This window comes from Microtus oregoni, unplaced genomic scaffold (genome assembly GCF_018167655.1).
Source record: "Microtus oregoni isolate MIOR12 unplaced genomic scaffold, Mior012 000117F_ref0000505, whole genome shotgun sequence".
NCBI lineage: Eukaryota > Metazoa > Chordata > Mammalia > Rodentia > Cricetidae > Microtus > Microtus oregoni.
The window spans coordinates 2,119,972-2,189,532 of NW_024544746.1; the positions used below are offsets into that span (position 1 = coordinate 2,119,972).

Genomic DNA, 69,561 nt, shown 5'->3' on the forward strand with positions numbered 1-69,561 from the left:
CCTCCTAAGAGCTGGGGTTAAAGGTGTGTGCCACCACCACCTGGCTCCTGGGACGCTCACCCTAGTCTCAGCAGGCTGGGGACAATGTCTGTGGAAACGGTGAAGGTTCTTAGGCAATACAAGAGTGAAACCAGACAACAGAGGCTGCAGGTCCTGGGCTCCTGTTCTGACTTGCTGGCCCTTTGCCTCCTCTGCCGCTCCCCAGAGGAGGCTGGAGGGCTGGGTCATGGCCTCTTGGTCCAGTCAGTCGTAGTCTGGTGCTCGGGGGACAGAGGACTGGATGTGTCTGCCTAGAGGGAAGTTCGTTGCTGCTTATGCTATTTTGAGCAGGTGGCCTGTGGAGACCCAAGGGGTGTGTGTCCAGGAGTGGCTCAGAAAGGGTAAGGCTGGGTCTGAGGGAGGTGAGGGAACAGCAAAGAGGAGAGGCTGAGATTCTCCATGGGGTCCTCTTACAGGCTTGGCTGCAGGATAGCAGTGCTAAGTGCAGGGAACGACCCAGCCATTCTTCCGGCTGGTTACTGCAGGAGCTTCCTTAGCACACATGAGAGCCACGGCTGCCCCTCCTTACCTGTCTCTTGCCCCTTGATGCTTCAGACACAGCTCAGGGCTGTGACCCCATGGACTCCGAGCACCTCTCAAGGTTCAGCGCTGGTGAGGGCTCCCCTTTGCCTGGCCTAAGTGGTTTCAATGCCCCACCAGCCCCCGGCAACCTTGCCAGGGCTGAGGCCCAGCAATTAAAGCCCCCTCGTCTCCAATCGGTTCGTAGTATTAAAAACGAATTGCGCTCGGCCAGGTTGTCATTTCTACCTGATAAAACATCACTTTTATTGATCTCACCCACCCAGTGCCGCCATTTATCTTGCTTCAGATTTTCACATAATGGCTCGTTTGTCTTGATCCAAGTGTAGTCGTGCATGTTTAACCCTCAGGGCGCCGCAGCCCGTGTCCTTCCCCTGTCCATCCTGCCCTTGCACCGGGCCCTGTTCCGAGAGCAGCAGGTTCTGGAAGGCCAGGACCACAACATCTGAGGCAAGGTCGGAGGAGGGAGGAGGAGGGAGCAGAGATAGCCGGGAGATGTAAAGCCACACTGGGAGCCTGCTCCAGCGTACCCATGTCCCACCATGTCGCCCATGTCCCTCTTGGAGCTCCTACGGGGAGGTCCTGAAACTGGGCACTGACTCAGGTATGATGAGGTCAGTAGCAGCCCGCCTGAAGCGTGCCCCACTTGTCGTGGTTTGTGAGCAGCATGCCTTAATCCTGCCTTGAGCTCCCCCACACTAGGGCCTTTGTCTTGGTGCAGAATCGCTCTTGGAGCCTGGACTAGCCTGGCTCCTTTAACCCTGACCCAAGGCCACCAACAGAGACATGTCTGTGGACTCCCGGTGCCTTGCTTGCCAGCAGGTCATTACAAGTTCCATCCTGCCATCCTCCTGCTCCAGCGCCCCACCTTCTGGCCACCGTCTTCCTTCTACTTGCTCTGCCCCACCTGGGACCCCCTTCTCCAGGAAGCTGCTTAGATCAACTCAGGGACAACCAGAGGGGCTTGCTTCACCGGCTATGACCATCCATATCTGGAGCCTTGTGCAAGCTCCGGCACTGTTCTGGGCTGGAAAGGACAGAACCCACCCTGTGGTGCTGTGAGGGAGTTAGCCTGGCCACCTGGCCCCAGTGCAGTTGTTGGGCAGCTGTCCCCAGTCTCTCCTGCCTGCCTGTCTGGGGTTCTGGAGATGTGGTGTCTTGGTGGCTGGCTGCTCAGCTGCTCCTTGCCAAGCTTACTGCTTAGCACTGCTGGCTGCAGTGGAGCTGGCTAGAGAGGCGCAAGGCCTGCTGGCGGGGTGTCTTGCCAGGCTTCATGGCAGATGTCACCCACACCCTCCAAGCTCTGGTCCCACCTATTTTCCTGCATCAGGGCTCCTGAGCAAAGCAAGCTTTTTATGCCCCCCCCCCTTTTCTGGGGTCTGTGTGTGTTACTGGGATTAAACCCAAGGCCTGCACATACTAGGTAAACATTCTACCACCGAGCTACATTCCCCGTAAAATAGGCTTGAACAGGCAGAGGATGACACTGTTAAAATTTCTGTCTCTGGGGCTCCGGGAGCCATGCCGAGGCCCAGCCCCTCTGTGCCCAGCAAGAAGTCAAGTTCCTGCAGATGGTCATCTCAACTCCACAGACGGTCCCTGAGCCTGGAGCCCAGTGCAGTGCTCCTGCACCACAGATTCCAACTTTCACTTCGTCTCAGACTCCAACGTGGGCGCTAGGCAGTGCCCGCTGAGCAGCTGGGAATGACAGGATACTTGTCCCAAAGGTGGTGATGACCTCGGATAATCTCAGGGCTGAGTCTACAGCCCCTCTCCCCCGACGGGTCTGCCAGCACCCCGGGCACCTAGCTCTATGGCCTTTACCTACCAGCTCTGGGTGGGACTTTAATGGGCTGAAGGGGGAATCTGGTGGCATGGTAGCAGGTACCTGCTGAAGCACACAGGCTTCCGTGAGAGGAGGGCCTCTAAGCAAAGTAGTTGAGTGGTGGGCAGGAAGGTGATAGCAGAGAGAGAGACTCATCGGTCAGGCAGGGCTCTGTGTGTGTGTGTGTGCGCGCGCGCACAACCAAGCTCCTATACATGAAGGTGCAAAGCTAAGGACCCAGCCCTGCTTCCAGAATCAACCTTGCTGTTTCTCATCTGCCCTGCCCTGAGGTCCCATCTCAGGGTGTCCATAGTGAGTTACCAACCAGGGCCATCTTGCCTTGCCAGTGTTGGGCTTTCTTTGGGTCTGCAGCTCCCTGATTAGGGGATACCTGGTCCTCTCTCCTCCCACTCAGTCAACCTTCTGCTTAACAACGAGAACTTTTACTCCCTCCCTGCCAAGAGACAGGGTCTTGCCACGTAATCCTGGCTGGCTTGGAACTTGCTATGGAGGACCGAGCGGCCTTCACACTCAGAGGCCCATCTGCCTCTGCCTCCCGAGCCACTGAGATTTAAAGGTGTGCACTGTCAGGCCCATCAGGATCTTTTTATTATTCTCTGCATAGCTGTCTGGGAGAGATACTTTGGCTGTACAAATCCATTCCGACTCCTGCTAAGGCTCACAGTATGGAGCTGTGTTTGCGGCCACCCTTCCCCATTGCCTTGTGTTTGTGGGCTCCACCATGGCTATCTGATCTGGTAAAGTTGGACAGGTGACCAACTCGTCACTCATTCACACCCGACTAACAAGTCCAGGCCCAGGATCAAGGGCCTATGACTTGGGGTGGTGTAGGGTGGTGTCTCTAAGCCTAAGGTCACCTAAACCCATTCTAGTCCCTCAGTCTTCTCCCAACCCAGACAGGAACGACCACGTGACGCACATACAGGAGGCAGGCACAGTCACAATCTGGACTATAGAGCACCTGTACAATAGTTCATATATTTATTCTTAAGCAAGTTATCAATAAAAAATTTAATACTAAAATGCCTTTACATAGAGTTTGCTGTTCATAAAACCTTTGTGTTTTTTGTTTGTTTTGTATTTAGTGTTTACATTGAAAACAAAAATCCAACCAGTCTCTTAGTTTACACATTTACAAGAATCCGCCACGGTTAGCCACGGTTGGGGAGGAAGGGGGTCACGCCATTAGCGTGTACCCACAGAAAGGAAGGGGGGGGGATAAAGACAGAGAGGACAGCTCAGCAGAGGGAGAAAGAAACATCCAGAAGGCGGCCCACAGATCAGCCTTTCTGCTCTTGTGCCCCGGGTATGGGGCTCTGAGCAATGCCTTCCGAGCACCAGCCCTGGTGTCTGTTTCTTCGCTCACCGTCTTTCTGATTCCCTAACCGTGAGTAGGACCTTGGTGGCCATCTCTTCCAACGACCACCAGGAATGAAATATTGCACTCATGTGGAGAACAGAAAGCCTCAGGGTGGTGGGACAGCTGGGAATGGGGTCCCCCGAGAGGGCCCTTTGAGCGACGACTGAGAGAAATGAAGTCCCTGGAACAGGAACAGACACCTGGTGGGGCCTGAGCAAAGGAAGGGAGGCTGAAGGGTCCCAGTTAGGGCAGGCGGCCCTCAATACTCCTTGCTTCCTAGGAAGCACTGGCCTGGCGGGGCGTTGGGGAGCATGTGTGCCACAAGGCATTTCTGAGGACAAAGGCCTTCGGTCCATGGATCTAGCCCGCTCTTCCCATAATGGGATAAGAAGGGCTGCTGGGGCCAGGATGTGGGCACAAGGGGCCAGAAGGGACTCTTGAGAGATATTCCATGCATGTGTCTGCTATGCTGTCTGTCCTGCTGAGTGACTATAGAAAGGTCCAGAAACCGTCACAGGGGGGTGGGGGGGGGGTGGACAGAGGGGCCCCAAGACCAGGGTCTGGGTTAGGAGAAAGGGAACCGGATGAGCCTCTTCCCCTTGGGTGAGCAGCACCTGCCGATATAATGTTCCTTTTTATGCCAGCACCTCTGGCCTGGCCTCACAACCATCCACACTTGAGGTTAGCCAGAGATGGGGGGGGGGGCAGGGAAAGTCTGGTGGGAAAAGAGGAGTTCCATTGGTGAAGAGGTACTCGTGAAAAACTGTGGACCAGCCCCAGGTGGCCCCCAAGTTCGGGCCCAGAAGGGACCTGGCCCAGCTGCACCATTGTGGAAGCCCTGCTGCTCTGGGGGTGGGGGTGGGGGGAGAGGCAATTGGCGCCCTGAAGGCTAAGGAAGGGGCTGAGAAGTGGTAGGGGTGGAGGGGGGCGAGGGGCCAACTACACCCTGCTTGAGTGAGGCCAGGCTTCTCTCCCTGCAACATACTGGCTGTGGAAACGGAAACCAGAGATAACTCGGAATATTCAGGAAAGGAAGCCTAAACATCCATTTTTCTTATTGATACTTCAAAATATTTGTTCATTTGTTTTGTTTCAAACAGAGGTAAGATATATATGGCTGCTGCCATACTCCTGGGCCGCAGAGCGGGGCCGGCCGATCCTGGCTGTTTCCATCCTGTGGCTGGAACCCCTTTCTTTCCTGGGGACCACTATCACCACCCCACCCCAATACTTCTATGTATGGGATGTACTGGAAGGAAATAACCAGAGTGTAATTTCCTTCACACAGTTGGCCCCCCATGTCGAGAGACCAGAGAGTATGACTGGGTCTCATGTGACCATCCATGGCCTTTGGCCTTGCCCCCATCCCAGCAGCCTCTGCAGTCACAGATGCCCCTGTTGGAATTCAACTAGGCTGAGAACAGTGCATTTCCAAAGAAAACCCCAGGACAAAACCCTACACACACACACACACACACACACACACACACACACACACACGCACACATACACATGTACACACCCTGCACGCACCCTACACGCACGCACGCGCACACACACATGTACCCTGCACGCCTGCGCACGCACACACGCACGTGTGCATGTGCATACACACACACCCTTGTCACGCTCCCCACTTTTGTCACGAAGGTGGGAAAAAAATCCTTTTCCATTTTTTCCCCATAAAACTTCCCCACAGAAATACAATATTTACATAGAGAAATAAATAGACAACACACCTGATTTCTGCTTTCCCTGGTGGGAGACAGTCGGAGGTACTAGGGAAATATGGCTTGGATTCTAATCTCTCGAGAACTGCGGTGCAAGGGCTGCCAGTCCCCGTGGGACCAGCCGGCCCTCCCCCTGGAGCAGCTAGGATGGGACCGGGGTCCAGCCTAGGAGCTCTCTCCAGAGAACCGCGAGAAGCCTGATCCCGCCTTGGAGGATTGCATATTTGCTCAGACCAGCTCCTGGCTAGCTGACCTCTTGGCCGCAGCCATGGATGAGGGTGGGCGGAGGCAAAGGCAGCTCAGCACAGGATGGGCACGCCATCGGCTGTCACCAGGCGTCCAGTGGTAGGATCGTAGGTGCCCGCCAAGTAATAGAGGTCCTGCTGGTCCTGGTACTTGCGGCCCCGCATCATCTGCTCGTACTGCTCCCGCCCGACCACCTGGCACTTATGGGAGATGGTCTGTACATCGTTCTCATCCTCGTGGCAGGACTGGTACAGGGCGTTCTGCCGGGCAAGAGCACAGGGTTAGGGACGATCCTAGCAGACACATCCCCACACCTGGGAAAGATTGTGGGCGTGGGGAAGTCACCAGGATGAGGCGATACTGGCTGCTGATCTCACCGCTAACCACCCTCTCTCCCAGAGGCCCTGTGCAGGGGTAGTGCGCCTGCCCGCATCTCACCTTCCCATCGCACTGCCGCTTCCCCAGCTTGGTCTCCTCGGGATGGTAGAACCATTTGACCTTCACCACCATGTTGCTGCCCCATGACTCCCACAAGCTCTCGATGCGGCCGATATAGGGCAGGTTGGGTCGTCCAGCCGACAGGAAGACCGCACAGTCCCCGATGCGCAGCGTCTCCTTGCCTCTGACAATGGCCTTGTAGAAGAGTTTCCTGGCCTTCCCCTTCATGCCTCGTCTCTGCAGGGCAGACCAGCAAAGCACAGCGGTGAGGAGGGACCCTCAAGGGAAGGTGGTGGCCGGGGAAACTGAGAGCAAGTGGGAGGAACAGATGGTGTGTCTTTATCTGTGCTGGCAGAAAACAGCCACACAGTGGGGAAGAGAAGGGACACAGCCATATAGTCCTTATGAGGAGGCTATGCTTGGATTCTCTGTGCATATTGGTCATGACAGAAAGACTAACAGACTCCAAAGACACACGGGATCTGAGGGCAGAGACACATATGAGAAGCTCAATGTAGTTTGGTTTACAATTGTAAAACAACAGCAACAACAACCCATAGACAGCTGAGCAAGGTGATACACAGTGTCTTTAACTCCAGCACTCAGGAGGGGGAAGCAGGCGGATCTCTGAGAGTTCCAGGCCAGCCAGGGGGCTACACAGAGAGACTCTGCCACAAACACACAACACTAACAGAAAGCCTACAGTCAGCACAGGTCCACCACAGACAGACACTGTAAAGAAAGCTGTCCGTGTGTCTGGGCGGTGGTGCGTTGCAGCCTTCCAAAGCTGGTTATCTGAGCTGCAGCAAAGGCTCCTCAGGCAGCACTGCCAAGTGGCAGAGAGCACGGAGAGCAAGCACACCGTACGCTCTGGCATCTGCGTCACCACACAGGCAAGGCGATGGCTCTACCGTGCAAATCACGGCACTGGCTAGCGGGTTCATTGGGCTACCAGTGGGTTTTTGTTGTTGCCTGGGGGTTTCCAAATGGTTTGAGATTTTAAAAAGTATGTTTATGTACGTATCCCTCTGTGACTGGAGTTACGGGCAGTTGTGAGCTGCCCTGCGAGGATGCTGGGAACTGAACCCAGGTCCTCAGCAAGAGCAGTTTGTGCTCTTGGCCACTGAGTCACGCCTGGCCCCTGAATGGTTTATCTGAAAGTGAAGAATACCTATAGAAGAAGCGTTTGGGGTCTGAGGGAGCAAGAGTACACTTCTCTGTTGACATCATACTCTCTGCCTCAGGGAGAAAGGCCACCTACCTGTGTGGGGTTCCCCGACCACTTCCAGAGCTGACGGGCAGGCAGGAAGGCCGAGATCTTTGGCCGGTTTTCCACGGAGGGCAGCCGTTGCCTCCGAGAAAGCTCTTTGGCTTTGGAGAAGCTCAGGGCCTCCTTGCGCTTAAACTTGGATTTGACACCACTGGGGCCAGCGCCGGCGCCTGCACCAGTCACGCCGGCCCTGGACAGGAAGCAGCGCTGGGCATGGGCGTGGGGGCTGCTACCCTTGGAGCGCAGGGCTTCAGGTGGGGCCAGCAGGGCGGGGACGGGGCGGGTGAGACAGGTCTGTAGCAGCAGGGCAGGGTCCTCATCGTCTGAGCTGTAGGAGGAGTCCTCGTTATCCGAGGAGCAGAGGCTGGAGGTGGACATGGAGCCTGAGGAGGAGGATGTGGATGATCCCGATGACGAGGAGGACATGGAGAGGCGGGTGAGGAAGCGGGAGGGCACACCGGTGGCCAGCCCCGGTTCATCCTCATCCTCATCCGAGTAGGAGCTGGGGCAGTCACTGTCGCAGGGCAGCGGGTACTTGCGCAGAGCTAGTCCCATGGGCAGCGGGTGCACAGGCGCCCGCCCCTTCTTGTCCTTGCCCATGAGGGCTGGGTGTGCATAACTGGGGCTGGCTAGCGGCCTTCCCAGTTTGGAGCCAAAGTCCTTGTCGCCCATGAGCAGAGCCTTGCAGTTTTTGTTCTTGGGAGAGGTCACACCCTCATGGTCCAACTTAACCAGGAACTCACTGCCCGTCCGCCGTCTCCCCGTCTTATCTGCTTCTGCCCGCTCAGCCTTCTTGGCCCGAAGCAGCTTGTGGGCTCCCCCTGGCAGGCCTGCCGCAGCCCCTCCAACAAAGGGTGTGTAGGAACTGGCCAGGCTGCTGAAGGAGTCAGCGCGGAAGCTGTTACCAAACACGGGTGTTGCCATACTGTGCACGGGAAACAGTGTCTCCCGGGTGCGCAGCTTCTTGGTGCTTCCGTTGAGCTGGAAGAGGTTCTGCAGCACCCCCGGCCCTTTGCCACCTGCGGCTGCTGCGGCCACTGCTTTCCGCTTGGTCTGGGCCACTGCTGACCAACTCAGCAGGGGGCTGCCCCTGCGGCCCAGGAAGTGGTCTGAGGCCCCCGTAGGGGACTTGGCACCTGAGGTTAGGAGGTCGACTTTGCCTGGGTGGGAAGGGAAATACCAGGGAGAGTCAGAGGTACCCCCTGGGCCCACCCCGCTGTCTCCACTCAGCCCCCCCCCCAGCCCCACATGCCTCCCAGTGACCACACCCCCAGGGTCCCTCCCTTCCCAGCTCTGCAAATACCTGCTTTGTCTTTGCTGATGGATTTCTTCCCTGGGGTCTTGGAAGTTTCGGGGCAATCCTGCACTTTGGGGGACAGGCTGGGAGAAGGAGCTTCGCTGGGCTGGGGGGCCTCACTTGATGCTTTTTTGGTCCTCCGGCAGCTGCTGGACACCAGCAGGGCTGGAGAGGGTTCTGTACCTGTGGAGAGGACAGAGGGGGCTCATCACAGGCCTGCTGTGGGTGACTGCCCCCCTGTGCGGAACATAGGGAACGTTTCCAATGTTTAGAAGGGGCTTCCAGGAGCTGATGCAGGAAGGGAGCGCCCTGCCCTTAGGTAGATGCTCACACTGGATCTTGAAGTCTGGCGGCAGCAACCTGATGTTAGAGACAGCTATGTGGCCTCTGTCTCCATCGTCAAACTCTACCACTACGGAGTCCAGATCCTCCTCTTCGTCACTAGAAGCACCTGCAATAGCGCATCCCCTGAGCATGTGGCCAGCCTGTCTAGCCAGAAGGCAGGGGAGGGCAGGCGCCAAGAAAGATGTCGGGATGCCTCTGCAACCCGACTACACCGGCCATCTGATAAACCAGCACCATCCCGCTGGCCACCTGGCATCAGAGCCACTGATCCCACCCCAGGCACACACAGACATCTCTCTGGAAGTCCTCCCGGGAGCATCCAGTGGACTCTTGCCCATTTGCAAATTCCCCTTTAGACCATGAGTCTTCCTGTCCTGAGTGCCCTACATGCCCTGCTTGCTCAGGTGTCCTGGGATCCTGGACCTGCTCTGATTAGCTGGACGTGGGAGTAATCCCCCAGCCCTCACCTTCTCACGATCTCAAGGCTAGGTAAACTGGTGTCAGTGTGCACTTAGAGCAGACCCACGTCTGCCTTGCTCCAACCCCTAGGGGAAGCTGGACTGTGGAGGAGGGGGGGCTCTAAAGTTCTCAGAGGGGCCCTGACCCTAGCCCTGGCCTCAGCTGTGCTTACCTCGAACCACGTTGCCCGGATACAGGCACCGAGACTTCTGACTCCAGTAGGCACAGACCCGGGTACCAGGCGGAAGGTACCGACTGGACTGTGGCCGGACATCGAGGACCTGCAGGGAGCCGAGGAACAGTAGCCTGTGAACAGTGGGCTCTTGCACAGGGCTAAGGCCAGGCCAAGGTCCTCCTGGTGGCGGGAAAAACTACCGGGCTTGATTCCCTGGCAGGGACCGTCCTTACCGCCTCCTGCAGCAGCTGCTCCAGTGAGTAGATACGCTGCCGGTTGCCTCTCTCACCCTCGATGACGATGCTGTAGCTGCGGGTACCGCAGGGGCACATAAGACCCGTGCAGGAGTCTCCCTGCCCCAACAGGTCACACCCAGCATGCATTCCTCCCACCCAGGCCCTGGCCTCACATATCGGGGGGCTGCAGAGTCCTGACGCTGCCCGCGTACAGCAGACTGTCCTCCTTAGGGATCAGTACAGGTAGTCCGTCCTGCAGGTCCTCCTTGTGGATGGTGCAGGACCGTGCTGCATGGGAGGACACCAGTGCTGGGCGTGGGGCCACCCACCACCCCTTTCCCAGGCACCCGGTACCTCGTTAGCCTGCTTACCCAGGGCGGCGCTCTGCTCTGCACTTAGCTGGACCCCGGCCTCCTCCTCCTCCTCCTCCTCCTCTTCCGAGAAGCTGCTGTCATTGTCAAACTCGAAGTCATCCTCCACAGTGAAACTCTCCAGCAGTCTGCTCACCGCTCGGCCCTGGCCCTAGGTGGGGCCACAGCGGTCAGGGGGAGGAGGCAGGGAGGGGCTGAGCCCCCACTGCACACCCCCCGTCCCCCGGCCTGGGAGGGCTGCTACCTGCTTGCCGATTGTCTCTCTCTTCACCTTGGTCAGCTTCCTGCTCTTCCCCAGGATGGCTTTGGCGTTGCGGGCTGACAGGGCAAGGGACAAGGCCCCATTCTTCCGCTGCTCAAGAAGGGTGGGCAGAGGGACAGTGGTGAGGATTGGAATAGCTTCTCCAGGCAGCATGGGCTGGGACTCAGGGTTCAGGGTTGAGTGGGGAAGCGGGGAGGCTGCATTCGCGTCCTCTGGATGCCCACTGACCGCCCTGATGTCTACTTGGCCCCACGGGCCTACCCTCAGTACTGGCTGCAACATGGCGCTCTTGCGTGTGGCTCTCTTGAGGCGCTCACTGGCAAGCTTGCTGCCTTCCTCTCGGCAAGCAAAGGTCCGTGTGGGGCTGAAGAGGGCATCCCTGCCGGTGGCCGCCCCAGGCTCAGCACAAAGGCCACTTTTTGCCTTGCTCTTGGCTTTCTTCTTGCCTGGTGCACCTGGGGGCCGCCGACCTGGTGCCCGCTCCAGCTTGGGGCCCACCTTGCTTTTCACTGTCCGTCTCTTGATCTTGACCTCACCCTCAGGGCTGGATAGGCGGCATGCCCCTGCGGGAGGGAGGGAAGTGGTCATTGGGACCCTAGTATATAGGACCCCATTTCCCATTCTGCTCTGGTTTCTTGGTTACCTAGCAAACCCTGCCTCTCCTTTTTCTTCTTGGCCTTTTGGTTGGCTTCCATCTTGACCACGGAGGAAGGTGAGGGCCCCAGCACTGCCACACTGGCCCCTGGGTGCAGCACCAACCCGGGCTCCCTGGGAACCGCCTCTGTCCCCAGGAGTGCCTGGCAGTCCTCACTGTCATAACCGCTGCCTGGGGGACAGCAGAGAGGACTTGGTGACTGGGTGTGGAATTTGGCTATTTGGGGTGGACCTAGGAAGTATGGCCAACGAAGACACTATCATCCTCTGGGCTGCTCAGGGGTGGGGACAGGAACCTGGGGTACTGACCACAGCCTGGGAGTGTCTGGCAGGGCAAGGGAACAGGATTTTCTTTCTTGCAGTCCCACCTTGCAGAACTGGGTTTCCCTCTAGGGAGTCCCCCTCTTTCTGTATCTGCTGGCCCAGCTGGCCCCTCGCTTCCTGCCCCCAAAGCGGTAGTACTTCCCTTTGCCCTCCCTCAGTCTCCGACCCTGGAGGAGGAGCTGGGAGGGAGGAAGTGCCTGTTTTTCCAGGCTGTTTCTGGACTTGTCTGCTGGGGAAGGAAGAGATACCCCACCAACTCGCCGGATGCTGAGGGCAGAGGTGGGGAGGCTATTTTTAACGTGTTTCCAGGGTGTGCCCAGAGTTTCTTGCTGCCCTGAGTAGAGAACTTACAAGCCTTGGCCTGGAGACAAAGCCTCCTTCCTTCCCCAGCCTTTCTCAACAAGAAGTGGTCCCTGTGGTAGCCATGACCCCTGGACACCCCGCCTTCAGGCCCCGGGTGACCGTGGCCCAGGCTTCCGTCACTCACAAGCCAACTTGCCTGTCTCCTGTGCCACAGCCACTGCTGGCTGGGCTGGGAACTTGGGCATCCCCCTGCCACTGTCCCCTTCGGGGTGTGGATGCTGCGCTGTCCCTGACACTTGGACACTCTTGGCTCTAGAGAGCTTCTTCCGGATGCGCCCACCTGGGGCAGCCTCTTTGCGCTGGAAAGCACTGAGGCCCGCGGGCAGCCCCTTGCTCTTGACCCGTGGCTTCAGCTGGGCCACCCTGTGGGCCACGGAGGATGACAGCTCGGCCTGGCCACCGCTCCTCTTGCACCGCACCTTCTCCTGTGGAGGGGAGGAGAAGGCTGTGCGCTCAGGCAGGGTCGCAACCACAGCCCCTGGCCTGCAGCTTCCTCTGTCACTGCAGGGGCCCAGAAAATAGCATTCCTGGGGACTTGCCCTGAAAAGGAGCCCCTGAGGACATCTGGCCGACGTAGGGCTGCTTACCGGAGCAAACACCATACCAACCCTCCCCCTATTCTACTTTGAGTGGTAGAACAGGGGAGGCTGAGAGCTAGAAAATTCCTGTCTGTCATGGTATACGCTGTTTGCTTTCGTGAAAAGGAAGGATAGAAGAATTCCTTAGGCAGAATGGCCAGGCAGCATCCTGCTCGGGCCTACAGCACTTAGGAGGCCGAGACGGGAATATAATTTACAAGTGAGGACAGCCTGATCTACAGAGCAAGTTCTATATAATCAAGTACGGAGACTAAAACCGCCATCGCCACCACCAAACCAAGCAAGCAAACAAAAATGAAAACAGCCTTCCGATGTGGTTGGTGACAGACGAGGTAACACGGGGCCTAGGACCCTGGAGGGATAGAAAAGTAGAAGGACCCAGGATTTCACCCGGCGCTGCAGACACGGTGTTTTGAGTCAGGCACTCTGGCTGTGGATTTCCATCCTCACTACACTCCTATATACTTTTCTTCTACTGGAGTTGGGGATGGGGGTGGTGGTGGTTCAGGGAACCAGTGACAAGCCACAGCGGCAAAGTTGTCACCAGTGTGGTGGGGGCAACAGCCCCCTGGTTACGACATCTGCGTATCCCTTTAATCAAGGAATCCGAAACTCGCAGAACCCTGGCTGGTTCGCCTGGGCTCATCGCCCAACATCTCACGCATGGTGCCCACCCGGGGTGAGGGTGGAGCCGGGAGACTCACCGAGGAGGCCGTCTGCAGGCCCGTGTAGGCACCCTTTTCCAGTTTGCTTCGCTTCCTTGTTGGCTCATCGCCTCGTAGCTCAGCACACAGCAGACTCAGGCTAGCGCGGACAGCCCTAGGGGGACGGCAGTGGTGGGCACAGGGTGAGCCCAGCAGCAGGATCTGGGCATCAGCACCCTCCCTGTGGTATGTCCTGAGGGGCAGCCCATGTGCAGGACTAGGGTGTCCAGCCAGTATTGATCCCCCTGGCCAGTCCCTTCTGCCTGCTGACCACCAACTCCTGGAGGTGGGGATAGGACATCTTTCCCGTCCCCCACTCATCTCCCTGCTGGGTTGGGATGCCTTTGCAGTGACAATCATAAGCCGGTGACCCAAGGCCCAGGCAGAGGGACTGGGGACTGGCAAAGCATCGGGTTCCTGGGATCTACCCCAGTACTTGTGAGCCAGGGCTGTGTCATTACCTAACCTCGGTGTTTCGGGTCTGTGGAGCTGGGGCAGGGGATGGCTCAAGTCTGGGTCAGGCCCTCGGGATATGGCTAACTGCTGGTACACACCGATAATCCCGGCGCTTAGGAGGCCGAAGCGAGCCGGTTAGAGGCCAGCCAGGAATACCTTAGGTAGAACTTGTCTTTGAAAAGAGGTGGGGGAGGGAGAAAAGGATGTGGGGACACAAACAGGGTCCACCCCCATCAGGGTAAGGACAAGAGGCAGAGGAAGGTGGGCTTCCTACTCCTGACCCTCAGTGGCCTTTGCTGGGGAGCCAGGTCCCTGATTCAGGACCCTATGAAGGAAGCTTGTCATCTCATTTTCCACAGGGGAACTGGCTCGATTTTTGGGGGGTGTCAGTCAGTGCAAAGCTTCCGAGTCAGTCCCTTCAATCTGCGGAAGTTCCTGGTGGTCCTTGGTGCCCCTCCCGACTTATCCAGCTTTAATTGTCCCATGTCCCATGGTGAGCTATCTCCTCTAGGCTGGTAGATAGCTCAGGGGCCACTATGGTCACCCAGCTACTCGGGAAAACAGCAAGAAGGGTCGATCTGGCCTGCTCTCTCCACACCCCTCTATCCTCAGTCACATGGGCAGGCTTCTGTCTCCCCCACATCCCAGTGTGCTCAGTGTGTGATTTCATTTCCTTCCTAGTACCCCCTTCCTATGAGGAAACCAGCTTGTCTGCCCGTGGCTGGGCAGGGGCTGGGGTTCAGCCTCCCCCACCTGTCAGCCCCTCAGCCCTCACAGGACAGAGGGAAACTGGTGGCAGATGGGGACTGAGGGCCTGGCCTGGCCCTGACCTCGTATGGCCAGACGCCGCTCTCCACCTTCCTGTCCGGCAAAGAGGTTGGACTTCTGAAGGCAGGGGAGGCCAGGCAGGAAGTCCCTGCAGCTCTGGGAGCCTCCTTGACCCCCAGCTTCCTGCCACCTTGCTTGGCCTCATACTTCCTGCGTGGAGGAGGCCTACCCTGGGGCCCAAGGCCTGCTACCCAACTGGATTCTGGGACACTGCTTTAGAGTCCAGACAGGAGCTGGAGGTGGGGAGACCGCCAGGAAACCCACTCTTTGGAAAGAGACGGACCTGGCTGTGTATCCTTCTCAGCCTAAGGCTGCTGGATTCTCTGGGTCATAGGAGAACTTGGTTGCAAGGTGGTCACAGGTTAAACCTACTTGTTGGAGCTTAGGACAGAGTCCAGCATGGGCAATGTAGCCAGAGCGGGTTAGGGCCAGAGAGGACAAGTTTGGGGGTACATCCCTGTCCTCTAGCAGTGGACAATGCCCTCCACTGAACCTCAACCTCCAGTGGCCCTATCCTGACCAGCAGTCTCCAGGCTGTAGACTGATTCCCAAAGGAAGGCCCTCTGGGTCCCTGCCGGGTGACACCTGGGTAGGGCGACGGGACATCTCCGCGAGGCCCCCAGCCATATGGTGAATCCTCTCCAACGCCTGCAGCCCACACAAACTCCCCCGCCCCATAACCTTCTCTGCATTTGCTAATGTTTTGTGACATAAAGCCCTGAGATTAATTTTTTGCCTCTGTCTTAATTGAAGGAACCATTTAGTGCCGATTTAACTATTATTACCAAATCATCAGGATTGATGCAGAGCACACGCGAGCGCGCCAATCGGGTTTGGAGGAGCTCGGAGGATTTATGCAAATGGGCCTGCCGGGAGAGGCAATTTGTAGCCGAGAAGGACAATTATACCCGGCCCGGGAGTGCGCCAACGACAGCGCCGGGCGGGTAATGGATAATAACATCGCGCGGCAGCCGTGAGCAGCAGCGCAGCGTGACCAACGACTTTATACAGTGCAGATAAAGAGGCTTTTACGCAACGCCGCCTCGCACGCAAGGGGCCAGGGCTGGCTGGTGGCTTTGGTGGGGTGATGCCACAGCCTTAGCCATGGCCAGGTCCCCAAAGTTGGTGCAGCCAAGTCTAGGCTGTGGCTTCCCAGGAGGGGGCGCTGACGCTGACGGCCATGCAGGGAAGAGGAGGTCTGTGCTGGATGGTGCCAGTGCCCAGCAGAGTTCTCTATCTCTTGGACATTTGTCAAGGCCTCAGTTTTTTTTTTGGGGGGGGACATACTAGGCCTTCAGACATTGAGTACAGGGAGTCAGCAATTCCTGCATCGTGACCCTCCACAGTGCCCAGGCTTGCCCCACGAACTCCCGCACCCATACTTCAGACTCACTTGGCTTTCTTGCCTTCGCTCCTGGCAAGCTGACCCCCAGGACGCAGAGTGGGCAGTGAGCTTGAATGTTTGCGTTTCCTTGGCCGGCCAGGCCCCCGTCGTGCAGGACTCCGGGAGCTCTCCTCTCTCCTGGGGGGGGGGGGTCACAGAGGGTAGTGTTAGAGACTTCCAAACACTCCACCCCCAGGCCTCTTGGAGGGTACTGCCCCGCAGAGGAATGTCGGGGGCGACAGTACTCTCCGTGTGGGTTTAAGGAAGGCTCAACAGGGTCCCTGCTGCTCAGAACCTGCGTAAGTAGACAGCACGCTCTCCTGCTCGACTTTGGCATCTAACTGCCTTGTGCACGTTGGTCAGGAGGTTCTCACTGCCCCTCATGCAGCTGAGCATGACCTACTCCAGCTCTGGAGTGGGCCCCCCCCCTCCCCCGGGGTTCCTAGTCTTCCCTCACACCCAGTCACTTTAGCCACCATGGCCCTTGCGCTGCCATCTTGTGGTTAAGTCTCTCTATGCTGCCCTCTGCTGAACAACTGGTGCTTCTCCCCTCTGCCTGGCTGCTTAGGTCTCGGGGGCACCATGCAGACTGCAGTCTCCAGGATGTCACAGCTGGGCCGCTGCCCACAAAGTGGCCAACAATGTAGAACTGTCCTGCAAGGACTCCCACATGCTGCGCTAGGGATCAAGGGTCCCATCCCCGCCTGAGCGTCTTACTCGTGGTCATGCCTGCGCTGCAGGCGTGCCAGCTCCCGCTGCTTCTCCTTGTAGCGCCTCTGCAGCTCTGCCAGTTGCATGCGCACCTCTACTTCCCGTGTATCCAGCCGGTCGATGGCGGCCTTCAGGGGACATACCTGTGTGCAAGCGTTCAGGAACCTCAGGGTGGTGTGGGAGGCGGCCTAGGCATGCAGAGGAATTCCCACCTGTTGCAGCAACGGGCACTGTGTGTCAGCGTTCTCACTTACGGGCTTGGTTTTAGGGGTCCAGGTGTCCTTGCGTTGTAGGATCTGCATTCTAGGGGTGAGCCTGGGGCCTCTGTCTTGGTCAGCAGCTGGGGCCTGCAGTGAAGTGACTGAGCTGTCCAGACTAGCAGCCTCCACTAGGGACCACACTGTGGCCAGGGTGGCGAGGTGCTGCAGGTTGAAGGCCAGTACATCCTCATCCTCTGCTGAAGGGAGAGGGACGGGTCACACACTGTCCCTCTGAGAGGCTTTGGATGTCAGCTCCCTTCCCGGCACAGTCCCAGCCTGGAGCTGCCCACGTTCCTCAGGATGTAAGGATCAAGGGTGGAGTCAAACCACAGGGAATGGTCAGCCTGCCTGCCAGGCTACAGCTGGGGAGATCCACCCTCGGCCACGGCGCAGGGCAAGAAGGTTCACACAGGCCTGGCAGTGTCTACAAGCCTGCAAGTGTGCCCCCACTCTTTTGGACACTAGGAACTGAGCAGACCGAGGATGCAGAGGGTTCCACCATAAACCAAGCACAAAATCAGGCAGACCAAAGGTTCTCGAATCCCATGCAGCTGAGCTGTGTTCTAGAGCCCGAATGGCAGTGACATGCAGCTACCCACTACGGCAGGTTCATCCTACGGCCCATCCACCTCCTTCCAGCATGTACACTGGGCAGCAGTGGTGGCTAACCACAGAAGGAAAACCTGGGGTGGGACAGGAGGGTTGGATCGGTATTGGGTCAAGGGCTAAGCCAGCAGAGGGTAGCATGGATTCAGGGAAGACACTTGACACACAGATGCCATGAAGGACTGGGGATGACTGAGCCGATTCTACAAGGACATCTATGAAGGGTCGGAGAAGCAATCTAGGAGGAGCCCAGCGGGGTCTGAGTGGAAGACATGGAAACCTAGACACCCCAGAAGAGCAATGCCCCAGCCACCAGCCCCGTGGTAGCAGCATTCTGTTACTATGGTGACAACTGAGCCTGGACGACTTCAGGATGACTCTGAAAGCAGGGAAGTGTTTCAAGAGTGACAGGGGAATGTGGGACACACACACAGGGCAGGCCCAATGGCTCCACCATCCAAATCAAAGCAATTTGGGCGTCAGAATAGTGACTGCAATGGGCCACTGTAGCTGAAGAGACTTTACACCCGGGAAGGGTACTGAGGTCAGAATATCAATGCAGGGTGGAGGTGTGCAGAGAGGAAGAGGCCCCCACAGCTCCACGGTGCTTCTGCACCAAGGTTCTGAACAACTGAGGGGCAGGAGAGAAGGGCTGTGAACCATTTACACCAGAGGAACACAGATGACCAATGGCAAACTAACACTTCAACCCTCTTGACAGTGGGCAGGTGCCCTGAAGAGGTGCACACAGCTGGGCGAGGAGCCCTACCAAAAATACAGTGCAGGAATCTAGTCGGCAGAAAAGTCAGTAAAGCCCAGCCGAGGTGCCCCGGAGAGTACATGCACCACACAGGGCAGGACCAGAAGACCAAGGAATAGCCTCCCTAAAAGGCTGCCTCTGGCTGGGCAGTGGTGGCGCATGCCTTTACGCTCAGGAGGAAGAGGCAGGCGGATCTCTGTGAGTTCAAGGACAGCCAGGGCTACACGGACAAAAAGGGAGTGTCTCTGTGATGCCAGAGGGTACCGGAGGGGCAACTGGCAAATGCTCAAATCTTTGGGCATAATTTTCTTTCTGGCCCACATCTCTACCACAGGCTTTCCTCCCAGCCTAGAGATAGGCTGTAGGTCCCTAGCAACAAGAGGGAAGAAGCAGGGCTGGCTTTTTCTTTAGGAAGGGGGCAGATTCCATCACCACCTGCAAAGCCTAGGTCAGATACAAGCCCTACACTCCTTCCTTTCCTCTGGGTGCCCTTGAGGCCAGGGCTTGGCATGCATGGCTCTGCCAGGCCTGGGCCACTCAAGGGTCTCCCTTTTATCCTGGTGATGGCAGCCTGGCTTAGCACCTGCATTCCTCATTTGTCTCTTCTCAGACTGTTTGATGGAAGAAGCTGATCTGACTGATTCCCGCCACAGCAGTTACCATACTCTGTAAAGCTCCTGTTGCAGCAATGGCTTAGGATCCGGCCATTACAGGGCCGGGAGAAAGGGAGGGCACGGCGCTCTAGGAGGACCAGGTGGGCATGGGATCAGACCCTGCATGGCACAGCTGGGCAGTTTCTAGGACCCTGTTTCTTGGGATCACATCCTGGGACTACCAGCATGCCTTGGCAGGTACAACACCAGATGTACACACACGCACACGCACACACACAAACACAAACACGCACACACACAAACACACACCCCCACCCCCACGTGCGTGCCAATGAGCTCTAAAGGTATTTATTTACTCAATGGACAGACTCCAGTCTCGTCAGCATTCACAGGCCGTGTGACAAGGTGCCCCATGAGTCCCCCTCACGCTATGGTACAACATTCATATGGGAGGCCCTGGCAGCTTGGCCTTTGACACAGGGCCTCAGCAGGGGTCGGTCAGGGTTCCCGCTACACAGTCCAGCAGGAGTTCCTCCAGGGCCTATACTTCCTGGCACTGCCCATCCCCACTCTTGGTAGGGTAGGTCTGAGTTTAGGCTGCCCTGTAGCGCGCGCGGACGCACACATGCACACACACGCAGGCACCCCAGTGAGAGCAGGGCCTTCAGGGAAATCGGCTTTACAAGAACATCCAGTCTGCCTCCTCAGAGCGCAAAGGCGCAGGGGCCTTGGGAGGGGATTTATGCATCAGGGAGCCAAGGCTGAACCCGAAGACTCTACATCCTGCTGTAAACACCATGTTGCACGATGGCTGGTAGGGTGTCCCTTAGTGAGGGGCTTCCCTTGCAGCCCCAAGGCAAGGCGCTGTTTCTCCGGCCCTGAGGAGGGAGCTTCAAGTACAGGGGCAGCTGGGGCCTGTGTGATGTCTCTCTGCCAAGGAGAGGCCATACAGGCTCCGAGTCTCATCCTATTGTACTTATTTGAGGGTCTTTAAGTGATTGGCTGGATAAGCTTAGGAGCCCCTCGTCCCAGCATGAAGCAGGAAACCCTGCAGCCTCAGTTCTGGGATGTACTGAGGTTTAGAAATCCAGCAATCCCAGTCTGGGGCCACCTGCCCTGACAAAGCAGCAGACCGAGCATCCTGGTCCCTCTCCTGCTCCCAGGCCCGCATCTAAAACTCTGCCTTAGGTCTCAACATCTTTTGCTTGAGCCTGCCAAAGGGGTGGTCCTGGTTCCAAAGGTCCTGCCCAGATCCAGTTGGCTCCTCCAGGCTAGAACGGATCCTGTGGCGGCTAGCACAGCTACATCTGACTTCCATGAAGAAGGACCCATGGGCACAGGAAGATCCCCTCCCTGGGGTCTTCCTTTCTCTAGGGACGACTGCATCAGGTCAAAGGCTAACTATCTATCTGTCTGACCCAGAGGACCGAGCTCCCAGGGTGTCAGGGAAGGATGCTACAGCTGGGGCTCACCTTGTACGGCCAGCTCACTCTTCTGCCGCTGGATCTCCAGGTCAGCCAGCTCACTGAGCAGGGCAATCCCATGAATCCCTGAGGTGTGGGGCAGAGGGGCCGTGCTGAGGGGCACGGAGGCTGCTGGGGTCTGAGGATCTGGCAGGCTGATGTCAGGTAGGTCCCCTAAGTCCACAGTGGCAGCCACCAAGGCATCCAAGCCCGGTAGTGCTTTGGGTGGGTGGCTGTGGTTGGGAGTCCCCCAGTCCACCTCTGAGTCCCCCCCATTCTCCTCCAGCTGGGCTTCCTCCTCCTGCAGCTGGGTCACATCAGGGACCGTCTGTGAACCTTCTTCTTTGTCCAGGGCAATTGGGCTCCCTGTTATCTGTTCCAGTGCTTGAGGGGAAGCCCCCAAAGGGGGCCGTGGTACCCCCTGATCCACAGTCCTCTCATTTTGCAACCCTCCCTGAGAAGAATTAGTCTGGCCAGTAGCCTCAGTGCCCCCTCCCTCAAGGAGGTCTCCAAATCTCAGTGCTTGCAACCCCTCAAGAGGACTGGGGTCCTCTGTCTTTCCTGGTGGGAGTCCCTGCTCGACAGGGTGGGGTATGATGGCAAGGTCCTGGGTGGCTTCCCTGGCCCTTGAGAGCAGCCCAGGCTCCTCCAGGCTCCTGGGGCTGCAGGGGGGTGGCTCCCCAGGCAGGAACGTCCTTGTGGGCTCGGGCCGAGTTCCTGGGGTAGTGGTTTGCATAGTTTTGGGGTCTGGGAGGTCGGGGGAGTGCATTTCGGCAGGGAGGGAGAAGTCCACAGCAGCTGTGGGGTTCAGTCCCGGAGGCAGGTCTGTAAGAGAAGGCACACGTGAGGGGCCCGTGGGAACGGCAGGAAGGCTTCCTGGCCTGAAGGACAGAAGACCCAAGAGCGGAGCCGTGCTATTCTGAGAGCAACAAGAAGTGAGACCTCAGCACCAACACCAACCAGGGACCCACAGGGACGGACACTCAGGAGCATCTCTGGTGTGGCTGTCCAGAAAAGAGGGCTGTTTTGGTTTTGTTTGAGACAGGGTTTCTCTGTATAGCCCTGGCTGTCCTGGAACTTACTCTGTAGACCAGGCTGGCCTCAAATTCAGATATCTGCCTGCCCCTGCCTCCCAAGTACTGGGCTTAGAGGCATGCGCCACCACCGCCCAGCTGAAAAAGAGGATTTTTAAACCATGGTATTTGAATTGGGGTTTTCTCTGAACTAGATCAAGCTGGCGGTATGTGAGAGGCATTATGCCCTATTAATTTAATGCAAAACAAAATACTCAAACACAAAACCTCTGCTGGTTTGGTCTCCTTAATGTGGAATCGGGACAGGCTTTATGTTCATCAGATGGAGTTCTCAGTGCTCAGCCTGATTCAGAGAAAATCACAGGCTACTAGGAAGCTAGGGGGTAGCAGGCACAACAGACCCCACATAGTCACTTCTCCATGCCTCTGGCAGGGCAGGTTGTATTTCTGGCCCTGGATGGTGACACTGTCCCTTTGCTCAGCTTTGTTTAAAAAAAAAAATCTGGGTTCACCGGCTGGGGGCAGGTCCTGAGTCTGATGCCACCACCTGTGGCAACCCAGGGATGTCACCACTCACAGGCTCCCGACATTCGCCAGTGGAAGGAGTGGATCTCCTTCTTATTTTGTCCCCATCTTCCCAGAGTAAGGGGACCTAGATCTGCGCCATGAGACTAACCCACAGCTCATAGGCGGACAGTCAAGAGGCAAGAGAAAGGAGATGAAGGACTTTGTGGCCTCAGTATAAAGAATACCTGGGTAGAAGAGGGGCAGCCCCACCCACCCATCAGGGGTAGGACTTGTCCTGCCCTCACCTGGTTCCAGTGTGGTGAGGTCGGTTCCAGCCCGCTGGCCCTCCCCACTCTTGTCCTTGGTGCCAGGCACCTTGGAGCCAGGCCCTGGGCTGCCAGTAGGGCAGACAGATAAAGTGCAGGGGGCGCTGGGCCGAGGTGGCGGTGAGGTGGCGCAACCAGCGGGGGTCTTCAGAGTGGGTGAGTGGCAGCAGGGCGAGAGCTTGACCGGGCCTGTAGTGGCAGATGAGGGGGTGCCCTTGGCCATGGGGGTTAAGGCAACTGGCTTGTGGGTGGATTTTGGGGCCTTCTCCTGGGCAGGTTCCTCCAGTTCCATGTGGCGATCCTCAGGCTTGCGCTGTTGGGGGAGGGGGGGAAGAGGCTCAGATGGCCACACCCTCAGTGCCCCCGTGGCCCACTGCTTGGTGGGAAAGCATGCAAGCATGCAAGAGTGTCTGTCCTGGGGCCATCTGCATGGGACCATCTGCATGGGGCCTGGAGGGGTAGAACTGTCTTGGGTCTCAGGTTGGGTGGCTGTTGGGAGCATGGTACCTGGAACTGGGCAGCTCGCTGTAGCTCCAGAGCCTGGGTGGCCCTCTGCTGCTGCTGCTGCTGCTGCTGTTGCTGCTGCTGTTGTTGTTGCTGCTGCTGCTGCTGTTGCTGTTGCTGCTGCAGCGCATACAGCTCTTGCTGCCGAAGCAGCTGGGACCGGGAGTACACTGGGAGCTGGCCAGGGTGTTGCATGTGTGAGGCAGGGCCCCGGGCCCCATACATGGGGGGCCACAGTGAAGCCTGATCCATAACTTCCGCTGTGGCAGAGGACCAGAGAAAGAACTATCAGTAAGCTCCAGCCAGAGGTGAAGGGCCCAGGTGCCTCCTAGTTCTCTCCTGAGTCCAGTCCAGGCACCCCCCCCCCCACTGCTGTCCTCAGATCCACTGCCCACAGCCCCAATGCAGACGGTCAGGGTCCTTACCAAGTGTGTGAGGGGTAGTGTGGGCTGTGGGTTCTGAGGGCAAGATGACCAGCTGCGTGGGTGCATCTTGGGGAAGAGGGAACACTGAGGGCATGGATCCGGGCACTGAAGCTGGGAAGCCAGGGGGTAGGTTCTGGTGCAGGGCAGGGTGTCCTAGGCCTGGGAAGCAACAGTGTAACAGTATTCAGGCCAGAGAGTCCACATGGAAGGGACGCTCAGGCGTCCCATTCCCCAGTGGCCAGGAGGGAATGACCTGGTACCCCAATACAGCCTCCCAGTGCTCTCGGAACACTGACCATAAGAATGTCCCCCCATCCACAAGGAGGGACTTCGGGTGCGGGGCAGCCAGTGCGGGTGGGCAGGGTGGGGGTGGGGGGCCGGGTCCCCGCCCAGCTGGCCGCCTTGCATCATGAGGTGGGGGGGCAGGTCTCCAGGGCAGCTGCTTGACGGGTGGATCCGGGCAAATTCCACGAGGTCTTTGTTGTCTCTGTAAGATCATTAGAGTCAGCTTGCCCCACCCCTTGCCCCATCCAACCCCAACCCCTCAACAGACTGTCAACCTGCCAAGGGGAAATGGAGGCGGAGGCTCCTAGGAGACCCCAACTCTGGGCCTCGGTTCCCAGCAGTGTTGCGGCTGGCAGAGGGTAAGTGAGCAGAGCCCTCCGGGAATGCTGGAATGCAGTGTATGCAGGGCACATGACAGTCGAGTGCCTGGTGTCGTGCTTGTGACACTTCCCTTCCTCCCACGAGGACTCCGAGAGGGCAAACCCACCAAGGGCCTCCACTCGGCTCTTACTGTAAGAGCAGTTCACGGCCAGGCAGCCCCAGGCGGTCGTCACACATCCTGGTCCTCTCCTCCTCACTCTCCAGGTCCAACGCGTGGTTAGCACGGGATCCTGCAGCAGCTTGACAGGGTGAAGATGGAAGAAAGGTCAGGCTGGGAATCCAGAGAGTCTGAAGCGTGCCTAGAGTTGGGGGCTCATGCACTGAGGCGGGGTCCCTGACCTCAGGAGCTTTGAAGATCTTCTAGGGGCAGACGTACGGGGTCTATGGGGTTCACAGGCAGGAAAGGAACACTGTGGATGCTATCTGCCTTGCTTCCCTGAACAAGAACATCCTACCTTTGAAGGTGGGGGCGGCCCTGCCCTGCCGCCCACCATTGCTACTGTAGGCTGTATCGGGTCTGCTGACTGTGTCCTTCTGCCGGGCCAAGGCCACCGCAATGCCCACAGGTGGCTGCCGCACTTCCCCATCTCCGTGCGGAGCCTCGTGTTCCCGGCTGCGGGCACAGTCGGGTCTCTCCACTGGGCCTGGGCCCTTAGTGGCTGGGAACTTGGCTTCCTGCTGGACACAGCTGGCTTTGAGGCCACCCAAACCCACAAAGGGAGCCTTCTGGCCCACAACCAAGGCTTGGTTGCTGTACTTGAGCAGATTCTTCATGGCCGAGACCTCGTCTGGTGGAGTGGGGAGCTCCTGGGACAGGAGGGCTGCCTGCTGCAGGCCACTGCCAAAGGGGTCAAGGTAGGCAGTGCCCTTTCGCTCCTCGCTGACGGCGGCCATGGAGGTGCTGTGGCCCGCCTGAACCCCCCACGGAGGCATATGAGACCCACCATAACCCAGAGATGCCAGCTCCATGGACTTGCGTTTGGCCTCAGCTCCACTGCCTCCCGATTCTACCTCAGGAGCCACCAAGTGTTGCTGATGCCGGATTCGGGCCACCTTCTGGGTTGCCGGAGGGCCGGTGGGGACCTCTTTGCTGGCCATTTTGTCTAAAGTGCAGCAGGCCTGGGCGGCCTTCCCACTCAGCGAGTCTTGGTGATTGGGCCGGGCACAGTCCTGTGAAGGGGCGGGCAACTCGAAGTAGCCACTTTTGTCCAGACCACCTTTGGGAAGTCCAGGGAAAGGGGTCTCGGGGCCCGTACTGAGATACTCCAGGCCTTTTAGCCGGGGGTGGAGGGCCGCCTCAAAGCCCCCAGGTCGCCGTTCGCCCTTGCCCTCGGCCTTCAGGTGGGCATAGGAGACTCCGTAGGATGCACCATGTTCGGGGGCCACGGTCCCCCCCTCCAGGTGCCGGTCCTTGCCATCGCCGGCCACAGCACAGGCCTCTGCTACTTGGAAAGGGTGACTCTTATCAGCCAGGTGTCCCACAGAAGGCACAAAGGTGGGCCCGCTGGCCTTTAGGTCCCGGGAGACTTTGTCCTGCAGGGGGCAGAGCCCATCTGGACCTGCATGCAGTTGCAGACAGGGGAAAGAGCCTGCAGGGCCTGTGCTGAGGGGAGGGGGCGGCCCGGAAGGCAGGCCAGAGGGCACGGTGTAGGACACAGCGTGGTGCAGCATCTGCCTCCGCTCCAGGCACTCGCTGAAGGCTGGTCCAGGCTCCACAGGGCCCACCACCTCCTTGGCACAGCGTCCGGGCGCGGCAACGCCAGTGCCGGGCCGACCTAGCATGCCCCCTGCACAACTGGCCAGTGCGGCCTTGCCCATGTCACCGTTGAGTACCTTGGTGTTGAGTAGGCAGGAGGTGAGATGTTTGGGGCGGCCCTCACAGGATCCTCGAGGTGCTGGACCCCCCTCCTTGCAGGGCCCCTCGGTGGGCATGGGCGGCACCAGCTTTTGTCGGTCTTTGCTGCTGTCTTCCTCGGGCACTGGGCGTTCTCTGCCCTCTGCTACCTTGCTGGCTTTCTCTTTGCCCAGTTCTTTACCCATGAGGAAGCGGTCAAACTCCTTAGGACCCTTCTGCAGCGGGGCAGCCTCAATGCGGTCCCGGCTGCAGGATCCAATGGGATGAGCAGGAGTGGCTCGGGGCACCCCGGGGAAATTGTGGTTGGCAGGTAGGATTGTGGGCTGCGGGGGCAAGTTTCGCAGGTAGAAGTTATCTGTGAGCCAAAAAAAAAAAAAAAAGAAAAGAAAAAAAAGTCAAGGTCAGCAGGAAGTGGAGAGTAGCCAGACTTGTTTGCATTTTTGTTTGTTTTCAGATGAAAGAGAGGGCCAGTGAGATGGCTTAGCAGTTAAGATTACTCTGTGGTTAAGCGGTTAGCAGCACTTGCTGTTCTTGCAGAGAACCCAGGTTCGGCTCCCAGCACCCACAAGACGACTCACAGCCATCCATCCAGCTTCAGTGACCTGTGTGGGTACCAGGCACACACCCGGTGCATGTACATACATGCAGGCAAAACACTCAGGCACGCAACATGAAATTTAAAAAAAATTATAAAAAATATTATTGAATTCATGGGCACGTATAATGCCATATAAAACAAATATATTCCGCTGTTCAGTTCGGGGCACCGAGCAGATCAACAGTGTGGTTTGAGCATCACCGACATCCACCGCCAGGATTTGATCAACTTTCCAAACAAGCTTCCCTTTGTAAACACTGGCAGCGCCTTGACCCGGTCTTTTCCTATAGGCAGCTCGGCGTCTCAGTTTTTCAGTGTGGAGGTGGGGAGAGACAGCTCTACAAAACTCTGGCGATGTGGAGCCTAGACCGGGTGCTGTGGGCAGCCAAGTGCCTAGCGGTGCAGGGGGCAGGGATGCCTGCAGCTCCTACCCCTCTCCTACACCAAGAGCTGTGGCTGCCGTGGTAACAGTGAGTCCAGGGTGTCTGAAGATGGGACAGTGTGGGAGACCTATCTCTGGGACACTCGGAGGAGCTCCCCCCCAACATCTTATCTGACTATCTCTGATTAACAAAATTGGGAGGGGGCGACCCAAAGTATGGAGGAGAAGCAGTCCCTGGTGAGACAGAACTGTACCGGCCTTCCATCTCAAGCCGGCAGCTCTGGGTCACCCAGCTTGTGGATAGTAGCTCCTCCCCTTGCAGTCCAGCCATGATTGGGTCAAACCCTTCCTGCCCAGGTTGGGTCTGCGCCAGGTTGTGATCAGTAAGCCCCGGGGATACCCACTCTTGGCCCGCCAAGCTAGAGCCACATCAAGTCTCTGGAAGACCCTAGGGGCAGCCCTGCCTTCCCCTAGTCGGGAGGGTGGGCAGCAGGGCCAGGGCCCAGCTAAGGGAGAGCATGAAGCCGGGAAACAAAAGAAAAAAACGTTTGCAACTTGTAAAACTGTCTTCAGTAATGTAAATTCCTTGTCAATTTCCTCTAATTAGAAACAAGGGGAAGGGGAGAAGGGAAGGGGTAGCCCAGGAGAAACCTAATTAGCTCAATTTCCAAAACCAAATAATGTTCTTGGATGAAGCTCCACCACAATATTGTGAAAGCGGAGAGGCCTGGCCAGCAGCCGCCAAGACACCAGTCGGCCCCACCGCCCAGAGGGAGTCCCTGGGCCCAGGTTCACCAGTCTGGTTTCTAGGGCTTAGCCTAGCCACCTGCCCACCCTTGACAGATGCTGTCAAAACAGCTGCAGGCATGGGGGTGGTGTGTGTGACTCAGGGCTCAGTGCGTCCAGCCCACAAGCACTCAAGCCTGGTTCCCGGGAGCATGTGGCAGGGCTGTCTAGGATGAAACCAGACCCCCAAGTGGGGCTGGGGTAGGCTTCCTGGCCACACCCCAGGCAGGGCAGCCTGCGCCGTTCACTGCTAAGCCCAGTCTCTGCAAGGCCAAGGCTATTCTGAGCTTCAGAGACTCTTAAGACTCTTCCGTGTTCAAATGTGCAAAACCACTCCAAGGATCCAGATATGCCAGACGCTCTGAGGTCATTGGTTCACCTTCCTGGTCCAGGAGGGCCGCCCAAAGGCACTCTGCACTCTGTCGGGATCTCAGTTCCTAATGGCTACTGGCAAAGAGAGGGCACTGTCCTCCACCCCAAGTGGGGTTCCCTAGGGACGTGTGGAAACTGCCCGGCCTCACTCTCTCTCCACCTTCTGCACTCCAGCGTCTTGTTACATGGGGACTTCCTACGTCCAGCACCCCCAGAAGGACCCCAGCATCCCCGGAAGGACCCTAGCCCCCATCTCTAAGCTGGGCTTACCTACCCAAACTGTACTTACTCAAGGGGTCCCTCCCTCAGCCTGGGCTGCAAACTAAGGTCAATAGGAATACACTTCTCGTCTCCTGAAATCACTAACTCTAGCCTTACAGGACTCTATGTCTGGGTTTGCATCTTATCTCACGATGGAGCCACCTGAAACGGAAGTGTGGCCACTAACCCAATGACACCCCTGGGTTTAGCCACATCCCCTCAAAAACAAAACACCTCCATTTAGTGACAGGGACTGAAATCTCTGGCTTCCCCCCCCCCCCCACAGCACCTCTATCCAGGTGGGAGCTAAATCACTGCTCCAACGATGCCTGCCTGAGGAGCTGTCTCATGGGACAGGGCTAGGGCAGGTGCTCCTGGCAGTCTAGAACTGAGAGTAAGTCAGGACCCTCTCCAGAACGCTTCCTGCCCTGATCCTCGGTCCTCAGGACAAGCGATGAGAGCGTGTAGGTCATTGTGGTTCAGAGTCCCCTCCTTGAGCACCATACCTGGCAGTGGTACCAGGCCATCCTCCTCTGGGCCCCACGGAGCCCGGGGAGGAGAGCTCACCCAGTCTGCTGCTTTCGCTGGTACCCCTTAAGCTCACCCTCAGCATGCACTGCACCCCACAGCACTTGCCTTTTTGGGTTCCATAGAAACGATGTTGCCCATAGAGAACATTGCTGTTTCCATGGTGATCCAAGTGGCTCACGGGTAGGAAGGTAGATGCCAGACTCCCCGAAAATCTGGGGTACGCAGGAGCTAGGGAAGCAAAGCACTGGTTGCAGAGACGACTCTCAGCTCCCTGGCCCTCACCACCCTGACCCTAAGGAGGCAAGAGGCAGGCAGGCAGCCCAGGAGCAACACCCCACGGAGTCTGCTCACAGCCTGCCGGTGGGAAATCAACCCATCAATACATCATATTAACTCTGACTCGACTAATACCATCCCTCCGGTGCAGCACAAATTGAATTGCTGATGGGCTAGGGGCTGGAGAGAGGGGAGGCTGCCTCTGATTCCCTCCCAGTAGTACTTGGTGTGGCAGGAGCTTCCAGGCCAGGCAACAAAGGGGCAATATGGACTCTCCGTGAGTTCTCAAGACAAGGGAGAGCCAAACCAGACAGGGCCTCCAGCCTGCACCCTCTGCAGGCACCCAGGGAAGCAGATGGTCTTGGAAGAGCTGTGCTGTGCCACAGCTGGTCTGGGTGACTCACACTGTTAGGTAGCTGACTAGGATGTGGCTAGTTCCCACTTGTTGGAAGCCACGGATTTCTCCCCTCAACTGGCCTCTCCATGAGAACCCAGCATCTTATGCTCCTGTCGGCAAGGTCCCTGGCATGCTACATGGTGTGCAAGACCTTAACCCCAACTCCTACCTGGCAACCAAGTAGTACTAAGTAGGCCCCTTGTCTGTACCTCAGAGGCAGCCTAAGTTCTGATGGGCTGTACCTACCTGGCATAGTAGTGCTAACCACAGCCTAGAGCCAATCCTACCCTGTTGACCTTGGGCCTACAGTGGCTCTTGTCACCTGGAACAATGTTCCTTTCCCCTGACCCACGAGGTCCTAGCTTGCAAGAAAGATGTCTGGGCCCTGAGAGCAAGCCTTAGGAAGGAGCACAAAAGCTACCTCACTGGGAGCTGGAGAGACGCCTCAGTGGTTAAGGACACTGGTTGTTCTTGCAGAGGACCGGGATTCAAGTCCCAGTACCCACAGAGTGGTTCACAACCTCCCATAACCCGACATCTGATCTCAGTGGGCACCAGTCACACATACGGTACAGACATACATGCAAGCAAAATACTCACACATGTAAAATAAAATAAACCAGCACATCTGAAACATTTTTAAAAAGGAAAAAGCTGCAGCACTGCCCGGGCTCCTCTTAGGAGGCTCATAGCTGAGACTCAGTGTCACCAAGCCCTGAGGATCACAGCTTCATGCCTGGTCCCCTCCCATCAAGCCTGGCAGGAGTCTGGGGACCTGGCCCTCCATCAAACTCACCAAAAGGAGTCTTGGCTGCTAGCAGCTACAGACCCTACCCACTGCTGTCACCAAGACAGCTGCTAAGATGTGGGGAGGGGAATTTACCATCTCCCCCAGCCTGGCTGCTGGCTCAGGCAGCTGGCTTTCTCTGTTAAAATGGGGTGACTGGATCAGACTGAAGCTATCCCTACAAGGGACTGCAGGAACTCAGCGCCAAGGCCGGTCGACTCAGGATGAATCTAAAGGCGTTGGGGCGCCCTTGGGTCTGCTGTGAGCATTAGGCAGAGGCCACCCAGGCTTGCCGGGCAGGCGGGCATTTCCCCACACTGCAGAACAAACTGCAACAGAAGCAGCCAGGTGTGTGCTGCTCTGGAGATGTCCGCGTGACCAGGCATCGGGACTCTCTCAGACTCACGCGAGGACACAGACAAGTGTCGCAGCCCAACTTCACTCAGCCTTGCTACCCTGGACACCCTGACTCTTTCACCACAGAAATCCCAGGCTGTTGAGGCTGAACCCGCCATGGCTGAGGGGTTGGGAGAATGAGGTGAAACCCTTTAAGAAGGAGAGCCAGATCTACGTGAGTGCTACCTGGACACGTCTGTCCTGTCCTACATCTCCGAAAGCTGATCTGCCTGGATACTGAAGTAGAGGTCTCTGTGGCATGGGGCCAGGCATCTCTGCTCAGGCCAAGGACTCAGAGCTGGTAAACAGCACACACACAAGTCCCGGGCAGAGACCACACATTACACTCTACTCCCGTGGGGTCATCACTCAGAAGCCTGACCAATGACACCGTGGGACAATCTCTAGTCTGGTGGTGGCTCTCGGGTGCTCCATGTAGGAAGAGATCTATCTGGTCCGTCTAACGACTCAGATTTCTGTGACGCAGAAACAACCTGCCTGCAGGTGTAGCGCGTATCTCCGATGAGAGCATCCCCTCAGACCACACGGAAGGACTCGGAGACGGTGCCCACGGCCAGGCCTGCTCCCCTCTTGCTGAAGAGCAGGCTGGGACTGCAAGATCTGCCCCGCTGGCCTAGTATGTGTGGACACATCTGCAGCAGATGTTAGCCAGATTACACCCAGCTCCTGGAAGACTTGACAAAAGCTAAGAGGCCTCCGTGGGAGCAGCTGGGCAGGGGGGGCTGGGGCCTGGGGGGGGGAACCACTGCAGCTGTCCCCTGTAATTGGCTGCTGTTAAATGTTTTACGGGCCTCGGTTTTTTGTTTTTTTTTTTTTTTTTTTTTTTGGTAAACAGAAGTCTGTAAAATTCCTCCTTCCCAGACAATGTTTCCAGGCTCAGACACCCCCCCCCCACCCTCCTCCACCTCGTACTCCCTGAGGAGGCCTGGGCCTCTTCCTGCTCTCTGGGGGCAATGGACACTTGGCTAACTGAGTAAGAGGACTCCCTTTCCCACCCACGGCACTTTGGGCGCTGCGAAAAGGGCGGCCAGTCCAGGAAGCAGGGCTGAAATCTACCAACCATTCCGACACACAGAGGTTCTACTCCTCCCAGGCCTCAAATGGGGAACTGAGGAGAGAAAGAATAGTGGGGGGCAAGAGAGGGGCAAAGGGGGGGGTCCTCTTAGGCAGCAATTGAAAGGCCTCTTTATTCTCCCTAGCAGGGTACTCCCTAAAGAGGAAAAGAGAAAACGACTTCCCAATCAGAGCTCCTGGGACTGGAAGCCAAGGCTGGGAGACATGCATCCTAAAAGGACCAAGGAGACCAGGCCTGGGATGGGAAGATCTAGGGGGTATCCTGGTAGGGGTGGCCTGCAGCATCAGGGAGAAGACCCTGGGGCGGAGAGAGAACTCACACTTCTGACCACTAGCTCCAGACCCAGGACCTCCCTTTTCCCACGGCCTCTGCCCATGAAGGTGGAATGGCTGTGATTGCTCCAGTGATCATGTGACCTGATCACATGGCCCATCTGAGACCACCTGCTTCTTCGGAACCCCTAGTTGACTTGGGGAAGGAACCCTGAATGCCATGACCACAGCTACCAAAGGCCCTGGTGAAGGTGAAGGTGGGGGGGATAACTGATCAACAGGCAGAAAAAGAAAAGATGGCCGCCAGTAAGGTCATCCAGAAACGGCATTCAAAAGACACAAAAGACGGCAGGATGGGCAGGTAAAGGGGCAGCGATGAGGTGGGGGCTCTTCCTGCCCACCCAGATATACAGGCACCTAGAAGGTCCTCAGACTGGCTGCAAGCCTCCACCTTCCCAGTAGGAGACATGGGACCTGGCGGTGTTTGCCGTTCCTTAGGATGCTGTCATACTCAACAGGAACCTGGAGCTAGCCCTTTCCAGTCTGCTTACAGCCAGCGATTTCCACTGCCGTCTATTCAGACAGCGCAGAATGCTGGGCTAAGAATCCTACAGCTAGATTCTCATGCCGCTTAATTGACTAGTAATGTCTGCCCTGGGAACAGGCAGGATGTGGCAGCCAGTTCACAGGATGCTTGCCATCTCTGCTTTAGTGGCTGAAGGGAGTAGCCTAGCAACAAGCCAGGTTCTCCCTGCCAAATGCCCCCGCTTCAGGGTCTCTTCACGCTAGCTGGTCGGGTTCCTAGTCACTGAGGCCAGAATTTCAGAGTGACCACCCAAGTGGCTGGAGGTTAGAACGGCAGCCTTCAGCAAAGCCTCCTCCCTACAGCCTGCAGAGTGATGACCCGTAACTGCAGGGAACAAGGCCCTGCAGTCTCCATGTCCCTGGGCTGAGAGGAATAACTATGAGCCCAAGGAGCCAGGCTCCCATGGGCAGTCTGCCCTGGACCCAGAGGACAGTCCTCCGCATCCCAAGGAGGAGCTTGGCACTGGCCAGCGGGCAGAATTATGGGGCCAGTTCCGGAAGTCAACCGATGATGGGAAAAGCCTGAAGCTGGAGTTTCCTGGATGTGGCCCCAACACCTTTCTGGCATGTGGGATGACAGTTCTGTCCCTCACACCTTCTGAAGCACTCCCAGGGGGTCCACTGTGCCTGGGACTCCAGTAGGCAGGTGAACCTGGATGGCAATGGTTTTTGCCCAGGTCAGACCCAAAGACCACAGCCACCCCGCTGCCCCCAGTGTCTCTAAGAAAGGGTGCAGAAGCTGCTCCCTGAGGTACTGATCCTGAGTCGTTCTGTGTCCAAGCAGCTCTGTTACCCAGTGTGGTTTACAGATGAAGAAACAGACTCAGAGCCTCTAAGCCGAGTGTCTGAACCTAAGGCTGATGCAGCTCTTGAGTCTGTGACACCCCGAGGTGAACCCCTGAGACCCTGTAGCTGTTCCCTTCTGACGGCAATGAGGCGGCTGGAGGTAGCCTAACCCGTGGGACACTCTGATCCCCACAGCAGAGTCCATGATGTCCCCCAAATCTTAGTGTGGCCAGATTTTCCCAACTAGCTCAGCAGCTCCTGTGGACATGAACTATGAGATTTGGGGGACCGAGGGTGAGGCAGAAGACCAGAGAGGAAGGGCCGAGGTGCAGGGGTATTTCGTGTATAGAGGCAGCAGATGTAGAGAGGGTTTATAGTTGGCAGCGGCTAAGCATGTGGACAGCTCCTGGGGAGGAACCAAGTTCTGATTCCAGCAACCAACTCTGGCGGTTCACAAGGACCCACAACCTAGCTCCAGGCGACCCAATGCCCTCTTCTGGACTCACGAGTAGCTACACTCACGGGTGTGCATGCCCACACACAGAAACATGCTTACACACGTCATTAAAAATTTAAAATAGCCGGGCGGTGGTGGCGCACGCCTTTAATCCCAGCACTCAGGAGGCAGAGGCAGGCAGATCTCTGTGAACTCGAGACCAGCCTGGTCTACAAGAGCTAGTTCCAGGACAGGCTCCAAAACCACAGAGAAACCCTGTCTCGAAAAACCAAAAAAAAAAAAAAATTAAAATAATCTTAAAACTTTTTCAAAGGGAGGAAGGGGAGGTTGCAGGGTGCAGTGGTTCATGCCCACAGATCAGCAATGGGCGGGGGGGGGGGGACGACAAAGGGATCAATCACTACAGTTACTAGACCAGACGAATGGTCTTCACAGAAAGTTCTAGGTCAGCCAGAGCTACACGGTGAGTCTGTTCAAGAAAACCAAATGAAAATGAAAAAGGGAGAGCACCCAGGGTCTGAAGAAAAAGGGTTAGGGTAGCCACCAGGGGGCAGTTCCAGGGGATGGAGTCTGACGGCCACAGAAGCCTTTGGCCCACCCATGTGGGTGGGGGCCGGATAGGACCTGTCTTCCTGCTGGACATGTTCCAGCCCCTACTCACCCCTGTGCTAAGTCTTGAGAGAGACAGAGGCAGCCGGAGAAACGTGGGTGTGTGTGGTCTGGGCAGCAGGACACGCTTGGTGGTGGCTCCTGTGTGTGGAATCCAGCCAGGCATGGATGGAGAAGTGGCCACCAGGGTGGGTGTGGCTTTGACAGAAGTTGGCTAGGCAGCCAGCCAGCCAGGGCTGGCACGTGTGCCCATGGCTCCCCCTCCAGGTGGCATAAGAGACCATGACTAGCCAGGCCGAGTGAGTTTGGAGCTCCTGCACCCCTCGCCAACCCCCTAGCAACAGCATCCCTTTTCATTGCCCTGTGGGTGGTCCTAAATAGGCAGCTGGTGGGGGGCGTGCGGGCTCACTGACAATAGGGCCAGCTGTGCTGCACCACACCCCAGCCCCATGCACCCAGGCCAGGTTGGCAGTTAGCCACTCACCTCTGCCCCAGGCTAGTTCTACTGTCCACCCTACCCCAAGGCTCTGAAGGCCCATCATCTGTGTGAGCCAAGGGGCCCAGAAGGCCCGGGGCACAGCAAGAAAGCCCTGCTCCAGGCCAGATGTTCCTAGGCGGCTCTTCCAACACCAGGGTGCATCCCTTGAACCCCCAGCTGTTCCAGGGACACAGGAAGCCCGGGCCCCCACTCCAGCAGCTGCCTTGCAGATGGCGAGGGGGGTGGTGTTCTAGCTGTCTGAGAGTCCCCGTCAAGAGTAGGAGGGCACCTATGGTTAACTCCCATGGGAAGAGCTACTTGTCAGCCCTATCCTGGCCTACCTGCCCTAGACATAAGAAGGCGCAGAGCAGGGAGGGGGCAGGGAGTAGGCCAGGCAGAGTCCCTGGATCTCCACATTCAGGGGTGGTTGAAGGAAGCAGGACAAGGGTAAGCTGGGCCTCCTGGCCTACTGCCCAGGAAGCCCCCATTGTGGATGGCCCTCATTCTTTGGCCGTGTCGCGTGGCCCCTGCCTGCCTTGCCCCCCGCCCTCCTGTACACACATGGCCGAGAAACAGGCCCTAGCACGTGGAGCCAGCTGGCACCCCGTCAGACTAGCAGCCAGGCACACTGCCAGGGCAGCCAGCCAGCCTGCCACTCGCTCCCGCCCCGCCCGCCCTGGCCTCTACCGCACAGAGCAGGCTGCACCATGTGACCTGTCTGTCAGGGAGCGCGAGGCTGGAGACGTAGAAGGCAGGGGATCCCCCGTGGTGGGAGGGGGGCGGGGAGGGGGTAACCTGAGGCACGGGTCTGAGAGGGACGGGTTGTCACAGGACTCCCAAACAGATGCGGACTCGCTGCCACTCAGGGAACTCGCGAGGTTGCAAGTGCACAGTCCACTCCAGGACAGCTGCCTCCCCACACACCTGTCTCCAGCCCCCAGTGGGGCCCTGGGCTCTGCTGTGTGGCGCCCTGAACATCCCGCTTCTTGTACCGCGTATGCCTGTGATCGCCCTCCCCTACCTGACTCTGGGAACTTTAACTCACACCTGCCACAGTGTGTGCCCCACAGTGGGCAAAGACTCCCGTTGTCTTTGGAGCTGGTCTCAGAGACAAAAGCTTTCTCCTTGGGACACAGCCAGGCCCCTATTCCTGCCCTGAATGCAGGATGTGGGGCAAAGTGTGGGCGAGTGGTAGGGACGCAGCCCAGAAGGAAGCCAAGAGCTAGGCTCTATCTCCACAGCGCACTGCCTGAGCACCGGCGTTCACCAGATAAGGGGGCATCCTTGGGGCTCTGAGGTTTGGGGGTACCTAGGGAGGGTCATAAGCAACTCTACCAGACAACCATTGATCTACGGGGATGTAGATGGCTGTAGGTGCCCTCAGCAGCCTCCACCCATCCTCTTGGGTGAGTGGCCCAATAAGGAACAAGACTGGGCTCTAGGGCAGGAGGTGCCACCCACAAACCACCCTTCTTGCTGGTGGTGTCTCCTGGCGAGGGATGGAGAGGAAGCAGGCACATGTGTCTCTACTGAGTGAGCAGAAATTCCTGGGTGCCGATGGGGCAATGTCGGCCACAAGGACAGAAATCGAGGCAGGTGGCCCAGGTCGAGGGGCGCACCTGTGGTCAGTCCAGGGCTATAGCCCTGTCTTGAGTGGCCTCCGTTGCTTGCTCCTGCTCGGCCACCCCCATCCTTCCTGCAAACATCCTGGGAGCCAGATGCTGTGGCCAGCTGGGAGATGCCAGCAGACACAAAGACGGAGTTGGAGAACAGGGAGCGAGTGTTTCCTGCAGGGCCCGGGGCCACCCACAGCTGGCCAGGGAGTCTCTTACCAGGGTCCAGCTCTGTCCTCCACCCAGGACTCTGATGGGAGGGCAGGAGTAGGTCTGAGCTGAAGACCCCACTCTGCCTATTCGGTCCTCAGGACCTGGTCCACCCAGGAGATCACGGCTTCTTATCGCCTGGCCATCCTTGTGTACTCTGGGCAGAGCCCAAAGCCCAGATTACTCTGACAACTGTCCCTCCCTTGTCACCTGTCCTGTTTGGAAAACAGCCCCTTCTTGTTGCACAAAGAGAGGTTTCTCAGGCTTCCAGCAGTGCCGGGCGCTAATCTCTCTGCCTAGAACGCGGGCGGGCGGGCTGTGAGCCGTGTGGGTCCACTGCGCTCTGTAAACAGGACGCCTGAGTTACGGCAGTGCCTGGTGCCAGGAGCGAGAGCTCTGTGTGCCCGCTGCCAACTGCAATTACCTCCCGCGTGCCAGCCAGGGAGGGGGGGTTAACCCTTCCTGCGCCACAGGGGACGTACAATCAAAGTGAGCACGAGCAATGGCCAGGCCAGGGATGCTGGGGACCCAGGGCCACCTCCCAAGTTACAAAACCAAAGTGCAAGGCAAACCTCAGTCACCTGGACAAGGTACAGCCTAGACTGGGAGAGGCCAGGAGAGGTTCTAGAAGCCATCCTGTTCCATGATGCTTGAGAGTAACAGGTACTTCTGCAGCACCAGTGTGCCAAGCGCAAGGGTGGTGGCCTGGGAGGAGGGAGCTCTGCCATGGGCAGGACTGGCATGGGGGGTGGGAGCAATGATGGTCTCTGCCTGCTGACGGCACTCCCTACCTCCCCCTCCCGGCTCACACATCTGGAACCCATGCCTGCTTGAGTCTGGGGAGGTGGGAGGCAGCCCACGGTGGAGGGCACAGCCCCATCCGGCTGGCCCAGCTGCATTCCATATTTCCTTAGTTCCCCGGAATCCTCCCTGCTCAACATCTGGAGCACACATCTGGCCAGAACCAGTGCCTACTGGGGCCACCCGATTTCCAACCAATTACCACCTCCCTTGAGAGACTTCCTCAGTAGGGAGGCAGCCCTCCTGCCCCTAGCACTCCAGGCAGAGCCTGCCAGCAAGGCTTTCATCAGTTGGTCTACAACCCCTGGGGTATAGTCAGCAACCCGGGACCTGACTTACCTTCGTGGGAGTGGGAGAACCAGATCTGGGAGGTGGCAGGGTGGGATCCTCGGTAGGCTGGCTCAGAAGGAGAGGATGCAGGGCCACTGGGGTGTGCAGAAGCTGCGGATCCCAGGCTGCTGGTGAGGAAGCTGCCCATGAAAGAGGAGGCTGGGGGATTTCCCATCAGACGGCTGCTGGCTGTGGACACAGGACAAGGGTGAGTCTGCGGTACCCCCACGGCTCCGCATAAGCAGCGCCCACGCCCCAAAGCCCTCCTCCAGGTGCCTCGCAGGTATCTAGCTCCCACAGAGCCCCACGGCAGGTGAAGCTGCCCACAAGTACTTGAAATCACACCCAGTGTCTGGAGCCTCCGGTGTCTTAGGAATAAAACCTCCTTCTTCAAAACCTCATTAGCACCCCATCTGCACCACTACCATCCACACCATCACCAACCGCACCACCACCCACACCACCACCACCACACCATCACCACCACCACCAACCTCACCATCAACCCCACCATCAACCACACTACCATCCACACCACCATCAACCACAACAACAACAACCACACCATCAACCCCACCACCATCCACACCATCACCACCCACACCACCACTAACCACACCACCACTACCACCAACCACACTATCAGCACTGACCACACCATCACCAACCGCACCACCACCCACACCACCACCACCACTGACCACACCATCACCATTGGCAACCATCACTCCCATCCCACACCACCACCACCATTCATATCACCCCTCATTAACACCACCAAAATCCACACCGCCATCAACAACCACCACCTGCATCACCCCCTACACCACTACCGCCATCCCTATCCCCACCACCATTACTGTCCACATAATTTGGTGACCATCATGTCCTTAGCACTAGCACCACCCACATCACCCAAACAGATCACGACCATCATCACCTTCCCTATCACCACTAAAAACCATATCACCAGCTAGGAACAGCTGCATTATCTCCACCATTGCCACCAACAGCTGTATCACCTAGTCACCGCCGCCGTGACAACCACATCACCAACTAGAAACACCTGTATTATCTCCACCATTGCCACCAACAGCTGTATCACCTAGTCACCGGCGCCGTGACAACCACATCACCACCAGTTAATTACAGTACTGCCACCGCCACCATGACAACCATCTCACCCTCTACAAACACCATCACCACCAACTAGGTCCTCAGGGTAATGCCAAAAGCACATTTAGGACCCACGGTGGACAAGTTCCCCACGGGCCTTCTCATTAGCACAGCTCCAGGCCATGGCAGTGCCACCTGAAGGCCTCTCTGATGCCAACGGACTTGTCAGCAAGCTGTGCTCATGCCTCACCGAGGGGGCGCCCAGGTGAACGCACCTGGAACCAGCACAGCCCCAGCCAGAGGTGGTGTGGGAGAAATGGGCCTTTCTCCTTTATTCCACACCACTTAGCTACCAGTCAGACCAGGATGGGGGGTGGGGGGACAGTGCCAGATGAGGAAGAAGACAGACATGTCAGGCAGAAAAGAGACACAGAACTATGCGGAGCAGCTCTTTAGGTCCTCTGGGTTGCTGGGGATCAGGCCCTGATGGAGCTGCCATTGAGCAGAAGATAGTCAATCATTCGAGGCTCAGACACTGAGAGTCCCAGGTTTCGTGGGCTGGGCCAGCATTTCCGTCAGTGGCCTGGGAACACAGTAGACGGTGAGCCGTCTCTGGCCACAGCCAGCCTCCATGGCCTGTGTCCCCTCTTCTCCTGCCCACCAGCCTGCGGCATCCTCCACTGGTGGGCTGTCATGGTCTCTGCACCCTCTCTGCCAGAGTCCAGCAGTCAGGGACAGGCCAAGTAAGTCTCCCTGGTTGTCATGGCTACAAGCTCTTGTCCGCACACAACATACGTGCACAGAAAGTCTCTGCACACAGGGCTGCTCAGTGGGTGGTCTGGGCTGCACTGTTGGCCCTTTACCCCAGCACGGTGCCCTGGTACCTTGCCACCTCTGTTCCTGGGCAGGAAGCCTAGGCCATGGTCATACCAGGGTGGAGAGGAGAGCGAGCGGTTAGGTGGAGCCTGACCGGCCCAAGGTTAGTCACAGAAGTAGCTTCCCGCCCAGGAGGCAAGGGAATTTGGTGAATTGGTGATGCCTCATCTCGCCTGGCTTGGCCCTGGGAACTTCCCAAACACAGGGTGACTCAGCAGAGAAGCAGTCAGGCTAGAGGAGGGGACTGCCCCCGTGGGACCCTGGCATCTCTACCGAGTTCTACTAGCTTCCAGCCCTAGTGGTTGGAAAGCGGCTTCTTCGCTTCCTGGTGGGAAGGGACAGTGCACGGTGGTGGGGATGTGACCAGAGGAAGGGTCTGTGACCTAAAAGGGGTCCTCTGCTTTAGCCAAGCCCACAAAAAACATGTCAAAAGTGCCCAAGAGCCAGGGACTTCCCGGACAAGACCACATGGCTGGGATTGCCAGGGGACCCAGTCCAGACCACAGGCGTGTCCACGCCAGGGGAGGGGACTCCAGGCTGGGAAGGGAAGTGCTGGCCTCCTTGCCCTGCTCCAGGGACTGTGGGGGGCCATGCTTGTGGGCTGAGTGTGGCTGTTCCAGCTGCAACTCTCTGCCCCGCCTAGCCTGGCCCCAAGTACCCCAGGCCTTTCTACTCCTTCCACCCCACCCTCCTGGGGAAGCACCGCCCACCCTTTCCTCCCTAGGACATGGGAAGCGATGGCCTCCAAAAGCTGGGTCTGCAAAAGCAATTTCTCCGGGATCTTGGGAATGGTACTACACCTTGAGTTCTCTCCCACCACAGTGGACAAGGTGGCACTGACCCTCAGCTCAGTGTCCCTCAGGGCCCATGGCAAGAGCTCCCTCGGTCTCCTGGCAGGCAGAGAGAGACCAGTCCTGGGTCTGGACACCTAGGTAAATGGCTCACAGCCTAGCAGGGTGTCTGAGCACTGGGCCCCCAAGTCAGGTCATCATGCTTCAACGTGGGAGATCGATTCTGACCCCCCCGAGAGGGTCTACAGTTGACACTAGGCTCCAATACTGCCCCAGAAGAGTGTCCTTCTGAATGGAGGCCTGAGGGACAGTCCCCTACCCTAGCTACATAAGGGCAGGGGCTGCCCCGGTGAGAGGCTGGCAGTCCTATGCCAAGCTCTTCCAGACTGGGGTCCTCGTCACCCCACACTCGCCTGTTTTCTGACGTGGGGGCCTTTTAGGGGGTGCTCCTTTATAGCTTCTTCCCCTAAGCCTGTTAGAGCAGGGGCTGCTGCCTGAAGGGCCTGTGAGATTGGGGGGTTGGGGCAGGTCATGGCCCTTCCCCTCTGGACCCTCTGACAGGTCACCTCCGGTGTGTTTCGAGCTGTTTCGGGGGGGAGGGGTTCACTCCCTCCCTCCCATGTTGAGAAGTAAAGGGCCGAGCACAGACAGCGTCCTCACCACACAGGCCGCATCTCCTGTCCAAACAGTAAAGGCAGCAGAGATTCCTGGCTCTGAGGTCACGGCCATGAGTGTTTCTATGGGGTAGCCAACTTCCTGGAACACTGACGGGCTCGGGGACTTCATTCCCTTCTATAGCTCAGGATGGTTCAGGCAGAACCAACCACGTATGATAGTGACGGTGACTCTGACTTTGAAAGAGTGGGTTTCTCTCTCCATGCTGGCCCTGGTGGGGAGCCTGCAAGAGATCCCGTAGGCCTTGCCAGGTGGACGGCCTCGTGGTGGGCAGCAACTGTTGGCGGGTAGAGAGGCATCGCTGCTCCTTGAGGTTTTTCTCAGCCTACCTGGCTTCTAGGGGATCCGAAAAAGAACCCTCAGGACCAGGGATCTGTGTCCCTCTTGTCCCCTACACCTTTGAGAACCGGGGAGGTGGCACTGGGCCAGGCAAGCAGAGCCCTGGGCAGACCTGGCAGTCACCTTCTAAGCTCTGCCTGCTGACCAGGAGCCAACCCCAGACAGGGCTGGTGCTGTGGCTGCCTGGGAGCCCAGTTCAGCTTGGGCCCAGGCCAGGGCCGCTGCCTCAGGCCAAGTCCAGCCGGGGAACTAGGCTGAAGGCCCTTTCCTCTTGGCAAAGTTCCTTGTCTATGAGTGCTCTAGTTACCAGCCTAGGGAGGACATGGGGGAGAGCCTGGTACAGTGGGGAGACCCAGAGGGGCTCCTGACAGCCAGTGTGGGGCTTCTTCAACCAGGCTTAGGTCTTCGCGCCAACCACACTGGTCCCAGGTCTTAGGGAACAGATCACAGCCCCAAGGACCACAGTCCGAACAGATCTGCAGAACAATGCCACCAACGTCCACTCTCCCATCTGAGGTACGAGACAAGCCCGCTGTTGAGCACGTTCCCAGAAAAGATTGGGGACGCGTGAGGTGGTGGTGGCACCTCCGCGCTGTGTGCTCCAGACCCTACCAGCTGCTCTACTGGCCTGCAGCTCTGGACGTGAGGCAGGTCGTGGTCTCAGCTCCAGGGACACCTCAGCTCTGCCCAGGACACCACGAAGGCCTGGCCTGAATGCCTGCCTGCCTGGCTGAGAAAAACATTCTGGAAGCCAGCGTGCCAGAGGGCCGACTTGACACACCTCAGGCAATGAACACACAAGGCCCGGCCCTGTCCGTGGGAGGCTAGTCTGTCCCTGTGCCAAAGCTGGTGACCTGCATGGGAACATGGGCCACACCTGGATGGTAGCTACTCTGGGGCTAGCGGCAGGAGGGCTGGGGAAGCGGCTAGGCAGAGCATACAGAGAATGGTCTGCCAGGAGGCCCCCTGGCTCAGCACAGTTTTCAGACCCCTTTCTGGGAAGACGCTCTACTCTCTGTGATGAGCAAAAGAGAGTGGGAATGGCTGGGCTTGTCGGGGCTCCTTGGGGGGCTGACCACTGGCAGCAGCACAGCCCCTTCAACCTGGCACTTGAGGCTGCAGAAGCTGCAGTCCAGGGACACCCTGGTCAGCCTCAGCTGTCAACCATCTTAGAGAAGCCTTCAGTTGTGGAACTGCCTAGATCAGGTTGGCCTGTGGGTATGTCTATGGAGATTTAGCTTATCAATTGATGTAGGAGGGGCCAGCAGTCTGGGCAGCATCATTCATTGGGCACATGGTCGTGTGTGTGTGTGTGTGTGTGTGTGTGTGTGTGTGTGGTGTTGCTAACCATGAGCCACTAAGAGAGTCAGAGAATGAACTAGTAAACAGCCTCCTTCCGTGGTATCTTCACCAAGCTGTTGCCTGAGTTCCTAGTCTAATTTTCCTCAAATATGGACCATGAGCTGGAAGGATAAGACAAGCCGAACGGTAAGGTTGTTTTGGGCCAGATTGCTTAACTACAGCAACAGAATAAAACCAGAGTGCCTGGAGATCTCTGTGACCACTGAGGCCACTATGTGGTCCAGAGGGGGTAGCAACAAGCTGCACTGCCTGGGCGGCGAATGTGGCCTACATGACTGGACACAACGCATGGCAGACGAAGTGCACACCTATGTATGCACTGTGGCCAAGACAGTCCACAGACGTGATGTCATCGGACAACCGGGAGTGCGGACAGCCTGAATACAGTCTGGAAAAGGTGTCAGCTAAGAAGCCTGGAGAACAAACCCTTGTGGGTCTGGCTGGCTGCCTGACTCTGTGCCAAAGATCCCCGAGGGTGTGGCCCACCAGAGCCCAGTCCTGGGTGGCTGGAGGGCCAGGTGTTAGCTAGCCATTGCTTGTGCACCCAGCTCTCTGGCCAATCCATCCCATCTTGAGCCAGGGGGACAGGCTTTGGGGAACGAGCGTTTGTTTTGAGTTAAGCATGCCACTGAGACAGCGTCCCCTGCTTCTGGAAACTGTGAAATGGGTTGTAAAAAACAAAACCACAGCTCACTGAGACGGCGGCAGCTCCAGAGAAGCAAGTCCCTTCCCAGGCTCTCGGCACTTCTGTTGCTTCCGGAAGCCCAGCTGACTGGCTGCTGGCATGGGCCTCCCTGGCTCTGTGTCTGGCGGCTGCAGCCACAGCCTGTGCCAAGATCCCACCCTCCTGCTCACACCCATTCAGACTCCCCTCTACCCTCAGCTTCTTGTTCTGCCTCCCTGGGTCCCCTGTAGAGCTAACCAGGCAATGGAGACATCGGGTTCACCAACTAGTCTTTGGTCTCCCTGGGAGACACCAAAAGTGGCAGAGACTGGAAAGATGAGCATCCTGGGGCAGCTGGTGGGAAGAGAGGCTCTCCTCTCACACTGAGCCTGCCCCAGAGGGAGCTGCGCAGGAAGAGACAGCCCTCCGGCCCCACCCCACATTCCTCTCATTCCAGAAACCCTAGGGAGAACAGACCTTCCACACAGGGTTTTCCGTTTAGACAGGATCAGAAGAAAGGGCTCCAGTCTAGCCTGCCTGGAAGCTGAATGATATCTATCTATCATCTATCTATCCCTCCACGGCCCCGTGGAGGGGGAGGGGCTAAGAGTGGGGATGCCAAGCCCTGGTAGAGAAGGAATTCTGAGACTCCTCCCCAAGGCAAGGTGTAGAAGCGTCCTCGGTGTGCACTGGTCTGTGGGTACGGAGTCCCGTGGCATTTCCATCCGCTCCAGCACCTGAAGATGTGGGGAGCCACACACATGACGAAGGTGGGATGGGACCTTATGCAAGCTCTCGCAGGGCGTGTCTCGTGTCTCCTGGTGTGTGACAAGCACCGGCTGTGCATGCACATCTACAGTGTGGAGCTGTGGGCATGCACCTGTGGCTGCATAGGAGCCTTTAGGGCACACAGACTATGCACATTCTCCAAAAAGCGATTCCCAAGTGTCGGGTCTTTACCAGACGCATGCTGACTGGCCTGGGTGGACCCTGCTGATTCTGCCCACTGCCTCCCCTGGTGTGGAGCCACAGCCAAGCTGGCTATAGGAGGAAGTCAGCCCCAGATGACCACTCTAAGACCTCTGACATAGGAATGCAGCCTTCTAAAAGTGTCTCTTCAGGTAGGAAAATCCCAGACCTGAAAGTGGCTCCGGAATTAGGAGCACTTTGGCAGGCCATCCCCATAGCACCTCGGGGAGCAAGATCCAGCTTTTCTCAGACCCCCTTGCTAGCAGGCAGCATCAGGCAAGAGTTTCCTAAATCTTCAGGGCTGCTGATAGCAGGTGTGGGCCGGTGACTCAGCATCCTCCCCTTCTGCCCCCAAAGCCCTGGTAGGGGCTGAGGACACCTGGTCTCCACAGAACCCACAAAAGCCAGCTCCATGAAGGTCGTTGGCAGAGGAGAGGCTAAGACAGGCCCAGCGAGGAGAACAAAAGAAAAGAGAAGGAAGGAGGCCTTGTGGAAGGTCCTGGAACCACAGCCTGGGGCGGGGGCTAACGGGGAGGCCAAGAATGCTGAGCAGTGGGCGTTGGGCTTGGCCCATCCTGGAGACATGGGGGTGGCCTGGGAATAATCACCTCACCCGGGAAGCCCCTCAGTCAGTCCGAGAGAACCTTCCGGAAGTCCCAAAGGAAGCCACTCTCAGGCCATAATAGGAAAGCGCTGTGGTTGCTGAGCCACTCAACTGGGCAACCATGGAAAAGGCCGGGAGGCAATGATGACAAGGACAGGCCCAGCCGACAGCCCAGAACTAATAAAAGAAAAGGAAAATCGGATATAAGTCTGGTTCTTATTAAAAGAGTAAATTTAGCCCTTTGGCTAGGACAGGAGGCGGGGTGGCCAAGGCTCCCCACTGGGGGGGGGGGCAGGAGGGCTGGACTTCTTCCCAGAGTGATTCAGTGTCCCAGGACAGGCAGGCGGGGGTGGGGCTGCAGGAGGGGGAAGGGGCACACCTTCCCTTCTGTCTCCCCTCCCTCCCTGGGTAGCTAGGGATCCAGGACTCTCCTCAGGGTGCCGAGATGAACCGTCTGGGTGTGAGCAGGTGACCAGGACTGCTCAGCACCACTCCTGCGAGCCACACACCCCAACTTGGACAGCTTCAGCCACCAAAGCGGGCACTTCCCTTCCCACTGCCTTGAAATAGGCTAGCCACATAAAGGAAGGCCACCCCAGTGTAGTTTACTAGAACCTCACACCCATGCATGCTCACATATAAAGCTATACATACAAATGCAGCCATGTTCACAGCGTACATTCACACAAACACATTTACACAGAGACTCTTATGGACCTACAAAGGCATACGCACGCTTGGGTCTCTTCTCGGCGAAGCAGTGGCCCCCACCAAGACCGGAAACTCCGATCCAGCTGTGGGCACCCACCCTGTTCTCCTGTACCTAGCCTCTCACCCACATCCCTAACCCTTGAGGATGAAGATGTTGTTGAACATAGCCTGTTTCAACTGTCGTCAGGCAGAGGACAAAGGACATCTGACCAGGGACACAGACTCCGGCAGGATGAACTTCTACGGGGAGAATGCTCACGTTTTCTAGGTGACTGACTTCACCGGGCTGGCTGGGTTTCCCCTCCTGACGAGTGGACCAGTGCTCCGTATGTGACCCCTCTGTCCCATCCAACACCCACAGGGACGACATGGACTGCATAGAGTTGATATTTCAGGGACAGGACAGCCTGAGAGGCTAAGGATGTGGGGGAAGGTGGAGGATACAGCTGCTAGAGACAGCTTCCTATCCTTCCATGTGACCCCACTCCCGTGGCTCCATCCATGCTCACCGATATCATCGGTTGCCTGGAGTGCGAGCCCTCGGTCCATGTGGTCAGGGCCTAGCAATCTGTGGACACCCACAACCCCAGATGCACCGCACTGCAGGGACAAAGGGCCACTGGGTGTTCCCGGGGCCAGTGCCCTGTATTTCCCAGTACCTCTCTCCCCCCACCGTCTCACGCACCCACCGTCTCCCACACCCAGAGGCTACCCCATTAGTCATCCACCCAGGCCTGGCCCTGAGCAGCAGGCATCCATGTTGAGGCTCTCTCAGCCTGGGCCTCTTTGCTGCACAGGGTGCTCAGAATTGGACAGACTGACTTCTTGCTTGAGCTCAAGCTCCCACAGAAATGAATTGCAGGATCCCTTGCCTGGCCAACACTAATGGTCTGAGAATTGGGAAGTACCACATCTGCTAGAGGGGAAGAAGGGCCAGTCATGTCCCTCAGGCAGCTTCCTACGCTGCCCTGAGGCAAGCTATAAGGTTGAGAGTCTGGGCTAGCTTGTACTTCCTAGAGGACCTGAGGACCTCTGTTGTAACTCCTAGCAAGACTCAGGCGCATGGGGCAGACACCTCTGGGTACCTCACACGTAGGCAGGGCAGACACTGGCCTGCATCAAAGGGCTTAAGTAGGCAGGACAGCAGACATATACATGGTGGCCATTGCCTCTGGCCCTGGGTCAGCTGCCACACTGGGCTGGAAGAATTCCAGCTGGCCATAGGAACCAGCTGTCCTGATATCTGGGAAGGAAGGCACCCAGGGCATGGATCCCAGCATGTCTTGGCATAGCTGTAGTAACCTGGCACCCAAGGGACACTATTCTCTGCAAGGATGCTGCGGGGCCATGGGCATCCTTGGTCCCTGCTGCCAGTGACAGAAGACTGTCGTTTCCCAGACAACCATCTCAGGTATGACGGACTCCAGCCACTCTGAGACTCACCCTGTGCTCTCTTCCAGAGGGAACTAATGGTGGCCCTCCCAAACTCAAATTCTCAAGGCTGAAGATCCCCAGGGACCACTTCCCAGCGAAAGCTCCTCCCTGGAATTCCTCAGCACAGCAGGGGACCCTCTGCTGCTGGTCCAAGGGGCTGAGTTGGCACCTGTCTCTTGTGACACTTGATCTGGTGCCAGGCATCACACCTGGGCTAACCCGGGGCAGAGATCTCCAGTCTTAGACTAAGAAAGGAAGAGGAAGCTGGGCGGTGGTGGTGCGAGCCTTTAATCCTAGCATTAGGGAAGCAGAGGCAGGCAGATCTCTGTGAGTTTGAGGCCAGTCTGGTTTATAGAACGAGTTCCAGGACAGGCTCCAAAACTACGCAGAGAAACCCTGTCTTGAAACAAAACAAACAAACAAAAAAAGAGAAAAGAAAAGGTCTGGGAAAGACACACAACACACCTAGCTGCCTTACACTCTGGAGAGCAGGAATTCTGGACAGGGAAAACAGGGCAGTAACTGCCCGACTCAACCCTAGTGCTCTCTCCTAGAGGTAGGTCCTGGCTGCCGGGAAGACCTCCCAGCCTCAGGTACTTCCACACCTGACAGGGTGGGAAAGGGAAGGACGGAGAGCCCAGAAAGCATTGAGTGGCAGGAGAGAGACCGGGCTCTGTAGCAGAAAGCCCTGAAAGCTTCTGGGTCTCGACAGGCTCAGTGTGCGACAGAGGGGTCTGGAAACCCAATCAGAGCGCAATGAGGGCCACTTTTCAGCAAGACTGCATCACTGTGCCAGCTGCTGAGCGGAGGTAGGGACTCCTCAGCCCCCAGGACACTGAGTCTTGTCTGCAAGTCCATACCCCTTTCGGAGGCACAGAAGTATCCAGTAGTGGCTTCCATGTGGAAACACAGAGATCAGGACACCCAAGGCCACACAGTGACGCTAAGGACCGCAGGGCTCAGGCTGTGCCCTGTTTCCACCTTTCCAGCCACAGGAGAAGGGCATTTCCTCACCCGGTTCTCCCTCTCTGCTGGATGTTTCCCCAGCAGTGCCGCTGTGGCAGGCCATGCCCGCTCCCTTCAGCATGGAAAGGAGACGTGGCTTTAGACCTAAGGGCACTCATTGTGAGCAAAAAGCAAACTTCAACCCCAAGGCAGAAATATGGTAACTTCTTAGGATTCTGGTGAGCCAAGTGAGGGAGTTTCTGGGGCTGAAAAAGTCATACCCACTGCACAGAGTGGCTCAGAATGGAGCCAGTTACCCGAGGAGGCCAGCCTAAGGGGGACTCTATGGACCCCATTAGGAGAAGATCCAGCAGAAAGGTTGGTCATTTACCTACACTTCCATCCTTGGATGCCAGGTCCCACCCTTAACTCACTGAAGCAGACTGGGCCACAGGTCACACAAGTCATGGGGTCAGGGGTCACAGCAGGAGGAACTCCCTCCTTGGCGCGTATGTGGCGGGAAAGGAAGGGGATGACCTCACTGAAGTCCCCACCATGCTGGGCAGGTCCTGATCTCAGGGCAGAGGTGGTAAGGCACTAACTGATTTTTACCCTGTCTGCTTAGAGTTTGAAGGCTTGGTTATCGAAGATATTCCCCAACAGCCTTGGAGGACGAGCTTGACCATGATTGACACGTAAATGCACAGTGATGCTCAGATTAGCTTGTTCTAGCACCAGACACAGGATCAGCTGCCTCCTACAGGGAGGTGAGGGCCTGGTTAGTGCCTTCGCTGGAGCCTGGATGGGTAAGCACCAAGGTGGTCCCAGCACACTGACCCCACCTAGGTGCCAGCCGGCAAACAGAAGGCTGGGGGAAACACTGTCCAGGTCAGAGGACACAAACTGTTGCTCTCCAGGCCACAGAAGGAGACCTGTGGGGCTGTGCAGAGACCGTGTGGCTCCAGGGTCATCTCCCCTCACCTTAGCCCAGCTTGCAATCTGAGGAAGCCATAAACAGCCCCAGCGCCCTGACCCACAGCTCCGGCCCTGTCTCACACAAACCCACAGGAACCCCTGGGGAAGGAGCAGGCTTCCCTCAGGGCTCAGGCTGCTGGGTCTGTGGTAGACAGCAATGTTCTGACTGGGAAAGGGGATGGTTTACACATTCCAGGGGGCTCTGTAGAGAGGGTACAGCTCACAGTGGAGTCTACAGCCATGATGGGGGCATCTGAAGGAGAAGCCGGGACAGAGAAGCGGGGCAAGAGATGGTGGAGTCAGCTTTCGGATACCGAGGGGCTGAGCTAGACACAGAAAGGAACAAGAGACTCCAGTGGGGATGAGGTTTGGATCCAGAGACCAGGGAGGGCGGGGTGCAGGGGGCCTGTTACAGCTGTGGGGGTTACCAGGATAGCCTCCAGTGCTCTGGCACGTACCCTCTGGTGTCCCCTCCCGGGATACACACAAATGGTTGGGACCTCAGGTGGAATAGGCCTAGAATGCCATAGAAGCCAGAGGCCATCAGCTCCGAGGGAGCGCGTAGAGACTGTGGGTTCCACCCCATTTGCCCTTTCCTCTCCTTTGCTCTGAGTAAAGCTGCTCCCAGGCTAAAGGATGCCTGCTGGCCCCAGGGACAAGAACTGGTGAGATGCCTGCAGTTCAGTCCACCCCATGCCCCAGATTCCTGACCCACGGAACCCGAAATAATAAACATTGGCTGTCTGAAGCTGCGGACGCTGAGAATAATTTGATGCGTTTGTTAACTATCCTGCAATAACTAATGGATATATAAAGACGCGTTCACGGCAAGGCGGGAGCGCACAGGGAACCTCCAAGAAGGCAGAGGGAGGAGGCACTGCAGGGTGGGCCAGGACAGGGGTCAGACCCTCTCTGCAGAAGACAGATTCTGGCCAGGGAGGGTCCCCCGGTCCCCCCAACCATCCTTGCAGCCCCTGGCTTTCTGCTGAAGGGCGCGGGTCAAAGAATCCCAGGCTAACTCCAAGATATATCAATTACACATATTTTTTATTATAAGGGGCAAACTCACGGAATAGGAGTGAGAAGTTCTGTGTAGTGCGGGGAGCACAGAGAGAGCATGAAAGAATGCTGGGCGGGCCAGCGGTTTTCTCCGGGTACCCAAAAGGTCACACCTCTTAAATTTCCTTGGCTGACAGAGGTTCCCCATCACCTCCCCCTTTTGTCTAAATAAGAGTTTCAAACCCAATACAAAACTATATACACTAGGAACAGATATCAAGTATAAGATTAGGATTGCAACCTGCATAAACAGCATTAAGCAAGTAACACATGCTAAATGATTTAATAAGCATTCTATCCTAAGGAGTCTAAATCTTGCATTGGCAATGGCTTGACTAAGACTTCCCACTCTGTATCTGAAGCCGCATTCCCTGACCATCTTCTATTGAAGGGCCCCCTGGACTTGGCCTTGCTGGGTTTTTACTATTTACCACAAATCTGCAATGTGTTATAAAGGTCAAACCATACTGTGTACATTTTTTTTCTGTTTACTTTATGTTCAGAAGTGATAAAGGCTTTTTCAGGGTTAGCCTAAGATATATTGTAATTTAATTTAGCCTTAATTTTAGGGTTACTTTAAAGAAATTAAAAGTTTATTTTTTGGATACCTGAAGGATTGTAAAAAGTCTCAAAATGGGGACTGATTTCCAGGCAAGTTTCCCACAAGGGACCTGATGGTCTAGGGTGATACAGTGCATAGTAGCACTGGTTGGTCAGAGCAGCTAGTCCCTGCACAGAACTGGCAGGGCCGAGGGGGCAGTGGCACAGGACAAGAAGGACGAGTCCTCTAGGGGCCGGCTCACCATAGGGACAGAGCAGTCTGCATGGAGAGGGATGGGGCAAGGAGCTGAGTGAGATCGGACTGAGTGTGAGTCCTTCCTGTACCAGATACAGCCAAGCAGAAAGACAATGAGGGCTAACAGGGAAGAGGAGAGAAACCGGGGCCTGGAGTGGCACGGAGTAGGAAAGACCTTGTTGATAAGGACTTTGCTGAGACTGTTTGGATAGAGGCATCACTCGAGAGAGAGGGACAGCAGAGCTAAGCCCTAAGGGCTTCAAACATGGGGTAGGTAGATGGCTACCCTGGGGAACTGGCCAGGGATCTGACATGGGAACACCTCTCTGAGAGGAGTGAAGAGGGCAAGGCCAGGTCCAGGGAGAACCCAGAGAGGGTTCCACGGCACAGGGTACACGGGCCCCACAGCACTCGCTAGCTTAGACGAGGTCTTGGGTGGTGCCACAGAGGGTCATGGTGCCCGGAGCTCCGCTCCCTCAGTAAGTGGCAGGGATCAAAGGGTGGAGCAGGAGATACAGGACATCCTGGAGGAAGAGGACCAGCACAAAAGTGAGCATGGATCCAGGCTGAGAGACCTGCCCCCAAGTGTGAGAACGGTGAGTAGGTGTAAACCGGCACACGTACACACGGTGAGTCACGTGTGCTTCACAGGCATGAACTGACACATGTACACATGGTGGGTCACGTGTGCTTCACCCACTGGCTGCTGGCTGGGCCAAGGGCGGTGGCAGCTAGAAAGCTATGCCCAGGTGTGTAGTTCGGGCTTTTGCTTCAGGGAGAGAGCACACCTGCCAGGTCTCAAGGGGCACCTACCCTAAAGAGTAGCTCCTTCACCACGGTGCCCTTCCCCCAGTTTAGACTCTTTAGGTTTCCTACCCTGGTATCTGCATGTGTTCACCTCAGCCCACCCCTTTCCCCGCACAGGGCGGTCCTCCTCACCCTGCCCTGCTCTGCTTCCAGAGGGACCCAGCCTGGCTCTAGGAATGGGTGTCTGTGGCTCCTCCTCTGGAACTCCTTGCGGAAGACAGGGAAAGCGCCCCCCCATTCTACCACAGGACCAACAGGTGTGGGGAAAAGCCCAACAGAGCCCCGTTCTTACATGACAACCTAGCCAGCTGGTTCATTTCTCACTCAGTAGAGTTGATTCTTCTCCTTGGGCAGGGCACCCTAGAAAGCAAAGCCCCCCTGAAGCTACCCTTTGCCTTGCAGACCCCCACCTGCTGTTCAGACACCTTGATGGGAGGCAAACCCATCCTCCTCTCCAGCCCCCCAGTCCCTGCCCCAGGGTAGGAGTGGGCTGCTCTGCTTGCTTCTCCTTTCCAGTTCCAGGCACACAGCGGTCGGCCTACCGATAACCCAGAAGGAGCAGTGCCTCAAGCCAGCCGAAAAGCCTTCCCGACCAGACACTGGACTCTTTGTTGGCGTTGGGGGGGGGGGAGACGGGGACAGGAGCTGACCCACCTGTTCGCTCCCCCAGGTCAGAATCAAAGAGATGCTTCCTGGCCTACGGAATCTGGAACCTAACCATGAAGACAGCTGCAGCCGCCACCTACAAACACCAGCTTGATGACCCCTCCACCAGCCTGAGGTCTGCTGTGAGCCCGGAGCTGATCTCGTAACCAGGGCCCAGGCGCCCCCTCATTCGGCACCCACCCACCCCTCCCCTGAGCCCACACCCCAAGCCTGTGGTGGCAGCTGCTCACTGGGCCACAGGAGGCAGTGATATTATATATTACGACAAACAGGGGCAGCCCACTGACAAATAGGCCTGCGTGATCTAAACGGTATATTATCCCATAAAAACGTCAGCGGGCAGGGCGTCGGAGCCAAGGAGGAGCGTCGTCCCGTGCTGGAGGCCCTTCGAGGCCTTGCTCCTGCCCAGCACAGCAGGGCTGCGAGGTGATTTTCTAGGCGCTGCACAGTACTTGGGACTCTGTTTCTTGCTTGTTACACCATGTCTGTTGGGGAGGGGAATGAGGTCCCAGAGGTTAATGGGGACCAGGAACCCCAGGGGAGACTTTCCCTGGCAGGCAAAGGGGTTGGACATGGGACAGAGCGAGTCCCCTAATTTGCCAAAGAGGCAGAGCACGTGCTTTGACTTCTGAAGCTGATTCACGGCTCGCTCATCTGCAGACTAAGGAGATACACACACCCAACCTGGTCCTGGCAGCCTCCTGCCTCCTGGGCAGGCCACCTCCCCTGCAGGAGCAGGGACTTGAGAACCTCTGGACAGAGCTCCAGGGGCCTACCTGCCAAAGCGCCCGAGGCAGCTGTGTCCTGGGTTTCTTTTGGGAAAGCTCCAGAATCATTCTGGTCTATAATGCAGAAAGGCATTTCCTCAAGGAGGGCCTAGGCAGAGACCTCCCAGCCATGCCAGGACCTGGTCAGGGCCACCAGGCCTGTCCGATGTAACTCTGAAGGAGGACGCAGGCTGAGCTGGGGCAGGGGTGAGGAGGTAGGGAAGAACACTCCTGAGACTTTGACCTCTACAATCAAGGCGGCTGCACGGGATCCAGAGGATAGGTCAGCATACCCCACTGTGGGACTTATATTCAGAGCACAGCAGCATTCCAGGGGCCCCAGAGAAAGAAGGGCAAGGAGGAACCGGGGTGACCACCATTGCTCCCTTCTGCTGCCCTGCCGGAAAGTTGTGATTCCCAGTGGTGCTGCTTAAACTTTGTAGGCTGTGCTTGGGAATTCCCAGTACAGGAACCCTGAGGGTCTCAAGCTCTGAGTAGGAAGCGAAACCAAATCATTCTGGGAAATGTAGTCCTTGGGGGAGCTAGGAGGGTCAGCAGGATGGGGAGTTAGGGAAGAAAAGAGAGCCAAGCTGCCACCCTGACCCTAACTTCAGAGTGGAAGTTTAAAATGCCAGCGAAACAGATTCCCTAAAAATCCGCGCCTAACTCCACATGTTTTTTCTTGAACAAGAAACCCTGGTCCTTTTATTTTGGCAGGAGAGACCTCCTCAGAGAGGAGGATCCCAACTGAATCTCACAAGTAGGAAGAAGCCTTCATTTCCCACACCCCTTTCCTCCTCTGGCTAGGGCTCCAGACCCGGGGCGGGGGTTGGGGGGCTTGAGGGGTTGGGGTGCGACCTGCTGCCTCCCCTCCCAGAGCCCGTGAGCATCCTGAAGCTCCCACGTTATTTATGTTCACAGCCTGCCCTGATGACATATGTAAGTTGACAGCGAACATCCTATCAACTTGCTGGAGTGTATCTTGATTGTTAAAACACACTCTTAAAGGTGTACAATCATTTATCAAATTAAAATAGCCAAGCTTTGCTTGTTCCTTCTCTGCCTTTCTGGAAAAAACAACCGCAAGCAGCCTCCCGCCTCCTCGGGCCTTGTGGGCCTCGCGTATTAGCACTGGGTTCTGCTCTCCAGAGCCCCCGTGCCTGGGACCCTGGCCTCGGCACACCCTCCCCCTGCCCCAGGCCAGGGCAAGCCCACTAATCGCCAAGAAGTGACAAACGCCAGAAGCCCCACCAATTAAATTTAAACTCACGCGAAGCTCAGTGGCTAGTAAATTATTATTTTTATTAGCTTGAACCAAGTTCCCGTAAGAGAGAAAGTCAACTTGCTCCCATGAATGGCTCTTGTATAATTTATTTAACTCTGTGCTCTTTGCCAAAGCCTGGAATATTTTTAGCTCGTTCTGTTGTTGGATTTGGCTTTTTTATGTGTGTTTCTGAGGGGTATTTTTAGCTTCATCCATGTTATTCTAACAACCTCCTATGCGTTTTTGTCCTGTCTGTGCAGGCTGTTGAACCCTGTCTCACAGGGAGACGAGGGAGATTTCTAAGAATAACTGGGGAGTGTTTGGGGGTGCGGTGTTTTCCGGGGGAGATATGCTCTCTGTGCCACTCCTGCCTCGGCCACCAATTCGCCTTACTGCTCACGTGACCTGGATACTCCAAAGGAGCACTCAGCGTCCCCCTACAGGAATAATCAGACTCGGTGGCCGCACGGGCCCCACTGAGGAAAAACCCACTTTCCAAAAACAGCTTCGGTGGAGCGGGCGCGGCTGCCACAGCCACCCCAGTCTATGCAGCCGCCAGATTCCCGGATCCCTGTGGCTCTGTTGGGCACGGCGGCAGCTTTGATGTCTAGCTCTGTCACTACGGAGCGGGATGGGTAGAAGCTCGGAAAGTAACTCTTTCACACCTACTTAATGTTGGTAACTGCTGCAGAGACACTCTCGCACGGTGCAGCTAATGAGGTATTTACGAAAATGTATTTTTTTCTTACACACACACACACACAAAAAACCCCCACGTGATGGGAGGGACACTCTCGATGGGGTCTTTTCTCACCAGAATATGTATATATTTTTTTAATTTATAGGGCTAGGTGGAGTTTGGGTGATTATTTCATGATTTTACATTAGAGACGACTGGTCATCCAAAGCGCCTTTAACAGGAAGTAGGTTGGCATCTTACTCCAGAAACGGCCTGCCCCGATCCCCCCCACCCCCAAGCCGCAGCCAAGACACATGGCTGCACAGGCCAAGTTAAATCACGTCCCAAAGCCAAAAGGGGTGGAGAAGAGTCCAAAAGGAGATTCACACCAAGAAGTGATCCAGCCCCTTGGTGGAGCCCCAACCTTAGGGGGGGACTCTAGGAGCACAGGACAGGAGCTGACCCAGCCGGAAGGGGGGGAGGGGCGGGCGAGCACACAGCTCCCAAGTTTCTCCCTGGGGCAGCTACCTCCTGATTAAACCGGTTCCTGGGGAGAGGAGACATCCCCCCCCCCCAAAAGAAACTCCAGGCAGTAAGACAGAGGAGAAAACCTAGGTTCGAGTTGATTTTCCTTTTCTGTGTGTTCCCCCATCCCGAGATTTCACAGTTTTGCCTCCGGACCATCTGTATTAAAATCTAACACTGAAAATAATGGTTCCAAACATTTTAATTGTGCCTCTCTGTGACAAGGTTAAGGGAACAGCACTTTACCATAAACCCTACCGCTCGGACAGAAAGCTACCCGCACTTTCATTTTTGGGAAACAATAGGAGAGGGCTGGGAGCCCAGCACCCCCCCCTTTAGGGTCCCACAAGCGGACACCGTGGAAGTGGTAATGAAGCAGGGCAGCAGTGGAGGGACCCTCAGCCCAGTCTGAGCAGTGGTCTGACCAGGCAGGTGGGGCGAGCACACCACACAAGGACGCTTTCCTGGGGAGCCGGGGGCTGCAGCCTGGATGTCTGCATCCTACGCAGACACGGGGAAGAATCTTCCCCAGCAATTTTGCTTTCAGCTCGGCAGCTGGGGCAGGGAGGGGCAGGCTGGACTACTGCAGCCTTGGCCCCTGGGCCAAGGCCATCCATCCACAGAGAGGGGAGACTACAAGAAGGTGGCTATTTGGGAATCTGCACACAGGACCCACACACAAGATCCAAAGACAAATTCTTTAACTTCTTCACCCCATCTTTTTCTCTCTAACTGAGGACCCACAAACTAAAGTACAGGGATCTCAAGAATAACTCCCGTCATAAAAATACACGCAGCGAGACTCTAAAAACGAATACGAAATCCTGGCTCTTAGCAATTGCAAAAGGCTTCCAGCCCCACACAACCAAGTCCAGGATCTCCAAACACAATAGGTTCCTCTGGTCCCCAAGGGGATGGAAACTGGGCCTTCAGAAGCAGAAGACACGGGGCCCTCCAGCATGAAAAGAGGAAGCCCTCTAGGGCCCCCAGTGTATGAGGAAGCAGGAAGGGTGTGGGGTCACAGACTAGGACCTGGTGCAGTTTCTCACAGCTCAGTGGCCTGCAGTCCAAGAACCACGTGGTCCAAGTTAGCATGAGCAAGACAAAGGTCCAGGCCACCTCGCCACATTCCCACCTGACTGGGTACTACCTAGATCTGGAAACAGGGGCAAGAAGAAGGAAATGGCCGCTGACCAAGAGCTGGCTGGGCAAGCAGGGTCAGGAGGCAGCAGTGACCTGAACTGATGGGGGAACTGGGCTTGGCCTGGCTGCCCCAGGGGGGTACAGTCCCAGCCAGCCTGGGCACTACTGGGGAAACCTGCTCTCTGCAACACTATGACCTACCAACCTGGAGGGCAATGCACACTGAGGGAAGAAGGCAGAGGCATCCCCTCTCTTCTCCAGTCCTGCTGACTGGCCTGCCCAGTCAGGAGCTGAGGCTGGAAGGGAAGCTGGGCACTTGTCCCCGCTGCAGCTACCACCACGTCAAAGCCCTCCCTCCGCTCCCCAGTGGCCATGAGAAGAGTGGGCAGCGTCTCAGGGCAGCGGCAGGAACAGACAATGAACACAGGGCTATCGGCGAAAGCCATTTTAAAATCACCAATTGCTCAGTCAAATACTCTCCTTTCTCTTCCCAGTTATAAATCTAGAAGAGTAAAAAAATTCCGAGAGAGAGGAGAAGGAAAGCGGTCTACAGAGAGGGAGCACAGCCTCCCTGAGCTCCCGCAGTAAAGGAGAGCAGGCAGTGCGCGGCTAACACCGCAGGAGGCTGGCCACTCTAGCCCAGGGCTGCTCACTCAGAACAACCGCGTGCTGTAAAAGCAGGAGGCCCTCTAGTAATTAAGCAATTTCAAGTTTGTTTCAGTTTTTTTTTTTGAGGAAATGCATTTTTTCTTTTTGACTGCCTTTCCTTCCAACATTTCCCCATCTAGCCCCGTTCTTGCCATCCGTTTTAATCCACAAACTAATTGTAATCCCATTAAAGCAGATATAATTTTATTAGTATTCATGGTTCATCAAGCTAATAATAATAACTGCTGCTGCCAAACTGAAAAATAAAAGCAGCAAATAATATTTCTGATGTTTAGAATAAACTGTAAACAAAAGCAAGCCGATCTGCCAGGGTGACCAAGCAAGTCCACGAGCAGTTTTCTCGGGCTTCCCCAACTCCACCCACGCTGGTCAGTGACTACCCTGCCAGCTACGGCTTCGCTCCAAGAGACTGGGTCAGCGCTACCAAGAACAGACCCTGGGGAGGGGAACACAAGGGGACTGCAACGCGGGCGCGTGCCGGGGCTGCTCGGGACAACTCAGGGTCTTTCCTCTTGAAGCCAAAGCGCGCAGACTCGCCTGCACCGAAATCCCGAGCGAGGCGCCTCTCTGAGTTCCGCGGTGCGGATGCGCGGTCCGCACTCAGGCCACGCTTAGTCCGGCGTTAGCAGGATACCAGAGGCACTTGTTAAAGCGCATGCATCCCCTGCAAACCCATTCTCGCCCTGACACTTCAAGGCTTTATATAGAAACAGGATTTTCTCGTCTTACACTAGCAGTTCCCATTAGCGCTCCCGGGGCTCACACCACTCTAATCCGCGGGCCGGGCGCGCCCTGGCCCCCTCCCCCAGCCACACAGTCGTTCTGTCCCCCGCAGAAAGCGCCACGGTGTCTCAGACGCAGAACGTCTTAACGAGGTGAATGCAGAATGTAGAAAAGAGGCTTCCGCAAGAATTTTTCTGCAGGAAGGGGTGGGGGAGGGTGGCTAGGAGTAGAAGGCTTGTGCTTGTTGCCTACTCTCGGGCTGCCCTGCGAGACCCAGAGTAGTCGGGGAAAGGCTGCTGGAAACGGGGCAAGCCCGTGGGCTGGCAGGATGCACGGCCCGCCAGGCACTGCGAAGAGAAATGAAACCAAAGCTCCGAGAACTGCTCCGAGGAGCGGGGGGGCCGGCGCTCCATGCACTGGCCACCGTTGCCAGCTGCGGCGGGGCCTGCCTACCGCACCCGCCCCGGCTGGGCACTGACCTGTGTGCGAAGCCATCGGCAGCGGCGACGGGAAGTACTTTCCGGGCTGGAAATGCGCGGCCGGCTGCGCTGCGGGGCCGGCGGGGGCGAGGCGCGCGGCGGCGGCGGCGCTGCGGTGGCCCAGGCTCCCGCGCTCCGACAGCAGATGCGGCGGCGGCGCGAAGTCTCGGCCATCCATGCCGGGCCCCGGCCCCGGCCCGCCGCCGCCTCCAGCAAGCAGCGCGGCCGGGGCCTGGGGGCGGCTCGGAGTGCAGACGGAGCGCGGGTGGCGCGCAGGAGGCGGCGTCTGGGGTCACCGGCGGCACTGGCAGCGGAGCCGGTCAGCACACCGGCGGACTCGGCTTCTCGGCGGGCGGCCGCGCTCCGAGCCGGCGGCCGCCGTGCAGATCCATGGTCTGCGGAGGCAAGCAGAAGAGATCGGTGACTCGGGGGTTCCTCTCTCCCGGGGGTCCCTGCCCCTCCCGCCACCAGCCCCCTCCTTGCGCGCCAACCGGAGAGGCATCCTGACCGGACAGCGGGGCCGGGAGTGCTCGGAGGACTCCCTACTGCACACACTAACGTGCCGGGTCACTGGAGCCGCCCTGCACGCGAGTCCGCGAGCACACACGCACCGTCCGAGCCACGCTTGGCCTGCCAGAGCCAGAGGCAACCCGACCGCGCTGCGCGCAGCTTCCCTTTCTGGTCCCTGAGAGTCCCTGCGGCGAAGGCGCCGTTGCGAAGAGGCTGCTGGCTCCGCTGGGTGATAAAAACCCAAATCTGCGAAGCCATCACGCACACTCGCACGCGCGCGCACACACACACATTCACACACACCCTCTCCCCTCCCCCGCTGCCCAAAGGTGTCTCGGAGGAAAAAGCCCGGGGTCCACGCTCCCCCCCCCCAACCCCGGTCTTTCTGAGGTCCAGCTTTTACTGCATTCCGCTTAACCGAATAACCATGCTAATTAAGCGAGTAATTTTATTGATTGTAACTCAAGAGTTTTTTTTTAAATAACCTTCCTTTTCTCCTCTCTCCCATCCCCCCCATGCGTCTTTCAGTCCATTCTTTTGAATGTCGTCCCCCCACTCAGCCCCAGAGGGACCGGCCCCCACCCTTCAGCATTGTGCCACGACCCCAGACTGGCGTCCCGGAACCCCGGGCGCCCCTCGACCGCCACTGGCATCACCTGGGCCGCTACGCCGCAGTGCCTGGCCTGCTGTCCCCAAGCCCGGAGCTTCCTGATGAGGCTGGAACAATCACCCCGCCCCCCAATCAAATTCGCCCAGGATCTTCCTCTGCGGATTGGGGCTTTTGGGGGAGGGGGCTCAGAGAGTCAGAAATTGTTTTCTCTCGGCCTCCCAAATCGGCCACGACGTTTCTCCATTCAGCGCCTGCCCTGGATCACCTAACCAAGGCTGGTCTCCGCGTGGCACCCTGGTCGACCCTACGGAGAAGGAGCAGAGACCAAGCAAGGCGCAGCCTTCTCCTGGGTCTGGGTCCCAGCAGACCCTGGTCCTCCGTCTTCCCTCCCCACCTCTAGCAAGGCCGACTTAAAATGATCCTCCTCTCCCTTTTCTTCTACCCCTCCCATTGTGAAATGTCTACTCCCGGGCGAAATCGCAGGCAATTTCAAACTCTTGAGAGGAGCAACCGAGCAAACGGTATAAACTGTACGCCACCATGCACGTGCGACCAAAGTCCCTCGGCCCTCCCCCATTTCGAAGACTTCTTTCCCTATTTCCGAAATACGCATTGTATTAATGCTTGACCTCAGCTCCAGCAGAAGGGAGGTATTCGTCATTGTGAACTTTACAGAAAATCAAAATCTTTTTTTAAGCCATCCCACCGTGACAACAAAGCGATTAAGATGTTTTGTATTTCGTAAATACCATTTAAATTGCTATATTTTATGCTCTGGGCTCTACACTGTCTTATTTGCACACTATTTTGTGTCTGATTTAATCTATAACCGAAAACATAATGTATTAAGTGAATACATATTTGCTCAGGTGATAAGCTTTTTTTTTAATATTTATTCGGAGAATTTTGCATTGTAAATAAACGAGACTACACAAAGACTTCCCTTTGTGCTCAAACTGCATACAAAGGGGTTTGGGGCTCTCTTCCCTCTGGGGAGTTTCACTCTCCCCGGGTCCAACAAATAAACTCGCCTCTCCACCGCGCCGGCCTGCTCAGCGATCGCCAGGGTGCGGAAGGCACAGGCAAGGCCGAGGCTCTAAGCTGGCGCCGGGGTCAGGGGAGGGGCTGCCCAGGGCCGGTGAGGGACTTGCGCGCCCCTACCCAGGCCGGCGCCTCTCGAACCCGGGAGGGCGCTGAGGAGGACAAAGGGAAAGAAGGAAGGGGAGGGAGGTCAGGAACCTGCCGCTTCAAAGGCGCCGAGGGCCGGAGTGGGGTCGGAGGCTGCGCGCGCGGTACAAGGCTTCGCGACGGCCTCCGGGGAGTCGTGTGCGCTGGGCTTTTGTTCTGGGCCCCCACCCCCAGTAAGACATTTCAAAGTAGGAGCGAAAAGTGGGGGCTGCAAGCGATTCTCGGGACGCGGGCTTTGAGCTCACGCTGGAGCGGCTTTACTCTCCACCCCCTGCGAGCCGATCGCTGGCTCGTTTGTGCCTTTCCCACCAGCCCGCTAGACTTTCTGCGCCAACAAGGGCTGGATTAGGTCGCCAGGACCAGCCGCTGCGCCCCTGGCCGGACTGGAGGGGACTTTTCTTTGTGTTCTATCCTGCTCGAGAACTGCCGCGCCGCCCTGGGCTGCTCGCGCACTGGGCCTGGGAAAGCCGGCTCGGTAACGGGACGAGGAGGGGCAGCCACCGGGGCCACAGTGCGAGGGCCGAGGCCCGGAGCTGCGATGCAGCAGTCCGCGAGTCCCGAGGCTCCGAGGCCTCCACGCGCCCAGTCTCAGGACGGGACACCGCAATGGACCCAGGGCATGGTTGGATAAGAGGAAACAGAAAGTGGCCGAGAGCCCCGCGCGGCCGGAAAGTCGCCGAGAAGAATGCGTCTAAAGAACCCGAACCCCAGAAAAACCTCCTCCGGGTGGCTGGGCGTGACCCCCCAGAGCCGCGGTTCCTCCAGAGGCTTGGCCAGCACTGGTACCCCCGGCTTCTCGAGGTTTGCTTTGTTTTCAAATTTTGCATCTAAAAGCCGAGTCTGAGCCGCCTTTGTCCTCCCGTGGAGGCCAAGCTCTGGGGTCCGTGGGCTACCTCCTGCCGAGTCTCCCGCGCGGGTGGGCTCAAAGGGGCCTGCGAGGCCAGGCCGCAGCCAGGAGCGCACCGGACGCGAGTGGCTCCAGCGTCGCTGCACAACCCGCTCCCTGCGAAAGCCGCCCCCCCCCCCCAATCCCGGAGAGTAAAGAGAACTGGGTGGTGCGAGACCCCGGCTCTGGGAGATGGACCCGTCCCCGGACCACGCCACTCGGGTCGTGGCCTTGAGCCCGCGTGCTGCCCAGGACGCACCGCATGAAAACGCCCCACTATCGGCCCCCCTCCTCCACCCCCACTCCTCCAGAAAAAAAAGAAAAGATAAAAAAAGAATTAAGTCTGTGGGGAGTGAAACCTGAAAACCTGCTAGTACCCCCCTCCAATCCCCTGTCCCTTCACGAGGCCCAGAAGAAGCGGCCGTGGCCGGCCAGAACCGACCGTTCCCCGCGACGGGGAGCGACCGGGCGGGGCCCATTCAAGACTGCTGGGGGAGGGGAGTAGGATGGGGGAGCAAATAATTGGGGTTCGCTCCTGGTTTCTCCAGAGCTGGGCTCTGACTGCCCACTCGGGGCTACCCGCGAGGCTTTTGCTGAACGAAGCGTGGCAGTCTCTGTCCTGTCTCGATAATTTATTTTTAATGCAGGGTGTCGATCGAGACAACAAGCGCTCAGAGCAAAGCAAGGACGCATTACGGGGGGAATTTTAAGCCGATCGATAAAATTTTTCAGAGAAAAAAAATATCGTACTCACATATATAGTACATCTTTTTTTAAAAGCCTTTCAACATCATAACGGATTTTAAAAGGGAAGATCTATTATTTCTTAACGCCACAATCCTGAATTTCTTTTGCTTAAAAAAATGTAAACCCCAAAAGCCAAAATAAAATAATAAAATAACAAAAATACAAAAAAAATTTAAAAAATGAAAGCAATTTTGGTTACTTACTGGAGGCTGTTTCCTGGATACAATTGAATGCAATACAATTAAATCAGTAAATGTGACTTTGGTTTGTATTCCTATTGGTATTTTCAATGTGCTGACTGTTGCACTGTGAATGCACGGCTTCCACAACAACGACTCTAGCGAGCCCATCCAGAGCGGCTCTCAAACCTGCAGCCCGGCGCGGCAAGCCACGGGCCCTGCATACTAATAAGCTCGTGCCACTCAACCCGGAGCAGTCCGCGCGCTGATTGGCCGCGCGGCCCTCCACGGCCCTGAGCTCGTGCCACTCATTCGGCGTAAACAGGCCTCCCAATAGGCTGGCGCCGGGCCAGGGAGCTGCCAATCAGGGAGCAGCAGGGCTACTACCGAGCCTGATGGCGCCTAATTCAAGCCCCGCGACTGCGCAGCTCCTCTGCGCAGATCATTGCTGCTGAATGGGAATGTGGTGGCGCAGGGCGGGAGAGGAGCACCGGCGTGTGAGAGCGCGTGTCCACGTCGGGGGGGGGGGACCTGGGGATTTGTTTTTCCTTATTTTGTCGGGCCTAAAGTGTGGGGTTTTGTTTGTTTGTTTGTCTTCGCGCAGAATAAAAAGAAACAGCCTCGCGCCGTCCAGATGCCCTGTCCACTACTGGCGTCCGTCTGGCAGGTGGCGGAACCTGGGTGCAAGAAGGCCCAATTTCCAAGCGCAGAGGCCGGATTGTCTTGCTGTCCCCCCCCACCCGCAGGCCGCCACTCACTCGGACCTGAGCCGGAGAAAGCACTTGGGTCTGAGGCGTGGCCACACTGACTCCTTAAATGCTCGCCTGGTCCTTCCTCTGTCTGCCCGAGAGGCAGCGAGATGAACCTTTCTATCTGTCCGCTCTCGGTTTTATCTCCCTCTGCCACACTCTCTGCAGCGCAGCAACAATCGAAATGAAAATCGAGGCTCCGTTGCTAAGATAAGGATTTACTTTTTTTCATCAGCTCCTAGATTTTAAAAATATCTTCACTTGGTAATTTTAGGGGTGGTTGTCATGGTGTGAAACCCATGCTTAGCATTTCTTACCTCCTGTCCTTGCATTTTCGCACTACAAAGGAAAACAGCTTCCAAACAATTCTCTTTATCATAATCTGAACCAAACCACCTTTTTAAATATTCTGCAAGCAAATATTCCGGTTAGAATTTGGTTGCCTACCCAAATGTTATTTATTTTCAGGAAACAGAGGTGATGTCTTAGTGGCGATGAATACATAATTCTGCTCCTCTTTTTCCGTGTGTGTTGGAGGGGGAGGGTATTTAAGTAGATGCCAAGCGACACAGCCAGACTCCTTTGAATTTCTCCTGTCTCTTTCCGGCGCGGGCACAAAGGAGTTAAACCCGAGCGCTGTGGCCGCCACTCTTTCCCCGCCTCCCTCGCTTCTGCGGAACCGTCACGATTGGTTGGCACTGCGCCAACGGGCTGTCCATCACCAAGTGTAAACAAGGCGCTGATTGGCTGTTATCCAGTCCGCACAGGGCCTCCTGAAAAAAGCAATTACTGGCTCCGCGGTTTCAAGGCTGCCCAAGGCCGCTTGATGAAAGGAGATAAACCGAGGACCGTTTCCAGGATCCCCGCGGGCCGACCCAGGCGGCTCCAGAGCCGAGGTGCGACGGAGAGCCCGGGGATCAAAGGCAGCAGAAGAGAAAGGGGAAGCGGGCGCACCGCCGGGCCGGCCTGGCCCCCTGCGGGCCGCGCTGACCTGGGGTGGGGGCGGCGGGCGGGGACTCCCGGATTTCCCGCCCGTTCGGGACGGGGGCTCGGCCGGCGCCCGCCCGCTGCAGGTAAGCCCAGGTCTCCGCGGGCTGCGCCGGGGCGCCGGACGGGGCGCGCGAGTCTGGCTGCGGGATTGGCCAGCGCGGTGGCCGTGCGGCGCGCCTGGGAGCACGAGCTGCGGGAAAGCGCAGCTCCTGGAGATCCAGTTCGCGCACGGCTGTGCACGGTGCGATTGAATCAGGCCGGCCTGGGCGGGATGGGTGCGGACGCCAGCTCGCGGTGGCGCGGTGGTGACCCGACGGCGAGCACAGGTCTGGCCGGGCTTGAGGTGAGCTTCGTTGCTCCAGTCCCACTCGGAGGCCGCGAGCAGCCGTTTCCCGCTTCGTACGCAAGCGGAGCAGCTTCCCGGCTCGGGAGAAACCGCTGCGGCCATCCCTGTTCCCTCCCGGTCTTTGCGGGCATCCTTTATCCAAGCCCTAGATAGTCTGCTAGGTTTGGAATCCCGAGTTCCTCATTTTCCTTACCTCATCTTGTTTTCTGATCCAGGAGTCTTTATATCTATCTAACTCTATCCCCCTATTGAAAGTAGTCTCTCTCGCCCCATCCCCCCAAAGAAGAAAAGTCTAAAAAAAAATAATTGGATCCTGTAGCGATAACCGCACGGCGAGCCTCCGGGCCGCTGCCAGCTCGGGGGCGGGGGGGGGGGGGTACCCGGAAGGCCGGCATGGGGGAGGGGCGCGCCCAGCTAGCTCTGCACCCCACCCTCCCACTACGCACAGCCGGGGTCGCCCTGGCCGGACCGGAAAGATCCCTGAGCCTCGGATCTACCCCCCTTCCTCGGCGGGTGGAGACTGGCAGATGGGCACGCCGGTAATCCAGCCGTATTCCAGAAATTCTAGACATGGAAGCGTGTGACTTCTTTTCCTCCGCAAGCCGCTTTAGAATCTTGGGGATCCCTAATCTCCGGATCCCTAAAAGTCAGGCATGAGGATTTGTCTCCAGCACCCTCACGTGCTTCCCCCCCCCCTTCTGTGTGGCCTCCTTGAGAGCCTCCCCGGGTGTGAAAGGCCTCGGCTCCTAGCTGTCTCGCTCCCACCTCTGTGTCCTTTCTAACCCCAGCGTTCACTTAAGTGTGGTGGCCCTTTTTCCTCCTCCTCTCAACACTGTTTCAAAATAATTGTTACAGCGAATAGCTGCCGATGCGCCTCTGGATGCCGCCAGCAGCTGGCAGCTGCCCAGCGCGGGCGCACAGCCCCCGGCAGTTCCACAAGACCAAAATAAGCTCCCGTGTTCCTCTCGCAGGGCTCGGCCTCCCGGGCGGGCCCGGGCATGTTTGGCTGGGTTCGCTATCTGCTCAGAGCAAACCATCCTGGTTTTCCTACTTGACTTCCTGCTGTCCGAAACTAGCAAGTGTTTTTAATTTTAGAAGAACATGGCGTGAGGATCGGGGTCCATCTAGAGCAGTGGTTCTCAACCTTCCTAATGCTGCCGCCCTATAATACACAACTCATGTATAACGTTAAAATGATTATCGTTGCTACTTCGTCACTGTAGTTTTGCTACTTTCATGAATCGTAATGTAAATGTTTTTGGAGTTAGAGGTTTGCCAGAGGGGTTGTGACCCACGGGTTGAGGACGCTGTTCTAGAGGCGAAGGAATAGGGAGGGTTAGAAAGAGAGGCAGGATTATAACCCAGAGATCTCCGCACTGAGGGCTACGAATCTGTGCAATCGCCTAAAGTTTTTTTTTTTTTAATTGTGGGTTATTAACGCTGCAGCCACAGATGACCGGTCGCCAGCCCAGGACACAATAGCCTCTGAATGCCTGGGCCACCTCCAGAGCCTGGCCGGTACCCACCATGGTTTCCTCTAGGCTAGGGTACCCTACGTAGCCAGCCATGTCCTGGTACTGGGCACAGCCACTTACACATCACACATCAAGCAATAGTGCAGTTTTGAACGTGTGCTCAGTCTACATGCACGTTCTGTGGGCTCCCATCCATGTCTAGATACACCACAGAATAGGCCCTGGCACCCATGTGGGTCTCACACCACGCTCACTACATTTGTGTGCACACAGAAAAGCAAGCTGGCAGGGTGGCTCAGCAAGCTAAGGCACTAGCCAAGCCTGACCACCTGAGTTAGAGCTGGGGGTTGCCTGATACCCCGTGGTAGAAGGAGAGAGCTGACCTCTGCAGGGTTTTGTTTTTTTGTGTTTTTTTGGTTTTGGTTTTTTGCTGACCTCCTGCTCACACCGTGGGTGCAAGCAGGCCAGCAGCACACACACACACACACACACACACACACACAGATGTAAAAGGACAGTATGGTTCTCACACACTGACACATCACACATGTGCATGCTCTCCGTGTTACAACCAACCGACTGTAGCAACCCGGTACCCACAAACCCTGGTACCTTCTCCAGCGTTCCCCACTGCCCCTGCAAGGCTGGAGCCTGGAAGCAGTCTTGGCCTCCCAGCTCCCAAATGACCCAGAGCCTACCTACTGTGTGAACTCATTGAATAAATAATCACTTTTTAATACAAGGGGGTGGGGTTTTATCTCGAGTTACATAAAATTGCGAATTAGTCGCTGCTCCAAATAAATGCATCCTTGGGCCGGAGAGCAGCGGAGCTGCATGCAGGGTAATTGTGTGTTGGGTGTCTCTCCATTGTTCCCTGGGCCATTAGTCAAAGGGCAAATTAGAAACAATTTCTTGACGACAAAAAAATTGACTCTTAATTCTTCCCACAGAAGTGGAAGGGACAGGTCCCGAGGCCTAAGGCTGACGCCTGGTCTGGAGGGTCAGGGGGCCCAGAGGGACAGGGAACCTGGAGCTGGGTTTTGGAATAGCGTGCAGGTTGGACCAGGCCGGAGAAGGATGGAACGGTCCAGTGAGATGACAGTCAAACTCCATCCATTTAGAATCAGGGATAGAAAGGATGGCTGGGAACATTGGGGTTTTACACTCTTCTCAAAGGGGTCAAATTCAAAAGCTTCCTGAGGTACTGGCCTGGTGGGATGAAGAGGTCCTGGATCCATGAAGGTCCTCTACCATGGCGGGGTCTGACTAGAAGGAATACAGTGGAGGAAGGTCTGAGTGTAGCCAAGTACGTTCCTAACCACGAATCCTACGGGTCACCCAAAGGTACCCGCTGGTGCTCTTTGCCTGGGTGGTCTCTTGCTTGTTAGGTCTTCTGTCTTTGAGGCATACGGTTTGTGCACAGACTTGACTGGAAGGAGAGAAGCGAGTTGGGGTGTCCCGACCCCAAGATGAATGTTCTTCCCCAAAGGATACTTCAAACAGCCCATTTATTTAGCTGGGCACAGAGGTGAAGGAGCAAGAGGTGTTGCCCTGCACTGGGGGGGGGGGGGTATTCCAGCCACACACACACACACACACACACACACACACACACATCCAGCTCCTGTCCCCTCCCAGCTGGAGAAGGAACAAAACAGAGAAGCCGAAAAGGAAGATTTGCTGGATCCTGTCGCTGAGTGTCCCTGTTCTCCGCACACCTCTGGAGGCTGGCTGTGCCCCCAGATAAGATCGACCCCCGAGGCACCGCTCTAAGCCCAGCCAGGAACTTTGCTAAATTGAAGCTGGCTCAAGCTGGAAGGACCCCTGTGGGAGGCACAGGTTTTCCCTTCAAGGCCATAGGTAGATCTTAAGACCTGCTCCTAAGTTTTAAAAAGGAGAGAGAAGCCCCAGACCACGCTGAAGTCAGATAAACAGCTTCTCCAGCCTCTGCAGCTTGCTCCCAGGGAGGTTTAAATTCTGTTGTTGCTGATTTCCTCCAACGGGGTCAGGAGGCTGCCCAGCCCCCCTCCCTGTGCAGGAAAGGTGCTTGTTAAACACAGTCGTAATTTGTGGCTAAATATAACCCAGTGTGTTCACACGGAAAGCATAATTCAGAGGGCTTGTTGCGTGAGGTTATCAGTGAGGAGACCCATCTGGGTTAAATTAAAGTGATTTTCATAAGGAGCAGAAGCATCGATTGCTTCTCTGGGCCCTTTCACTGGTGATAGTGTGATATCTGCAGTGAAGGGACCGGAGGAAGGTGGGCGGACGCCCCGCACCCCAGGCCTGAACCCTGAGCCTCCCGTTATAGGTCTCTTCATCTAAGGCCGGCTGTGGCTTCTGCTAAGCCTGCGAAGGTTCTGGAGGAACAGGGCAGACTTTGGGGCGTGGGAGGAGATCTTTGGGGGTCTGGTAAATAAGAAGTGATTGATTTTCCTGTTGGGTTGACCCGAGTAGCCCTCAGTCTTGGCAGTGAGGGTCACTCCCCGCCATCATAGGAACCCAGGAGGGAAAGCCCAGATAATCGGAGAGATTCTCAATAATAGGTCAGGATGGCTGAGTGACTGAAACAACCTTGCTTAGGGACAAGTGCCTGGTCAGTCAGTCTTTGTGTTCCTTCCAGGTATATCCCCCAAAGTGAAGCCGGCTTCAGGCTCTCAGACCGACACCTGCTTTCTCTGCTGGCTGCGCCAGGCCTGGCTTTGAAGGAGGTACAGTGGCTACAGGATTACAGGCTTCAGCTGTGTGCAGATGTGTTCCCGCAGGTCAAACGGCAGGGTATGTCTGGAGCACCTCTCCGGAGCTAGATTTCCGCTGCCTGGTTTCACAGTGGCAGGGAAACCAGAGGAAGCTGGGACCTCTTCTAGGCCCTAGGAAACACATGCAGGCCAAGTGTCGGGGACTCCTCGGACCCAGGGTTTGCAGGAGCCACAGCCCCCAGGCCCTCCTCACTACCCTGTTCCTTCAACAGGCCCTCTACTCGCTTCCTTTCAAGTTCCCATACTGTGAAAAGCCCAGCTTTAACGGACTTCCCCACTGCCATGTCTGCCCCACAGAAGGGACCCGTTGGGAGAACCCACAGCCATGAGGCTCTCCCATTGTTCTAGTGCTCTTGCCTCTCTCTCTACCCCCAGTTGTCTGGTGGTGATTCCCCCTTTGGGAC

General features: G+C 56.9%; 1 protein-coding gene across 4 annotated transcripts; it reads right to left on the reverse strand.

The window, feature by feature from the left end:
• Window positions 1-3,389: 3,389 nt before the first annotated feature.
• On the reverse strand, window positions 3,390-58,904 carry LOC121444102 (BAH and coiled-coil domain-containing protein 1). 4 transcript variants are annotated; one of them, XM_041645873.1, is made up of 27 exons: window positions 58,719-58,904; window positions 37,690-37,869; window positions 28,693-28,815; window positions 24,258-26,012; window positions 23,933-24,041; window positions 23,433-23,623; window positions 23,137-23,295; window positions 22,715-22,971; window positions 22,187-22,520; window positions 20,350-21,165; window positions 16,892-17,091; window positions 16,644-16,780; window positions 15,936-16,064; window positions 13,259-13,373; window positions 12,080-12,380; window positions 11,258-11,440; window positions 10,876-11,177; window positions 10,597-10,704; window positions 10,353-10,503; window positions 10,155-10,269; window positions 9,979-10,054; window positions 9,743-9,851; window positions 9,098-9,217; window positions 8,773-8,949; window positions 7,461-8,629; window positions 6,200-6,436; window positions 3,390-6,021 (listed from the first exon to the last, which is right to left on the reverse strand). In XM_041645873.1, exons 1-27 carry the CDS (start codon window positions 58,894-58,896, stop codon window positions 5,815-5,817), a joined length of 7,938 nt encoding a protein of 2,645 aa, XP_041501807.1. In that variant the 5' UTR covers window positions 58,897-58,904; the 3' UTR covers window positions 3,390-5,814. The 4 variants fall into 4 exon arrangements, with proteins under 4 accessions (XP_041501807.1, XP_041501809.1, XP_041501808.1 ...); XM_041645875.1 differs by having other exon boundaries at window positions 12,236-12,380; window positions 16,892-17,094; XM_041645874.1 differs by having other exon boundaries at window positions 12,092-12,380; window positions 16,892-17,094.
• Between the last annotated feature and the right edge of the window lie 10,657 nt (window positions 58,905-69,561).

What these genes read in the sequence shown, in the direction of transcription:
- LOC121444102 (XM_041645872.1), bottom strand. Translation starts at nt 58,896, where the DNA reads ATGGATGGCCGAGACTTCGCGCCGCCGCCGCATCTGCTGTCGGAGCGC. An exon ending in TTTCTATGGAACCCAAAAAG is followed by an intron (nt 26,013 to 28,692) that starts GCAAGTGCTGTG and finishes TTTGGCTCACAG; the next exon opens with ATAACTTCTACCTGCGAAAC. An exon ending in CACTACCCCTCACACACTTG is followed by an intron (nt 22,972 to 23,136) that starts GTAAGGACCCTG and finishes CCTCTGCCACAG; the next exon opens with CGGAAGTTATGGATCAGGCT.